We start from the raw sequence: 72,089 nt of genomic DNA, 5'->3' as shown, positions 1-72,089 counted from the left end.
AGCTCAGTGGCATTTTCCCTGAGAGATCCAAAGGCTGCCTTGGCTTTGCATGCCCTGCTGATCTCACAGGACTTTCTAGAAGGCAATGTTTCTGTCTGTCTGCAGGCACACTTCACCACAGTTTTCTGTCCAACATCACTGAAGTGCATGGTAAAAGGTTGACACATTCAAATTAAAAGATAACAAGATCCCAGATTATTTCTTCCCCGGTGTAACCTAATGATTGTTGAAGTTTATGCTTGAATTTTTGTATTGATTTATGTGTTATGAATAGAAGATAACTTTTGAAACAGATAACACACTGGGCTCAGAGCTAACATGCAGCATAGACCCTCATATCCAGGGATTATTTGCAAAGCAAAACCAGACACCTCTGATGTAAGGACTGATGTTGGAATCATGTTTGGAACATGAAAGCAGATGTTCCAAAAATTTCAGCCTTTCCTCAATGGGACTTTTGATCATATTAGGTGAAACGTAAGCAGAAGCTGTTCCAAGATAATCTGCTTATCAAAAAAATGGAAGAGTTTCTTTGTCTATGTGACCACTTCATTACAGATAATAAGGAGCATGGCATGCCCTCATCACTTTCAGGAAATTTGAGAGAACTGTTTCTGAAACTGTAATGCTAGTGCAAAAGAAAAGACATAAAGAATAAATGTGCTCATAAGAGACTTGTAACGCAGCTCATTTTTGTTGTAAACAGGCAATTTTGGGGTCCAAAGTGGCAATTCAGTTAAATAATTTTGGCTTGACAGAAATGGTTTCAGCAGATGCCACAAGGTGTATGAACTAGTCCCTCCAATTTAATAACTGAAGCCATTCTATAAACAAACATATCACTTAGAGTATTCTTTCTCTTCAGACAAACCACTTTTGAGAAAAAGGATGCTGGCCTTAACAGAAAATTCAAAACTTGACCCAATAAAATAACTATTTTGAAGTGGTTAGATGCTCTGCACCTGTAAGATGGATCTGTGTCAAAAGTTAAAAACTTTAACCCAAGCAAAAAAACATTAAAAATAGACAAAAATGTATATGACCACACATTTAGATGGCAGAAAGCATTGCTGGTCATTTTATGTCAGTAAAGAAACACAGCAGATCTAACAAGAGGCAGCTCATTAATCTGAGCTGGTGGGGCTCCAGTCCCCAATCAAACACAAGGCAAATGCATTAAGACAAGTCACTCCATTTCCCACGTCTGAGTATGAAAGAATTCTAATGGGCTTCAAAAACATGCACTATTTTCTGAGATGTCAGACTACATTTAAAACCTAGCCTGAAGTGAATAAATAATTTTTTTTTTTTTTTTTTAAAAAAAACCACATTATCTTTTGAATACAAAGAACAGCATAATACAAGCCAGTGCAGTTGGGCACTCTGCTCACATACACTGCTAATATTTGAAAGGCAGGTTTGCACTAATGACATTTTTCTGGTGGAAGTTTTAATTTGACAGAGCACTGTGCCTCAGGGACATTTTTTTTTTTTCTTAAATGGAAGCCTGAAATACGAATTTCCACTCTCTATTGCAGATTATAAAATCTATATTGTTAGAACATATGTGAATGAAGACTACACATAGCTCTAAGACTGAGAGAAAATTCTTCTAATGTTTTTCCCTTGGTTTGTTCTTATATGACAATATGCTGGAACAGAATAAATACTGACAAGTGAATCCACCCAGTAGTAATGCCCATTTACTATGCTACATGGTATACAGGATTATCTTTCAAGACTTCAGTGTTCTTAGCAGCAAAATCAAGCTGGTTTATGCTTCAACATACACCACCACAGCACTGCTTAGATTTAGTAGCAGTATGCAGGTTTTATTCTAACTATGGTAACAAATCTAACTTTATATATAATTAACTCTTTTCACAGCTTAAATGAGAATAAACTGATTGAATGCTATTTTCGTTCATTTCAAATACATTTCTGCACCACTGCAATCATTCAGATATTGAACTGTTACAATACTGCCTGCCAGTTGCATACTGAATGTGCAGAAAGCTGAAAAAATAAGTATGCTAAGGGACAGAGTAAAAATCATACACTGCTTGGGCTTGGTGGATATTTATGCTATGCTTGAAAGCCTTATATTTTATTTAGAATGAATTTACTTTTTTTTCTATTACTGAATATATTTAGAAATTAGTTCTTTGAGTGCTAATCTCTCCTTTAACTGACCACAAAGTTACAAGGTTCATATATCTGACAAATAAAGCCAGGGAGGGACATGCTTCTCTTCTCCCTTTCAGCAAAGGTGAAAGGTGTCACAATATATTAATATCAAGACTAACATTTAATGCTTACTTTTAGAAACAATTATTACTACACCACATGGCTTCTCTAAGTCAACTGTTTTTTATGCCTGTGTAGTTTTGCCCTTTACATATATACTCTTTCAAAATACATATATTCTGAACATAAACTTCATTTCAGATATGAAAGTTTAAATTTGTGTTCTAGACTCGAGACATTTTCTCACATTTTTATCTCTATGCTTTTTGTTATCACAAAGATCGGAGTTTAACCTAAATTTCCCTATTGTTTTTTTTCCTGTTGAAACTTTTGCTCAAATGTTATAGGGAGGAAAGAATTCCATTAGCCCTGTTCCACTCAGCTTCGTTGGTTTTTGTGCCTCTGAGCTGGGTGTCAAATTAATACAATCTGTATTTTCAAACACTATCTATCCTTCTGCTATTGGTAAACATCAAGTGGCTGCACTTCATGATGTTTCCATGCATGGTTCTGCATGGCTACTGGTGCATCTTTAATGAAGATGTATGTTTACAGTTATAAGAAGCTTAAGAAGCATTTGCATTTGTACATAAGGTTGCGCACAGAGACTAACTTGTATATCCACAGTCAGGGCACTGAAATATTTTTTCTCCTTTTTATGGTGAGAGAATTTCTTACTCTTTATGTGGTATTCATCTGAGCACTTTCTCCTTGCATGCTGTTTTCTAAACTTCAGTGCACTGTCACGTCTTAGCACTTTGCTCTATTCATAATCTTGTATTACATAAAGTACCCAAAGCTTGCAATTTCAGATTCTGTGTGCTGATGTACTTCTGGGGAAAAGTTTGTCATAGAACAACAGTATTAGGAAAGAATAAGCCAGAAAAAGGGACCAAAAAAAATGTCTTCATTTGATTTAAATTAATCTGTTTCAGTTTTTGGAAAAACATCATTCAATTACACAGCAATGTTTTTTCAGTGTTGATGTACTATTTAATCATCTTTTTCCTTCATTAGAAGTTTAGCTAATAAATGTGTTTTTTGAATTTGAAAAAAAATGCCAAAAGCAAATGTGCAAATTCATTTGAATCTTGCCTCAAATAATTGTAAAAGCCTTAGTCAGGAAGTTTATGTATTTGCAGTTAACTCGATTCCTGAGTTTCAAGCTCTTTCCAAGTCTGTGAAAAGCCATGAACTGCAGCAATTTGTGCAGTTCTTCAGTAGAAGCATGTCAGGAAAAGAAATTCCACATACTCTGCAGAGTAAAAGAGATGTCTCCCAGGGGTTTTGTTTTATTAAAAAATAAAATGAACACCAGCCTCTTTCTAGATATGAAAGCACACACTTTCCCCAGCTCAGTAAGGTTCTCGAGAAAAACAAATTTAAGGATGTAGGTCTATATTAAGATTACCTGGGTGTAGGCACTGATGGAATTGGATCCAGTGCTTCCACCTTTTCCTCAGAAACTTTCTATTCTGCTTTCTTATATCCTGCACACACACATCTAGAAAATGTCTGAAGAACTACAGCAAATAACTGTGGGTTAGAGAGACTCCCTCAACACGTCTCTCATTCAAGCAAGCTGGAAGGCAGAAACCTGTTTCATAAAGACATTCCCCCTTTGCACCAAAGCTTAACTGCTTTCCTCTTTAGAGCACTCCCTCAGAAGCAACACTGAAGGAGAAATACTTCCTCCACTATTAAAGATCAGAGATCAAACCCAACTTTCCCTGGAACTACTTAGGAACTACCCTCAACTTTCTGGTAATAGGCAACAGGTGACTAATGGATGTAAAGAGGAGGAGGTATTTTCCTGGTTACCAGCTGAAAAGGGGGGCCTTTTTGGTCCCTGATGCTCATGAGACCCTTCTGCAAACCTATTTCATACCATGGATTTTAGCCTTTTAGGGTGATTTCCAGACAGACCTGGAAGGCAGGGCAAGGTGGGATGTAAAAGAGACAGTGAAACATAAGCCGTGGGAAGCATTTATATAGAAAGACCTGAAAAAGAGAAGAAGCCCTACCTTGCAAAACAAAAGCCAAGTTTGATGCTCCTGCTGTATAGGAGGTTAACTGAGAGGCTCTGTGAGGTTTGTTTTCAAGCAAACCACAGACCACAACCTAGCCGTTCATTAGCAGGTGAGACAGAGCTCATACTTACGCAGCCACAGTATTTCTTAAAATGAATTCTACAATTCTGTGCCTGTCTCTTCTGCAACAGCTGTCCTATAATAACTTAATCTAAGTTACTAATAATGAAGAGACTTCATAATTCTTGACTCTATCATTTTCCTGCTACCTTTCTGCCAATCAGAAAACTACTGGTTATTTCTCCAGGAAAAGCTACTTCTTTCAGGGGATACTGCCTGTAGAACAAGCACTAGAGAACAGTACCAGTAATGTGAAAGCAAATACTATGACTTTATTCATGCTGTTAAAAGCCTATTCCCTAATATTAAATCTATTACTTTCAATGTATTTATTGAAGGAACACAGTATCACAACATCCATAACATTATGGTACAATTCAGGAGAACAAGATAGGTTTTGAAAATATGATAATTTGTTTTGTGTTAAGTATAGCGGTCTAAGAAATTTGAACAAAGTAGGAGATGAAAAGACCAACAGGGTACAAAAGCCTGAGAGTGGAAGTTCTAAAGAAATCTCACAAATAATAAATAAAATACTCATACTTGTAAATATATTATTGCAAACAGCTCTCTGAACAAATGTGGAAAATTCCTACTGAATCACTTTCTGTTTACACAGAATTAAAAAAAAAAAATGGGTCAAAGAAACTCTGAGGAAGGAATCCTTCCTATTAGCAAGGAATATTTGCGTTATCTCTACTAATTTACTTCATTATTCTTTGAAATTCTGGGAATTTCAGTAAGCTACATGTTTTTGGAAGAGGTCAGGTACATATAAAGACATCTATAAATTTTGTCATCACTAGCTCACATAATAACTCATTCCCTTACAAATTTTTCTTGTACATGGCCAGTAGCGCAGTGATGTAAGAGGTTCCTTCAAAAACAGCATCTGAACTGTCTTCTGTTACTCTTTGTCTGTCTATCTATCCATCCAGGCATCATATGACACTTTCAAAATACAGGCAACAGCCACTGAATAGTAGCTTCCTATTTGTTTTGTCTGACTGGAAATTTTTCCTATCAAAGTAGGAGTGTTTCTCAAAGGCTGACAGGTTAGATCACGTATTGATGGTGACTTTGGAAAAACGAGAAGGGTAAAACATTAGCTGGAAGAAATCATCCTCAATCATTCAAAGATGATGGAAAAATTATGATGATGATGATGACAGGGAACAGAGCCTAAATGAATGAATCATTTACAAACTCTTTGTAAATTATGCTCTCCATGTCCAAAGTAAAGTTACTGGTATCATATATTGCTTGTACACCTGTCTTCCTGCTGTCAAAGGCTAATTCTTTTTGCGTATCTCTTCCTCCAAGCAAATATTTATTAAGAAGATTTCAGAAAGAATTCACACAATAACAGCCAGATATGAAATTCACTGAATATAGCGGAAAACAGAAAATGTTCCAATCGGAAAAACTGGGGTGAACTCCTCTGTGAAAACTGGGAGAAAGGACCTGGGTTTCATGCAAGGATGCATGTTTGTCATTCAAGTAATTTTCCATCCAGTTCTGTTCACCTGTCTAGTTCCCAAGCACTGCATTATTAGATCCCTAAATGTTATTTTCTGATGTGTGGTTTAACTACCAAAGAGTGTGAATTGAGCACTTCATAGTGTTTAGATAGGATCCATGGCACGATGCATGCAGAGTACAGCACTAGCTTATTCTCTGCCAGTTGTTTAGCAACTGGCAAGTTAAAAAAAGAAAACTAAAAATATTCACCCACATTAAAACAACTATGTTTGCATTCAGTCATAAACCACAGATTTCATTGGAAATATTGTTTTGTTTTTCACTCACAAGGAAAGTCCCTAAATACTTTCAACATAATATGAGTTTCAGTAGCAAAACCCAAAAATTCTGTGTGAAAATCTATTCTGTGTAAGGTCATTTCAGCTCGTAACTGAGAAGCTGAGTAACTGATATGGACCTACCTGCTATTGCAATAGACAGATTTTCTTCATGTAAACCAAAGAATTTCAAACTTGCAGAACCCAAATATTTTTAGTTCCGTGCTACTGACCTGCATATATGTAGCATTCCTATCTGAGGAGTGGTTTCAATTTACTCATCTCAGTAATGGCACCTGCATGGCACCTGGGAATGTTTGTGAGACAGAGGCTGGCTGGAAGACAAAAGATTTTAAAGGCATTTACCTTCTTCACTCTCTCCCACAAATTCAGCTTCATGGAAATTTATGAGGAGCCTATCTAATTCTTCACAGACTCTTAATTTCCGATTCTTGTGTTCTTTTTATTAATATTAAGGTTTGTTTAGCCAGCTCTACTTTCAGATTACACAAAACATGACAACCAAATTAATTTTAGTCTTGGCAGCATTTGGAAATGCAACTTTTTCCCTAAATCACTCAAACAAGCAAACAAATAAATACAAAATTAAGCCAGACATATATGCTAACTAATTCAGGAGGAAGTGACAACATCATACAGCTAGCAACAGGAAAAGAAGTACAGTAATAATCATCTCTTCTTTTAAAATGCTGTGAACCAAGCACTTACTAAAGAACTGTCTGTGCTCCATTGCCATAAAAATTAATTAAAACACAGGAAAGGTATCTAAATAAAATTAAAACTGGGAACCCCAGAGAATTACAAAGCACAAAAAGTTATTGCCTTCAGAATGAGCTGTAAAAATGCAAAATACTCCTCAATGAGCCAAAGAGAAGTTTTTCAAATGAAGTTGTCCTTTTATGTCTAATTAAACACATACTATGTATTATTGCACAATTTCAGGTAAGAGCTTTCATGGTTAATTCTTGTGGAAGATAAATTTGTGCAGTATCACATAAAAAACAGAACATAACTGACATTTTTCTCAATTAGAAAAGACCAGGCATCACTTCCACTGAAACTGTAATTTCCTTAAAATTGTAGCAGCTTATGCTTATTGTGAGTAAAAAGTGACCACTAGGAATTCAGGAAAATATTGTTTTCAACATTTCTTATGGATATATTTTCAAAAAATGTAATTATCCAAAAAGTATTTGTTTAGACAGACCTTTTACTTGGTAGCAGCAGCAGCAAGTATAAATGGGCAGTTCAAATAAAATATTGAAAGAATCAGATATAATTTACTTATTTTCATCAAGTAGTCTAAGTCAGAACTCACAGACTATTCCAGAAGAAAATTATGATGGTGGAATGGGAAATTATAATTTTTCAAAGAGCAACAGATCCATTCAAAAAGTCTGGTTTAAGGTGAAAAGACAGACCTGCTCCTTCAAAGCTCCTTCACTTTTGCAGCATACTTGAAAGTCTTGAATGCCACTCATTGACTATTGTTTCCTGCACATGTATTTTATGTTGATTTTTTGGGTATCAAATAAATACTGGAAAAAGGAAAATTACATATAAATGACAGGTTTCAAAAGAAAATTAAACATTTTATCATGAGATTAAACAAAAATCGGAGAAAATTCAAAACTGTATTCAGCTCCTTGTGCTGTTTTTACATGAGATGAAAACTTCAGAACTTCAAAGGAGCATAATGCAAATCTATTGCATTAGAGATACCCTAAATACATCGTTGAGATTTTAGAAGCAGACCTCTTTCTTGAAAAGGTTTTTCTGCTTTGTTGAGTGTTGAGACACTTTGCCTTGAGAAATCCAATGTTACATTTTATGCAACATATAGCTAAGAAAGTTTCTGTCTTTCAGGAAAATAATAGTATTGCAGTTAACTGAAAACAAAAAAATGCCTCATGACTGATGCAAGGCAAGCAAAAGAAACAAAACCTACTGAATAAAGCAAAGAAATTAAAAGAAAACAAAACTGGCTAAACTGAAGCAGACCTACAATCCAGTTAACTTTTAAGCATAAACCAAAAGGTAGAATTAATACTTCTTATTGCTAAATTCAAGGCAGCTATTTATCACAATTTTCTTGACACTGCCAGAGAAAACTAGAGGGCCTGAAAAGAGTTCCCATATAAAACCTTCAGAATAAGTGTTCCTTAAATAAACCTTCCTTTCCTCCCTTCCGTCTTAATCTTCTTTAAGCATTTTCTAAGCTTTTCTATACATAAATTCTAATAACTGTGGGGTGTTGGGTTTTTTTTACATTAGTCTCCTTTGTCAAATGAAAGCTCTCAAAATCTCAATCTTTTTCACCAACACTCCCACGATCATAGAATTGTTACAATATAATCTGAATTACTGGCAAAAATAATCCAAAATATTCTAACTTTCCCAACATGTTATAGTCAACGTACAAATTTCCTAAAACAGAGGCTTACTATATTTACAGTAAAGAGACATTTTGTTCAAACTCCCTGTGTTAAGGAAGAATACATCAATCAGATAAATCTTGTCTACTTGGACCTCCAAGTGATTTTTCTAAAATATTCCATAATCCTTCAAAGAGTCCTGGGGAAAGTACTGAGATACTGGGTGAAATTTATTCTAAATCAAGGACTTTTCAGTTTCCCATGCTCTGCCAGTGAGCAGGTGCACAAGGAGCAGAGCCAGGACAGCTGACCTGAACTAGCCAAAGGGATATTCCAGACCACAGAACGTCATGCTCAGTGTATAAACTGGGGGAGTTGGCTGGGAGCCACCAGTTGCTGCTCAGGGACTGGCTGGGCAGCAGTCAGCAGGTGGTGAGCAATTGTATTGTGCATCACTTGGGGTTTTTTTTTGTTTGTCTGTAACATAATTTGTAATGTGTAATTTGTAACAGAAATTAACACAGCAGGACCAGTCAGGTCAGATGAAGGGAATGAAACTCATGCTTAGGTTAACAGGAGTGAGCAAACACACCAGATACATTAAGTCATTCCTTCCACTAGAATTAAATAGACAAGGTGTGGGAGTTTGGTGAGACTTGAAGAGCGACAGGGACTGTGACTCTTACGATTTTTGTTAGGATTTGAGGGAATCAGCAAAGGGGGAAGTTTTATATACTTTACTGAAATCACATTAGGTAGGATTCAGTGCTTTAAGTCAAGAATGTCGAGAAACAACCAGACAATGAAAGCACAGAGAACTGCTCTGGGCTGCCCCCACTAACAGACTCAAAATCTACTCTGTCATTCAGAACCAGAAACACCTCATGGCAGAGCACTGCCAGTGCCTGTTTTCTGAATACTACCTTCTGCTAATGTTGGAACTCCTCAAAGAAATCTTTGTTTTAACACCAACATTATTTTAGTCTACTACAGGCTACAATCACTGAGTCTGAAAAATTATGACAGATGACCCAGCCTTCAAACTCTATATATTTAAAACAAGAATACTGGCAGGATAGTAAACCTTCCCAGGTATGAAACACAGGCATTTCAATCACCTCAAGACAGTCTCAAAGTACTTATGTGCAGTTTTTCCAGATCAGTGCAGACTGAACCCAGAAAACAATACATTTTAAATATTAGCAATGTGATAAAACAACTTTTCTGATTCATAAACAGTAAGTAATCTTTTAGCTGTTAGTTATGATCATGAAACAGAACAATGCAATTCTAAAAATACATACAAAGTTGGGGGAAAATACTCTGCCTTCTTCAGAGTATGTTAAATGTTTTGTCAGTAAAATACTCTTTCCAGTATTGAAATACGTTTGGTATTGCAGTACAGCCAGAAAAGAAATATCAAGCTGGTGCATTTTCACTTGCCCTAGACAATATAAAACATGAAAAATATTTACAAAAATGACAGAATTAATTGTTAGATAACAAAAGGTGTAGTTGTGAGACTCAATTTTCACTATAGCCTAAAGCAGTATAAATTCATCTTGGACAGCAATATTAAACTGAAAGCCAGTTCCATATTTCCTTTGGTCATGTAGTCCTAATAGGGTTCCACAGGTGTTAGGGTTTAGGGCATGTTGATGGCTTCATACTGAAAATGAAGAGCATAGACACAATTTTCAGTAGATGAAAGAGGTAGGGAAATTATCCATGCCATATTTGACTTACAAACGTCCAAACTCCCTAAGTAATTACCCAAAATACAGAAATGTTCCTTTTCCTAGACCCTACAGAATTATACACATAGTACACATCTGGAGAAACATACCAAAAATTCATACAAATTATTAATTAAAAATGTTATACCTTTAAGTATAGAAGGACAAAGTTAAAACTTATGAGTATGACACTAAATTCCAGTAAATTCTATATTTAGAAAAGTCTGTCTAGAACTCATGAAAGCAAAATCTCATGGCCACAGTCATCTCCTTGAGCTCTTTTACAAAGGTGGGAGAAAAAGCAATGATTAATGAAACAAAAGCAAGATACTGGAACTGCCGTCTCATAGTTGCATCATACATCTCTACAAAGTGCTCCTGCAACAGTTATCTTATTTAATTCTAAGCTAATAATCACAAGAAATGGGTGACAAAAATCTTTGCATATGTTTTCCTCCCTCATATTCTTATGTCCAAAAGTCTCAAGATTTCTGGTTATGGGAAATCTGTTTTCCTAAAGCATCACAGAAGGGGTTTTTAAGCAACCAACATTTTTAAGACATGGACAAAAATAACTTTTATTATTTTCCATCTATATAATGTTTTCTTCTTCAATCATGAAGTATCCACACTTATTACCAGAAACTACCTGACAAAAATCAGACATATCAGGAGCAATTTTCCCCACATGCTTGAAAGCATACTTCAGGATGCATAGCAATTTTTATGAAGCTGCATCACTTTTCTTTGATTAGTGAATCAGCTGGATACCTATCTTTGTCTATATGCCAAATTTGCAGATAACTAGATAAAACAACTCTTAAACTATAGAAATAACCCTCCATTAGGGCCCATTAAGCTGTACAGAACATCTAGTTATATAATATTTTCCTCCAGCACTCCTCTTCACACCCCTTAGAGCTATTTAACTACATAGCAGGAACCAGCCACAGCTGCACATTATCCACATCAGCCAACCCACCGCCCCTGAAGCCAGCCCACAGCTGTATATTATTGATGTTAATTAACCTGCCTTCATTCCTCTATAAAACAACAGTAATGAATACTGTTCCTAAGCAAGAATGCCATCTTCATTCATAGCTACTGCATCAAATTTGTTCATTTGAACTCTTTAATTTATTGATAACATCTTTAAATGTACTTTGTTTTTTATTTGCATGTTCTATTTTAAGTAGTTTCCTGAAAATGAGAGGTTTGCTCTTACTTTTCTAAGTGCTTGTTCTTTTGTTTACTGAAATTAGTACAATGCATTCATAACTGATTTGTTTTCATCAGATGAGGACAAATGAAATAAGGACAAAGACAATATGAAAGCTTTGGCTTTGTTTGCAGGTTAAAAGTCTTATTATTAAAAGGGCTACTTTGTATGGCATTAAATGGAAGAGTTATCATTGTACCAAATAATTTTAAATTAGCTAATTCATTCTTTTAACAGGAAAGTTCCCTTAAAAATTTGTAATAATAAATTACAATTTTTACAGCTGAAACCTGTTCATGAAAATACACTGGGTAACTCACATACTTGTCCTGGTTTGAGCTGGGACAGAGATAACTTTCTTCTTAGTAGCTGGGGCAGTGCTGTATTTTGGATTTGGTGTGAGAATAATAGTGATAACACAGTGAAGTTTTTTATTGTTGCTGGGTGATGTTTATACTAAGTCAAGGACTTCTCAGTTTCTCAGCCCCTGCCAGTGAGAGGACTGGGGGGGGGGGGGGGGGGGCACAAGAAGTTGGTAGGGGACACAGCCAGGACAGCTGACCCCAACCGGCCAAAGGGATATACCATACCATAAAGTGCCATACTGAGTAGATATAAAATGGGAGAAAGAGGAGGGGGAATATTCAGCATTATGGCATTTGTCTTCCCAAGTAACTGTTAATGTTTGACGGAGCCCTGCTTTCCCAGAGATGGCCTAACATCTGCCTGCGGATGGGAAGTGGTGAATTAATTCCTTGTTTTGCCTTGAATGTGTGCGTGACTTTTACTTGACCTATTAAACTGTCTTTATCTCAACCCGTGAATTTTCTCACTTTTACTATTTCAGTCCTCTTCCCCACCCCACGGTGGGGGGGCTGAGTGAGCAGCTGCATGGTGCTTAGTTGCTGGCCAGGGTTAAACCACAACAACGTGACATAATTTGGTTCCATAACATATAGTACATTTTGTAGTGTTGTTTCTTAGTGAGCAGCCTTTTCTAAAAATCAAGTCATTGGTCACCCCTCCCAGCATTCCTTGGGAAGTTGTAGGAACATCTAATACAATTAAACATATGGCAGATTTTGATCCTGGGAGGCAATTCATCCTCTTCTTTTCTTACTGCACTGACATCCACAAAATTATCGGTGTGGGGGGTGTCAAATTAAAACAAACATTTCAATATTCTTATGTAATGTTGATGACTTCTAGGTTATGGATCAAAACCCAACACAGTCACAATTGATTAAAAGAAATAGAGTATTCAATACATGCACAGGTTTTAGTCTTCCAATTCTATCAAGTTAATCCTTACATTTCCTCAATTGATTCTATACTGCTAATTGTTATTGTTTACTAAAGTCTGTAAAAATATCTGAACCTTAAAACCAAGAACAGTTTGTGTGTTTTTACTTGGTTTTGCTACATAGTGTCACCTTTCTTAATGGAAATAATTTTATATGAAATTAGCAGTGTGTGCCATCCTTGTTATATTTAGTTTAGAAAAGTGATGGGAGAAAACCAGAAACAGTAGACTTTTCTAAAAAATTGGTGGCAGAGATACCTTTTTTTAGATGAGGTCCATAAATATCTGGCTTCTCTAGAAAGATTTACTGTAAAAATTGTTTTCAAAGGCTAAATTTATACCTACGCTAGCAAATAATGTGGCCCAGTAGTAGGAGCAGATACATAAAACAGTTTGTACTGAAGATGGAATGACAATTATATAATGTTCAAGAAGGAAGGCATAACTTTGAGTAAGCTCTAGTCTTGTCCACCTAACCATTCTGGATTTGAATTTGTTTGAACATTCCTGGCTAGCATTTTTTTGTTTTACTTTATTGAAAAGAAATCTATCTCTTGCTTCACAAGTCTTTTCTATGATGTGAACCAAAGCAAAGTGATTAAGGGCTATTGGGATATTAGCCTAAAAAATGCTGTTCCAAACTAAAAAGCTAATGTAAATACACAAAAAAAATTAGCTCTGTCCTATACATCTCTCATAAGTGTAGCATCACCTATATTTTCTCAGGCAGGGACCAGACTAGATGATTGTGTGTTGCCTTAAAAGGCAAAGAGGAGAAAGTAATGAACTCGTGTTTCTCTGTTCTTCAGATAAAATCATCGAGACATGGTGGGATGGCTCCTATGACTGGAGTGTTGGGATGGAAGGATACAGGCTTTTTAGGAAGGACAGGCAGGGGAGATGAGGATGGGGTGACTCCCTGTATTTCAATGACCAGTTGGAGTGCACAGAGCTCCACCTGAGGACTGATGAGGAGCCGACCAAGAACTTATGGGTCAGGATTAAAGGGAGGGCAGGGACAGGTGACATTATAATGGCCATCTGCTACAGGCTGCCCAGCCAGGAAGACCAAGCAGATTAGGTCCTTTATAGACAAATAGAAGCAGCCTCATGTTCACAGGCCCTGGACCTTGTTCTCATTGACAAGAAGGGGCTGGTGGGGAATGTGAAGCTCAAGGGCAGCCTTGGATGCAGTGACCATGACATGGTGAAGTTCAGGATCCTTAGGGAAGTGAGAAGGGCACAAAAATATCACTACACTGGTTTTCAGGAGAGCAGACATTGGCCTTTTCAGGGATTTTCTTGAAAGAGTACCATGGGATAAAACTCTGAAAGGAAAAGGGGACCAAGAGTGGTGATTAATATTCAAGGATCACCTCCCCCAAGCTCAGAAGCAATGCATCCCAACAAAGAAAAAGTCAGGTTTCCCAGAGAAGCTGTGGATGCCCCATCCCTGGAAGTGTTCAAGGCCAGGCTGGATGGGGCTTTGAGCAACCTGGTCTAGTGGAAAGTGTCCCTGCCCATGGCAGCGGGGTTGGAACTACATGAGCTTTAAGGTTCCTTCCAACCCAAACCATTCTGTGATTCTATGAAATCTGTAGCAAGGAAATATATCAGAAATAAATTGCTAAGTAGAGCGGGCAATATTATTGCTCCCCAACACAGTTTTTAAGATGGTAGTAAAATTCCAGTAAGTGTGTAAAATTTAATAGTGATGTATGCATGTGTGATTGTGGGTTTACCTATAGATATATATGTGATGTAAATATAAACTTGAATAACACAAAATGCCTACAGACTGAATGTTCAGAAACATGTCATACAGAATAGAATAAAATCTACAGTAAGGTCCACACACCTCATGTTCTCCTTTACTAGATTTTTTTACATGCTCACATCTTATTCTGAAGTATTGGCTTACAGAATTTTTAGGAAGACAGTCCAGTAAGATATTTGCATGAGTTCAGATTTTGATAGATTTGGATTCAGTAGCCAATTTTGTTTCTTTGGATTAATGAAGTAGCACAGAACTCTAAATCAGGTTTCATTAAGTAAATTTTCTTATTTCCGTTACCTTGCTCAAGCTTTTTCTAAATATTGTCTTTACATGGTGGAGAGAAGAGGTACGACAAATAAATTCATAATCTAGGTAGATCTGATAGCAAGAATCTTTACTGAAGAATTTTACTTAATGATACTCGTCTGCTTTTCTTCATCACACTTCTGTGTAAAACAGTTTAAATCAACATCGTCCTGCATCTGTTTAGAGAAATTATTACCTCCACCATATTCTACAAATGAAAGAGGACTTGGTACAAACAGAGCTAAAGGCTACAGGCTGATAAAAATGACACACTAAATGATGTGCCAAGCTGATTAATAAATTCTTATTCAAATAGAATCAGTTATACAAAAAAGTGGCAGATTAATATTTTCTGCTGGGATTTATACAACCATCTGGCCTTGTAATTTCCAGATGGAAGTTTCACATTAAGTTCTTATACTGAGATTCTAAGGTATTTGAAAGGTCTCTGGTTTCCTTTTTTCAAGTATCTATAGAATAGATCAAGTGCTTTCAGCACTTAGGTTGTTGCTGACGAAGACAAAATTGAATTTTTACATAGTATGAGATCTCTTGCATTGCCAAATATCCCTTTAATAAATTCATTCTATTAAAAGTTGCTACATGATTAATGTAAATGGTATCTTCAAAGACATTTGCATAAATTCAGAATTCTACAGCTCATAGCAAATTTTAATGAGACAATTAAGCCATAAAATAGTTTTCATTCTTGTATTTGAATTTAGTCACTATATTTAACTGTATGCCATAAGGCAGTCTCTCAAAGTTATATTTTTACTGTTTCAGAACAACCTGTTAGAGACTAACAGGGCAAGAACAAATATAACAGGACTAAAGGACATTAAAAATTCACATTAGGGATGACAGAAACACAAATGGAGATAAATAACATCAAACTAAACAAGCAGAATAGTGTGTAGCTATGCTAATAAAAGAAAGGCTAAGACCTCTGGGACACATACACAGTCCAAACTAAAATACTTCACAGAAGTGATTATAGTTGAATAACTCTGTGCATATGTGCAAACAGTGGGTGACATCATGGAAATTTCTAAGAGATCCACAGACAAATGTTACCTGTATAAAATCCTTACAGCATGACATCAGACTTATTCTAAATTGGTTTCTATGATTTCCACCCAAGGAACTTTGTACACACATATTAGTTTCAGAGGAGGTCTTAGATCCTGGAGTTTCATAGTTATTAACTCTCAGATTTAGGGATCTGATTGTTGAGGTATGGGTAAAAAAAGAAACAATATCTTATCTCACATAGACACACACAACAGACATACACTTTTCTTTTTCCTTCCTACTTCTATATAATCCTTTTGATTCTAGTTTAATAAAACCACAAACATCTCCTTCTACCAGCTCACTAGCACAAAAGCTGTTTCTGACTCAAAAATCAGTCCAGTTTTCCCTTTTATACTTTTACCACCCTCCAAACTCTCCCTGGAAGGCTTAGCTCACATGCCCTTCTTCAAATAGTTACAGCTTCTCACAGGTTGATATGAATTTCCTGCTGGGACATCCTGAAGACACCTTTCAAATTTATACTCATATCAAGGTGCCAGATTTTCACATTTTTAATCATCTCACAAAAAAAAAAAAAAAAAAAATCTAGTAGATCTTTGTAACTTTCTTGCTATGGTCAGAAAACAAACCCTGCTTCTAATATAAATCTGGATGCTTACAGACTTGATAGGCTGCACAACTGCCTGCAACAAATCCAGTGAAATCAGGTGCACAGCAGCTTGGATACAGATAGGATAAAGGAGGATAACAAAAATGGGGCTGAACTCACTCAGGCTCCCAAATCATATACAAGTGAGGTGGATTTTTTTTTTTTTTCACTATAATCTGGGCCAGCCCACAGCCCACGTGCCCCTCAGAGAAGCTGTCTTGATTCAGGATTTACGTGTTTTATTCCAAAAGGCTGCAGCTCCTAGGAACAGCTCTACCAGTACAGGATCACAGAAATCAGGCACAAGATTACCTGAGTTTTCCACCCCCTCAGCCTGACCCCGGTTGTTGGCTGGCTGGCTGGCTGTTCAAACCAGTGACTCCTTTGCAAAGGAAAGGGGAATGTATGGAGGCATGGAAATCCTTGACAGTATCACAACCCTTCTCGCTGCAGAAGAGGACTGCAGGTGGTGATGACCACCTCAATACTTTAACATGGTGTTCACTTCTCTAATTCCAACCTGACTAAGGAGGCGTGTAAGACTCACAGCTTCCCTCAGCTACTATGGTTTGAAGAACATGTGCTTCTCAACAAAATCTTCTCTTACCTCTTTGAGTTGCAAAAGTTAAAGTACAACATGCTTGATACTTCCCCTTGACTTTCAACTCATGCTTGAGCTTCGGAGCTGTTTTCCTCCTTGCCTCTTCTATAGAGCACCATTTGGACCACAACTCCCTGTGAACCCTTGTGATCTGTATGAAGTATTTACTATGCCAGTCAGCATGTCTACAGACTAGCTTAACATTCAGGGTAATGAGTTATAACACAAAAACAGCTTGACTGATTTCATTCTTACTTAGCATAAAAACACAACTGGGAGTTATCACACACACACACACACACATAATTACTAGATAACTACACAGTATTAAAACATTGAGAATCCAATCTAGGTCACGTAGTTTCAAAATTTGTGGCCCTGAGCTAGGTAGGATAAAACTCATTTGTAGTCCTAAAGCATCTACAGGTATTGTACTCTCTCTAAACTGTCACCAGAGGACAAGTTGCTCATTCAATGTTATACACACTATAATCATCACAGTTCCGACCAACAATAATTATTAACTCTGGTAAATTATATGCAGTCTTCTTCAGCTGTAGTTAATCCTTAAAGTAAATCAACTAGGTGGCTGGTTTGAAGCTGCTAAAAGTAAATAAACACTGAAAGTAAGTTCAAATCAGGATGTTTACTTTAGTGGATAAGCTTTAGCCACTTTCGCTATTGGAAAAAGTATTTGTTTATTTTTCCAGAGGCTTTATTTTTTTTTACAGTATTGCTGAAAGTAACATAAATGTTAAACGCCAACCTTTTTAACAGGGCACTTGACCAAGAAATGACAGCATTTTAAAACTGAAATTATTTATTCAAAACATAGTACACCCTCTTTTTATTATATATCATGTCACAATACATAATATTGGTATAGGAAGATATGTTAAATAAGAGTTCTAGCATTTAAAAAAAAACCACTTGGAAATGAACATGGCATCTTCTACTTCTGTTCCAGAATATTGCATATCTTTGCAGCAGTTTTGCCAAATTTTTAGATTCATCTTTGGAAATCTGCTGTATCAGACATATTCCTGAGGACAGTTTGCTTTTTAAGAGAACATCAGGCTGGACTTGATGGATGTTCTCAGCATTGTCACAGGGCACCTGAGACAAAGACAGCAAATTGTGAGGTTGTGAACAGTCCAGGATTTGCATGCCAAATCTAGTTAGCAGGTAATATTTAAATAAATAAATAAAACAAATTATAGATGCTGCCAGAGTATTAAACATCATCATTTTGAACACTGGTAACGAGGCAAAGATAAAAACAGATAGAAAATGCAATATGATAAAAGGTATTATTTGTTCTCATGTTAAATATTTTTAGTTACTTTCACTTACTTGTTAAATTTAATTTTCAGATCTTATGACCTTACACAGTTGTTTTGGATATGATTTGGCCTTACCTTATATTGAAACACATTTTCAAACTCCAGTTATCTTATCTTATTTATCATTAAATTTATTCATTACTTGCATAGTTTTGACTTTTAATAATTTAAATTGCTAACACGCAAAAATCTATGATGAAAACAAGCAACTGAAACTTTGTTAAAAGCATATCTATGTTCATTATCTACATTACGGTATACCATACCTTCTCTCTATCAGCATTTTGCTTTATATTTTCAGAGCTACGACTTGAGGAAGAGACCAAAAGTTTTCAACTATTATTTTCTGCTTATGAAATGCCTCTAAAATTAGTTTCTTCACAAATTCTTGGTCATAGCAGTGTGATAGCAGCACACAGCACCTTTCAAGAACTTGTAGATTAAAAAATTTTCATGATGGTGACAGTATATTCTATTGATAGTAATAGTATATTCTTTTAAAAATCACTATGTTCAGATTTAATAAGGTTAGTTCAAAATAAATAAATAATAGCAAAGAAAGGGTACATACCTTTTCTCCCCTCTTTCAGGATTAACTAAATTCTACTTAATTTGGGGTTAAAGTTATCTTTTTTTTTTTTTTTTTTTTTTTTTTTTTCATTTATGTCACGTTTTCTGACATAATAAGAAGGCCTGGGAAGGTGAAAGGATACACTCATCATTTAGACTGGAGTTTACTACTAAATCTTAGTATCTTTAATAAGCTATTATTACTATATCCTGTTTGCCCCTGTTTCAGAAATTTTGATGATTGAGGCTGATTAGATCAGCAGTAAAATGGCCGGTCCTTGGGCCATGAAACAAGACACTAAAATAATCACGTATGTTTCACTATATTAATCCCTACATGCAGCCAGGACACTTGTCCACACCTCTAGGACTGTTGCAGTCCAGCTTAAGCAGCAGTTCAAGAAGAAGGAATGATTCCTTCATATAGTCATAGTCAATCTGCCAGGATACTTGGAAAGAAAGAACCTGGTAGTTTTCTTAATGACATTTTGAGCATGCAGCTTTTACTTTGAGGGATTTCTGGGTTTGAATAAGCAAAACCAGAAATTTAACATTAGGAAGCAGTATTGAAACATGCTTCTGATGGGCACTGTTGATGTGAGGTGACAAATGCAGAAGTCTGGGATTTTACGTTTTAAAGAAAAAAAATCAGAAACCTGAATATTTTTTATGTCCATAGCATGCATTGACTAAGGAATTCTGAAAAATTCTCCCATGCAGAAAAAAAGACACATAATTTCAAATATGATTCAAGGCCTGGACATTAAAATAAAGACAACTATCTGGTCTGTTTACTGATTTGTGGCAAGAGGCCATTTAATCATCCAGTGCAGAGCTACTAAATGCTTTCCCTTTGAAGACATGAGGTGGGAAAGACTGATAAATGCCATCAGTTGAAGTCAAATTTTATTCTTGTGTTAAGACTGCCTTTCAGCGCTACACTGTCCTGTCCTGCTTTCCCTCTATGCTTTGTTGGTGCACCAGTAAAGCATAAACCCCAACAATATTTTTAATCCACATTTAGCTAAATCTTGCCATACAGGTAGTGACAACTATTATGATTATTGTGGGAGTTTAAATTGCTTAAAATTATACTTTTCCCCAATTTACCTCTCAATCTAGTTGTGAAATTCCTTAATCACAGTCAAGAAAGTCATTAGACACTACACTAAATCTGGATTATACACTATAAGTACTATAAAATTAGTATTCCTTAGACAAAACTACAGTATCATAAAGTTGATCACCAGTCTGCATCACTGGATGCTAAAACTCAATAACAAAAAGACGCATTAGAAGTGGTCCTACTCTTGTATCAACAGTTATATCTTCCACCATAAGTACAAGCTACAAGTTGATGCTCAGAGATGTGTTACATAGTCTACAAAAATACACATAAAGTATGTTAGAAACTCAGAAATTGACTGATGCTTTTCGAAGATATTTTCTAATTTTCTTCAATTAAAAACATTTTAATGCATTCAATTTCATGGATAATAATACTTTGTAAATATAAAGCTACAGCCCTGGTTCATGACCAAATACAATTTTCATGTCTTATGACCTTCAGAAATCTTCCTGATATTCTCATAACAGTATTACAAATGAATGCCAACATCCTCACTAGGCAGTTCCTGAAATATAGATCTACACAGGAAGAATACAAGGAATAGAATACATATATTTCATGTAAAAAGCTAGGTTCCTCTTTAAACGGTTAATATTATAATTAGGTTAATATATGCTTTAGAAATACATACTCTTAGTGAGGATTTTTTTTGTTTCATAGTGTTAAATATATTACTTAACTGAGAGTAATCAGTTGTCACCAAACACAAGCATTCTTTGCTTCTTAAAAAAGAGGGAGGAGAGGGAGAGAAAACAGCTAAAAAAAAGATTACAATTCCAAACCCAAATTTTCATATACTCTTTTAAAGAATACTAAACTGATATAGCTGTTATTAACACTTTTGCCCTTCAAATTCTTCAGCTGAAATGGAAAAACATAGTATGAAGAAACATTTTTTTAACAAACAAAAATATTAAGGTTCAATTATATTAGCTAATATTCAGCAGCTCTGATTCACTTCACACAGCCCTGAAAGCATTTTAGCTTGACCTCGTCCTCCCAGAGGCGCTGTTCTGCACACTCCCTTAAGTCCTTCAGCTCAATAAAAACCTCTCAAAACTTTGGGTTTATTGTCATTATGGCACCAGCCTTTCATAGGCATGAAATAGTCCATGCTAAAGCCCCACAGTCTTGTTGACTTTTACGAGCAATGTTATCTGCCATTTCAAGGTCTTCCACAGCTACAAACAGAAACCAAAATCAACATCAGACAGCCTGGCTCCTGAACAAAGGAACTTGTATTGTTTAGGAGACTGGAAAAAAATTAGGATATCGCACTTTGAAGTTAGATCTTTTAGCTCATAAATGATGTACATCAAAGAAGCTAGTCTTGCATTTTTTGATGGCATAATTTTTTTGCAAGATTAAGATTGACTTAGAAAAAGTTATATGAACCAAAGAGAGTATGAAGCAATAGCAAAATGAAGGTTAGGCTTTGAAAGTCTCCAATACACAAGCAAACTCCATTTTATCTATTCATTTTAGTGCTTTTCTGTTTCTGCTCAAAAACTTGAGAAATTTCCAACAGGTTTTTTGGGTTGTTTTTTCCCCTTTCGACACATTTTATTTGTAAAAGCAGGTGGAAAGACATTTTGGAGATTTGTACTGCATCCAAAGTATCCTAGATAAGAAATTCTAAATGTTGTTGCAATTTTTGTGTGGGAGAGGGCTGTGTGTTAAGGTCTCTTAGGCTGATCTGCTATTTTAATGATGACAAGGTAGTATTTAGGGTTTCAGCTTTGATGGAAACCTTTTCCTCCCATTTAGTGAAGTGATTTAACTTCTAAAGCCAATTTTGATTTAGGCCTTCCAAGATATCTAGAGGATGAATGATAGGTTTACTTGTTTGTTTTAACAGGAGCAGTAAGTTCAACTTGGCCTGTGCATTTATGAAAGTGTCGGTTTTCCACAAATATTATTAGCAGTCCCTACAATGCATACTATGGTGAATGAGCAGAATTAACAGAATGATCCATCTTACAGGAAAGCTCGTGGAAAGGCTGGAGGCAACTTTAATTTCTGGATTTGACTTAAGCTTTAGAATATTGGCTAACACACAGCAATATTTTTTCTTCAAATATCCAGGCAAAGCATTTCTCACAAATGTATCCCTAGGAACAACTTACGTGGCAGCCTTGTTAATCAACCATTTCAGAATTACATGGAACTTCATACAAATTTATCCTGCTTCTGTTTGACAAGTTTTCTGAACTAAAGAAATAGTCTTCATTTTTGTAGGAAGTCGGGTTCTAAACTTGATTATATCTTTTTTTCCTGCTACTGCAAGCTATTTTCAGTTGGTTTTATTCTGAGATAGAGGTCTTCAATTTTTAGTACAGTAAATCTCAACTATAATTTGGATTGCATTTCCATAATTATTTTTATTATACAGTCAAAACACTCTTTCATCACTAAAAAGACACTTCAAAATAACATGAAGGAGGAATGGAGAAAAACTGGATAGTGAAAAGGTAATTGGATAATAAAATACAGGACTAATACATAAAATAATGCATATTAATGTGTAGCTGACCTAAAAGTATGCTATTGTCTCTTACTGGAATAAATTAATAACATTATTAATGTATGTATGTATTTATTTATTTGAATGTTGTAAGACTGAAGATTTTGAAGGAGATAAAAGAGAACAGCAAATTCTATAGAAAACCTAGATGGTCACAGAAAGGAATAAAAGGGATTATTTAGAGCAAGAAAAAATATGTAAGTGAAAGAAAGAAGGAAAGAAGGAAAGAACGAAAGAATGAAATGAAAGAAAGAAAGAAGGAAAGAAAGAAGGAAAGAAAGAAAGAAGGAAAGAAAGAAAGAAAGGAAGAAAGAAGGAAAGAAAGAAAAAAAAAGAAAGAAAGAAAGAAGGAAAGAAAGAAAGAAAGAAAGGAAGGAAGGAAGAAAGAAAGAAAGGAAACAAAGTGTGTAAATGTCAGACAGAAAAGAATAGAAAGAGGAAAAAGAGGGAAGAAAAGATTTATCTAAAATTAAAAAAAACCCACACCCACATTTTTGTTGTTCTGGCTTGATCAAAAATATTCCTAAGAAAATTCATGGAAAGAAAAAAGGATTCTTTGTGACTCATATCTTAGAGGAAGTTTTCATCACTACAGTTGTAAAACCAAAGTCTCATTCAATTAATGGAGAACAGGTTTGATCAGCATTTGACAAACGTAAAAGCAACTGTTGCAAATGTATGAATAATTCTCATTGTTTAGATTGGTATTATAACCTTTGTAATTAACTGAATGTGATAAGCTGCATCCCAGCACAAACACTTCTTCTGATTTCCTTATTGAAAAAGTCTCCAATCCCACCAAGTTCATTCTTCAGCAGTTCCCTTGCCACACAGTTACATTTGCAAAACCACAGCATATGCAAAATTGTTAGTCGCAACTGCTCATTTTCTCTGTAATCTGCTGTAAGAAACCAAAGTAATGTAACAGAGTTTTCATTTTTCCTTCTTCATTTAAGTCGGTGGACCTATTGCAAACAGCAGTAAGCGTTTTCAGGATTAAAGATGAAAAGTTTCTTTGAGGAGACCATATTGAGCAGTTTTGTCTCAGTTCTTCTGAGTCTCTCTCAGAGCTTCTACACACATAAGAAGCACCAATATATAATTTGCACCCTTGCATAAACTGAGTTCATTATGAAAGGGAGCATCCCACTGCTGCAAACTAGTTCAAGTGAAGAGCATGCATGGGGAATTTGTTCCATGAGGATCATCATGAGGAGTAATAATGGCAAAACAAGGTGGAAAACCTCCTTTTGATGAGTGCTGTTTTAGGAAGTTTACCTGTAAGGCCATCTCTAGTTTCAGTCATTCCTATATATGTTGTTGATAAGAATGGTAGCCTACAATTACCCAGAAGCAATACTCGGAACTCAGTCAAATATTCCACAGTGCAGCACCAGTACCATGGGTTCAATTCTGCAGTGTAAATACCCTGAAAGGGAGTCTAGAGTAACTGCCTACAATGACCTGACAAAAAAGATAAAACCCTAAATTAATGACTAGACAAAGCCATTTTCTTATTTTAAAAGCCTTATTGTTGATTCAGAAATGACCAATGCCTACAAAATACTATGAAGAAATTACAGGCAATCTACCCACAAAAAAAAGTTTACACACAGTTATTACCATTATGCTAGTATCTGCCTGCATGGAAATATCTATAATCCTTGAACTAATGTCATATTATGTCAACTCACAAAAAAATTACTATAGCTCTTTTTATTCTTTTAAAATAAATTGAAAAATAATATTGTAACAAATACAAGGAAAAGACTGATTCAAGGAACACATTTGTTATTTAATTTTGACAAAACTTAACCTGGACCTTTTAAACATGGAAGGAAAATGGTCTTTTAAATTTAAGTGCAGAAGAATAAAGCCAGAATTAATTACACAGAGTAAGATCTTCCAGTAACAGCAAACCTTTAACATTTCTTATTGTCAATTTTCTTAAAACATTATATAATATATTCCCTGCATTATGTCTAATGCCATATGTTTTGAATAGGTCATTATTATGATAGAGAGTGTTGTGGACATCCATCTAATATATAATAATATTCATAATATATAATATCGTGCATCTATGCACAGCATGGAAGTGTCATGGTTTAAACCTGCCAGGCAGCTGAGCAACATGGGTTGAGATAAAGGCAGTTTAACAGGTGAAGAAAAAGCCGCACACGCAAGCAAAGCAAACCAAGGGATTTTTTCACCACTTCCCATGGGCAGGCAGGTGATCAGCCACCTCCAGGAAAGCAGGGCTCCATTGCACGTAACAGTTACTTGGGAAGACAAACACCAGCACTGTCCCCTCCCCCCTTCCTTCTTCTTCCATCAGCTTTATATACTGAGCATTACGTTCTATGGTATGCAATATCCCTTCGGCTAGTTCAGGTCAGCTGCTCCTGAGTCCTCGTGCACCTCCTCACTGTCAGAGCACGTGAAACTGAAAAGTCCTTGATTTAGAGTAAGTGCTAGTTAGCAGCAACTAAAACATCGGTGTGTTATCAACACTATTCTTACATCAAGTCCAAAAACCAGTGCTGTACAGGCTACTGAGAAGGAAATTAACTCTATCCCATCTGAAACCAGGACAGGAAGTTACCTGCATCAATTGCAAAAATGTGTAAAAAGGCATAATACATTATCCAGGAATGTTAGAAAAGAAAATAAATATTGTAAATAACTCTTTTCACATTTATTCTTAAAAAATATTGACACATGGGAATGCTTATCATCTACAGTAAAAAGTATAAGCTAAAGTAGGCAGAACACAAAGTAGTTTTAAAGCAAAGGCCAACACAGAATATGGAAATACTAAATGCAGCAATACATAAACATCAGTATTTACAGAGAGAGATTTAAATGTTTCTTAAAAGAATTTCATTACCAATATGCTGTGTTCCTAGGACAAGACCATGGTGACATCATAAGAAATAAATGCTTTTTAAAGCCAGTGCCAGCTCCACGTTTTATTCTGTCACCACATGGATTTTTTCCCCACATTTTACTACTCACAAAAAGACTTGATTTGTTACACTATATTAATAGCAGTTTTCAGTGTGCCTGAGATTCCAACATTACACACTTCAGGGGAAAGTTTTACATATTCTAAAGGTTTAAAAGGTGAGCTTAACCTAGCAGTGTTGTAGTTAGCTCTGTACCTTTACACCCACTAGCTTTTCACAGATTGCCTGTGTGATGGAAGAATGGCAGTGTGCAGGGGGACACAGACCTCTCTGTATGGACCAGAGCTGAGTTTCAGGCGGTCACCTCTGGGACTGGAATTAGAGCAACCCCATAGCCACAGATCTCTGGACACTAGTTTGTACAACAGGTTCAACATAAATTTTGCAGCCAAGAAAGCTGAGAAGCGGCCAAGGACATACTAACGCCACCATAGGTCCTGCTCACAGATTTAACCTCTCAAAAAGCTAAAACAAGCCCTCAACCATCAAACTCAGCACTGCTAGAGCCATAGGGCTGGGTACCTGAGCTGAAGCTAGCTTGAGCTGAAGTAATATTTTTGAGTAAAATGTAAAAATGCTTTTAGATCTTAAAATTAGAAACCTTTCTGCAATATTCTAAAAACAAGTCTTTTTGATTTTTTAAAAATTATTTACAGAAGACTTAAATCAGTGGAGTAGAATTAATGCAGCAAAAAACCCCAGTGCTTATGAACTCCTTTCATTGATTCATATGATTACCATTTTATCCTCATTATCACAAGAAGTCAGTTTACAAAATGTCATTTATTATTTTTTTCAAAAAACATTGCACCTTGTTTTTTGGACAAACCTGATTTCTTTTGCCAAACACTTGGAAATAATATTATATGCATTATATGCTTGATTGAATTTATGATGGCTGAAGACTGTCAATTGATTACAGAATTTTCAGTGCCTCCAAGCTAACATGCAGCAATAATATGGGACTACTTTAACCTTTCATACTAAGATTACAAAAGAGTATAATACTCATAGTTTTCCAGTTATTGGCAGGGAAACTAAAGACAAAACTTCACACACAAAAAAAAACCCACAAAAATAAACAAAGCAAAAAATTGATAACACTGTCAAGCCTTGTTAACACTTTACTGTGTTAGGAAAATTTTTATCAGAAACCAAACTATTATCTGTGTTCTGCAAGAAGGTCCTGTTGATAAATGAACACATTTTCATATTTTTTAAGATATTCCTTCTGGTTTCTTGCTTATATTATAAAATCACTGGATAGGGATTTTCTGTAGACTAGATTATCATGAGACCACATAAAGAAGCAATCTGGGAAATTCCTAAATACTAAAAATACATCTCTACTTAGTATCAGATACTGCAGTTAAAAAGGAAATACAAAACCCAAAACAAAAGAAACAAAAAAAAAAAAAAAAAAAACAAACAAAAAACCCACCCCTAACAACAAAAAAACCCAAACACACTTCCCCCCTCAAAAAAAAACAGACACCAACTTGTTTAATGCTGGTTGCAGCTGAATGATTGCAGCTCACTGCTGACTGCTAAAAGAGAAATAGTTTTTTAACAATCATATTACAGTATCACTTCTGCAGTTCAAGAAAGAGACAGAAGTAAGCAATATAAAACTGAACAATTTCTGTGAGCAAAAATAAACCAAATTCTTACTGTGGAAAAAATATTCTTATGGAGTTAATTGCACTGTCAAACCTGCTGGATGACATAAAGAATGGATGATTCGACATAGTTATCTCTTGCTTGTCTATCTTGTGCTGCTGGAAAAACAATTTCATATTTTGAACATATTCTCACTTTAAGAATTTTTTCTTTTTTTTTTCTTAAACAACACTTCTGCACTCGCAAAGAGCAGCAAGACTTACAGGAATACAGAAACTTCAAAATCTATTGATAGAGAATGAACTTTTGGTATGAAAATCCCAGAAGAATTCTCATGGGGATGGTAAAGTCTTTTTATGTTATGTAACTTTTTAAGGTTTAAATGGCTTTTGTTTGCTTATTAACCAGCCTTAAGGTTAAAACATCTTTCCGTCTTGCCTTTAATGTTAAATTTTAGTTTTCAAAGATTTTTCTAGAAAAAATTCTCTGAAAATTGCAGACCATAGTTATTCAACAAATGTATGCATTGAGATCTCTTGGTTTTTTAATAGAAATGCACAAGTATTTCAACTATGCTAGAAACTTATGTCATAACTTGATTTTATGCTTATAGGAATTTCACTAGATGACTGAGTTAACAATTTGACATTTACTTTAAAAGATGTTTACTTGCAAAGCAGTACATGCCTGGCTATCTGGTATAATGATATAAGGATCTGAAGACAGCTGGAAACTTTTATTTGACTTTAGCTATCAAAAGTGTTGGTCCCACAGACAAAAACAGCCATTTTAATTTGAACTCTGGTGAATGAAGAGAGACAAACATGTTTTATGATAAGGGGAGTATCACCTTATCTTGTTCAATCAAGCATTACTGATTGAACCTAGACAGTTATTTTAAAATAAAAATAATTTATGAAGCTAAAGTGAGATGGAAGATTCCTTAAGCATTGGTGGTATTTTTTAGTACTAACTTCACTAAGCTGTAATCTTCCCAGGGATTTAATCTACTGACAACTAACAACTAATTTCATAGCAACTGAATCAGTTGATTCAGTTCTTGATTCTTCTGATCATTTTACATATTCCATATTGACGCCAGTTTTATAATCAGTAAATCATAATGACAATTTAAATTTAAGTATCGAGCTCTATAAGCAAACAAATCCCTAGCAATTCTAACTTCTGGTTTATATGAACATTAGAAAACCTTTCTCGTTTGTGGAAGATAGATCAAGCTAGGAGACAAAGACTATGCCTGTACTTTTTTAAGTATCAGTGTTACTGTGTTTAGAAGTCTGCTTCATTCATATACGCAAGCCCTATTCACATGGTTCCAGAAATGATAAAAAAATGTTTCCAAAACTTAGCCCTTCTATTATCAGACTTTCAAATCTAGAAATAATTCCACTCATTATAAAACAGCTTAAAAGCAATCCTTAGTAAACTATTTATCAATGTATTAGTAGAGCAGCTTATCAACTGGTAACAAGGGAGAGTCATTTCAGTAAGGGAGAAAACCATGATTGCTTAACAAGCTTAATTATCAAATAAAGCATGGAAATGTGCATTGGGTTATTTCTCCTGACTTAAGTTATACTCTCCATGGTACTTAATATTATAATCTATATTAACAGGAAAGGGGCGCATAAGGTATAAGCTTCCACATACTTGAAACACATCTTCCCATTTGTGATAGGAAGGTTGCCCTCAGAGTTTATGAAGGAACTCACTGCTTTTCATAACTGGAATGTCAGTCCACAAATAAAACCAGGAAAAAACCAAAGTACACTTTACCATATTTTTTCTATTCTTTCATAAAAGATATTTCAGAATAAATTTCATGTTAAACATATGCTGAACCAAACATCACTTGCAAGGGTTTCTCAATTTTTGTTAAGGAAAGTGGTGAAAGAGAAGGGCTAGGCTGACTTTATCAAGAGACGAAGCAAAGTGTATCATTCATCTCCATTCCCACTGATGCGTTAATCCCTATGCCCCCACGCTTTACGTGCACATTGTAATTGAAATCCTGATTGCCCACCTGTAAGTGATGATAGTCCATGTCTGTCCTGAGGAATATTTGTGTTCTTTCCAACTTCTAAACAAGTGAAAAGTCTTGTCACATGTGTTTATTGTGAATTATAAATACAAGTGAGGATGCAGGATTAAAGAAACAAAATAAAGCGTTCTTGATGTGAATGTCATCTCTTAGCATGCCCAGGCACCCTTGTCTAAATGCTGATTATCTTTGCTATGGACCAAACGGAATAATCCAGTGTAGCTCATGAGATGATGTAAGTTGTAACAGCAATGCTGATTTCAAGAAGTATGCCAGAAAAATTTACAACAGCCTAGTGAAGTTATTGGAGTAACCAAATGATCAAGCCACACTGAAGTAAGAGAGGAAAATGAGAGAAATAACACCTTTTATGAAGGTGTCTTTCCAGTCAAATTACCATTGCAGTATCTATGCTATTTATTGTTATCTGAGCCCTGCCTCCTCAAAATCACATAATGGTCCATGGTAAATCTGGGAGAATAATTTAGAACTGACTGGTACTCAGTTATTTGAGACTCCTGAAGCTGACAAAACAAAAATTAAACTCTCGTAAAATAACATGACATAAATTACACAAGACAGAGAATCTCTGCAACTATTGAAGTGAATAAAACTTTGGATTACCTTCTGTAAATTTGATTTGGATGCTCTTACTGCATTTGTTATATCTAACAAGATGAATGGTTGAATGCTTCATTATCCTAAAGCAATTTTATTTCAGTTTTCAAGTCAAAATTGTCCTTTAAACATATAACCTCTAACTTCTTGCTCTACTACTGTTAGAAACCTGATCATTTACTCTTTCCCAAAATGACCGTAGTTTGACATATTTATATGCCATGATAATTATTCCATTTCAGAAATGTGTGAGGGTCCCTTATCATCTCAGAAGAAATAAGGATAAAATTTCTAATGGTGCATTAAATGGATTAAAAGCTTTATTCCTTTAGTAAAATGTACCCACTTTGTTTAAATATGAAAATGACCATATTCCTGAATAAGTAAGCCCTAAGTTTCTCTAAACATATATCCTGTACAACAACAGTACTGTAAACATTTCAAGATAGCTGGAAACCTCCTTTAATGATTTAGGTGTAACAGTGACATCGTTACTATGGGGAGTTGTAAAAAATGTTCATCTGTTATCATGGTAAACATAGTTTTGTGGAAACACAACAAGAGAAAATTGGAGAAATGTGTATGCATATATAAAGACTATCTCAAATGTTTCTGACACATTCACAAGTTTTTAAAGTATAACTTACACCAAAGGTCACGAAAAGCTTACCCACCAGTAAAAGAGATGAAAATCCACATGTTGTAATGGTAACCAGAAGAATCCAAAGCCAAATCATCTCAGGACCTAGTTGGCCCTGATTTGGGCTGTGCACTGGATAAGATGACCTCCAGAGGTTCCTTCCAGTCAAAATTATCATAGGTTTCTACAAAAAAAGGGGATGGTTTTCCAAGCAAATTCTATTATATAATAGACTTACCAGACTAAGGAAGATGATAGTCAAGCCCCTTAGTTCTTGAATGTCAGACTGCCTCCTTACACTAAAATGTGTGGTCCTCAGTCAAATGTTTTACACTGTGCCTCATGGTACTTGGGCATGGGATATAAAAGAGAAAGCCAGCAATCAAGACAGAGCAAGTTTATCTCTGCAATAAATGGAAACAGATTTTAGGAAAGGATACAGGTTTGGAAGAACTCTTAATCTATGTATTTTTATGTGCTTGAGAATTTTGGTTACCTTCCTGGTACTTTGTTCTGCGTAAAGTCCCTCTTTCTTCTCTTCTGCAATACAGTTCTCTACAATATAAATCCAAGTTACTAAAAAAATTGCAATAAAAATAAATACAAGAATAACAATTAAAAAACCCACCTAAAGGATAAGAAAATCCTCTATTAACTTTGGGTTGCACATTCAGCTGTGAGATCATTGCCACCTTCCCCATGATGCTGACAGGTCAACTCATACTGGTTGTGATCTGCTGGGCTCTATAAGCCATTTGTAAGGTTTCCATAGGCAACACCACAAAGGGTCCATTGTGTGGAGTTCAGCTTCTCACAGCATATTGAAGGGCGGGGAATAAACATGGCAAATTATACTCATAGATCATTTTGTGTTTAATAATTTGGGAGGTTATACATAAAAGGGCTCTTTCTCAAAATTATTTATTTAATACGTTGTAAGTTTTGCTTTCACCACTTCTGCAATATTTTATTTTGACAAATAGGTCAGCTTAACCACATTATTAAATAAAAACTTAGCATGGACCTTATGGAGTTTTTGATTACTCTCATTAATGCCAGGTTCAAAATGGCTTGCGTTTGTAATTAGCTCTTATGGGCTAAAGAGATCCAGTAAAATAAAGAAAAAATTGAAAGGCTTATCAATCCAGTGAATTGTTAAATCAGCTTTTCATGCCTAGTAAAAATTAAACAGCTTAATTTTAGAGTGCACATAATGTAGCAAGTGATGGTTTTTTAAGCACTGTGCACTGTGTGCTTCAATATTTGTGATATAATGAGCTGTCACTAGATAATGCTGATGGTGTTTTCTGTAGCTGGTGACATCTTGGGGAGATCATCACCTATGGTGAAGGAGAACACTGAGAGAATCTAGATGTAGAATAACATAATTAAAATATTTGCTTTTATTTAGGGTTTTCCATCCACTTAGTGTGTTACAGACAAAGGAAGAATCATTGACACAGAGGAAGAAAGAATTGCACAGGATGTCAATCATTTGCAGTCAGCCAGGTAGAATCTGTATAGAGCACCCAAGTTTCTTGAGTCCCACTGGTCTCATTAAAATGAACTACTGTTCAGACATCCTGCAAACATGGCAATTCTAATTGTTAATGAAAGCCATTAGAATCTGTATTATAAAAATCTTATCAGATCTTATTATAAATCCAGACTTTGTTTCAGAATTGCACAGAGATTTCAAGTAATCCTACCAACAAGAATGGAATAAAGTTAGCTAGCTTCTAATAATATAATACAATTAAATACAAATTCATTTACTAAACAAATAATTCTGGTTATATAATTATTCTGTGATTAGTTCCACTACATAGACTTGGAAAGTCACAAGATTTGAAAAACTAATGTTTAACATATTAAGTTGCTTGTTAATTAGATGTTCTATTGGAAAGTAACCCCCCCACCCCAGGAGCTATTTGCTAATTTAAAATAAAATTGTCAAACAACATAACATAATATGGTCAAATATCATAACATGTAATTGCTGTTTAACCAGGCCAGATTCTGAGGTACTGCAATTCCCAGAGCTTTCAAGGGCAAATTGTGTCCCACTGTGCAACGTACTGTATAGCTACAAACAAGTTATATAACCTTGTGTTCAACAATAGAAAACAGTGCTGAAGTGTTATGAGGCTGATATAAACTTATTTTTATAAACACTTCTTTAGAAATATCCACTCTAAAAAAAAATCATATACTTGTAGTGATGTAATCAAGATTAAGTTTTATTCTTAAGCATTTATGCTGGTTATTACTTGTATAACAAAAAAAGGCATTAGGGTAAACCTTAATAATAATGCTAAACATTAATAAATGACCTAGCATCTCCACTCAGAATAATGCACAGTTCAAGGTAAATTAAGACCGAAAGTTAAAAAAGGAGAAAATTATGGACACAGAACAAGGGTGTGTGTGCAACACAACTGAAAGGGTCATGATATTTTATATTTTTTAAATATATGCATAATATTGCTCTGCTATACAAGAAGAAGTTGCCTTTTTTCTGCTTCTTTGGTACTTTGTGATAGAATCTAGGAGACAATTTGAATGGGTAAGCAAAGTCCTTCTACAAAGTAACTCAGTGAAGGAACTCCAGGCTCTACATTAATGAAGAAAATGGGTAATTGTCAGTGCATACAGCATGTTGTTATGCATTTATGAAACTCAGATGGGAAATCAAGCACACACAGTTTCTTTAAGCATCTCAACTACATTAATCATAAGCATTAATGCATTAACAGTCAGTAATGCATTAAAAGTGTCATGTAATGAAAAAGGCAAGGTTTTTCCTTTTTTAAAATTTATACATATAGTGCTTTTTCTTATTTTTCTTATTGCATCTATTTTATGCATCCTAGGAACATGACCTTATGTAAATTTGATTGTATCTTTTTTTGGTGCAAGCAATCACAAACTGGTCCTTAGGCTTCACTTATAAGAGGTGGCGAAGTGGAACAGGGTAAAAAAAAATGAAATGGGACTGAAATGAAGTTTTGTCTTAGTTCCTCTGCTTTACTTTCAAGTCATCTTTGTATCACAATTTATGATAATTACAGCAGCTCTAATTAAAAAGTGTGTCTGTATATATTAATGATATATTAAGCACTTTAAACTGATTAAAACCAAAAAAAGTTTTTGTAACATTGTTAAGGCCTTGGCAACAACCTGGAGGACTGTGAGCAGAATGATGCTTTATTGCATTACATTTTACTAAGACAAGAGATCTCTGGCTCCATGTTGGGATATAGGAACTCTATATTTACATCAGTCATGAACACAAAATACAATCTACTCCCTGCATTAGCTTGTCCAAAATTCAACCAAAGAAACATTCTGAAGCCAAGATGTTGATACATGCTGGCAAGAGGAAAGAATGTGGAGGATATCCATAGTTCTCCAGGTGCCAAAAACCAGAAGGTGAAACCTCATCAAATATAATAAAGACTCAATTCACCTAAGGGACATTAGCTAATCCTGATTTTCTATAAAGGAAGTCCAAGAAAAATAAATGGGGAGGTAGAAGGATAAAGGCAACACAGTAGGCTACAGCTGGCATTAATAGTTTGCGGATTGGAAGCTTTTAAAAACTTTTTCTCTTTTACAGTAGACCAAGTTTGTTATGTTATAAAAAAAAAAAAAAAAGCTCATTCTGCAATAAATTTTTTTACAACTGCAAAATGAATAAGCAATTGAACAAGGAATGAATATCCATAGTGGAAAATAGGAAATAGGAAGGACAATATACCTCTCCTTTACTACATGTTTTGTCATAGCTACAAGCTCCCTTCCCTACTTTCTACAAGTTTGCTTCCTACAAGCAAACAAAGGAGTATAAATTACCTCACTTAATATAACTTTTACCCTCATCTAAATGCTAATATTGAGAAGTAAGTATATACAGAAATAAGTGCACGTTTACATCCATAATCATGAAGTAAATGCAAAAGAACTCCAAACCTACTTCTGCAGTCTTAGTGGTGTTGGGTAAAATGGATTCATAGTGCTGAAAAATTGAAGTCTTGTCTATAGTTCTCAGAAAATAGCAAGAATGACTGAAGCAGAATAGGTGCTGTTACTCTTGCCTGCCATAAGTATTACATATATCAGAACACCTACATTTAAATTTAATACCGGTTTGATTTTGTTTCTTTTTCTATTTTATGTCCGTGCAATGGATGTTTATTTGGGGCTAGATGGACTGATAATGAAATGTGTAATTATGTCTTGTCTTCCCTACATCAGGTATTTAAAAAGTGTAGCAAATGGGAAATTAATCATAGCAAAGAGGACTTTTAAAACTCAAGGCAATTCAGACTTCGTTCAGTTCAAAACACTGTAATGTATTCTCTGAGAAGGTATAAACCCGAGTACTTCCTTCAGCTGACAGCTCTTAATACATCCATATTAGCAAAATTATTTTCAGAAGATATGGGTGCTGTACAACTCTCCCATCTTTGAATAAAAGTTATTCAAACAAACATTTTTTTTAAGAATTTCACCAAATCATTTTTCTGAGAACATGCAGTGCATCCAAACTGTTGCTGTCTTCAACACATCTTGAAAGATTCTTCTTAACAAATCAAAGTTACATTTACCAACTGCACATACAAGTAACCATCATACTTCAGTGCCTGTCTGCTAAATAAGCCTTCACAAATAAAGCACTTTACTGAATCTCATTCTAGAATACCTTTAATGTGATTTTTATTTTTTTTTCATTGCTTCGGTTTCTATTGTTTTTCCTTTATGATGATCTTTGATGCTTGGAGTAATGGTTGCTCCTAAAATGCAGATTTTCATGCCTCAGCACCAGTGAAATACTTCTAAATGTTGAATCATTTTAACCTGAATTTCCTGGTAATTGGTTGCAGGAACAGTAGAGAAATCTTGTACAGCATTTTAAACCCAGGGTATTGATGTACCTATTCACCTTATTTTCATGTTGGTTCTTTCTCTGCCAGTGTGCAATGGACACCATCTAGTAATCACAGTTAATTGTCTTAGGAGTTTGTAGTAAAATCTTTACAAAGTTAATGGCTACAAGATTGGATTTATATATTTTAATGGCACCTGTTTCATATGTCTGTGAACAAAAAGGGAGTGCTGGCTACAGAAATGTTCATATAGCCTGTAAATATTTAACTCTCTGGAAACTAATAACCCTTTATAATTCTTCCCTTAAAAGAGCTATCCTATAAAATGTGTTAGTGTTAATTATGGTATCGTAAACAAAAGACACTAATTTCGTGCCAAAGCAGTTCAGTAATGACAGTGTATCATCAAGTGTAATGAGTCTTTTCTTTAAGGTCCTAAGCAGCAATCCTTGCAGTGGATGTTAGGGCAGTGGATGTTCTAGAAAACTAATTTGAACTACATAAAACATGTGCAAAACTTAATACTGACTATTGGAAGGGAAAAGGAGAGACTAAAATGCAAATTGAACTGTCATTGACATCTCTCTAGCTAGTATCCTTGCGAAATTCTGCTTTAACTGGGAAAATACTGGAAATTGAAATGACCTTTAAATTAGAGACAGTTGGCATTTTTAACTTGGTGATAATCTGCCTTTTTCATACCTTTATCAGTTTAAAATCCCACAAGTGCATCTCTGACTCTGAAAATATTTATAACATCACTTGAATAAAAGCAGTTCCACTGGCAATTCTGGTTAAGAATTAACATAATTTTTATATTTATCGCATAAATAAAGATTTATACTCTGATTAAAATCAGCCAAAGCAATATCCTTACCTTTCTTTATAAAGATGTATAATGGGAATAAATTCTGATTTACAATACTAATTATTCTGTGTCACAAAAACGTGTACCTGCCTCACACACCGATATGTCCATTTCAGTGTGAAATCTTTTCCTTTTTTATTCACTTTTCAGCTAATCCGTAGTAGGGATTTTTCAGTTTTTATTTCAGTTACTGAAACAAAATAGAGAAGCAGCATAGACACAGAGAAGAAGCATCTGCTAAAATGACAAAAACTGTATAATATCCTAAGAAATGCAAAAAGTTTTAGAGTGAAATAGAAGCTGCTTTTTGCACACTGATTGTTGATACAGCTAAAGAAAATTTAAAAAGCGCAGTACATAAAAAGTAACAAGGAAACCATAAGGCAAGTTGAAGGACAAGCAGATGGTGACCTTTATCATATTGTTTTAAAGCTGAGAAACTACACTTCAGATTCTAACAATGCCACTAATATGCATGCTACAGTTACCTTAAATCCAGGCAAAGGAGCTCAGAATTTAGATACAGGTTATTAGGATGGAAATACAAAGTTGGACAGTTTGGGATGATTTTTTTGTGTCAAAAAATAACAACTTAAAAAGACATAGTATTGTACAGAGGTCAGAGGTGGTTAAACAGAGGTAAAAACTATGTAGCCAGAAGAAATTATAGCTGGTGAAGGTGATGAATGACCATACAAAGAATACGAAAAAGAAAATAATAGAATCAATTACTGTACCACAACACCTTCAAATCTAGGCTTTAGTTTATGAAGTGTTAAGTAGTCCAATAATATATATAGCAAAAATATAAACAGAACATTAGATATGAATTTGGTTCTTTTATATTATTTTTCTTTTTCAAATATTTAAATACATTATATTGTTATTATTTTGACCTTTGCAATATTCCAAGTTTAAACCAAAAATGAAGCAGAAATCAACAAGATTTTGTTTAATTAATTCTTTTTTTTTTCTGCAGACTTTTTAACTGCGTTCCCCCCCCCCATAATCAGCAAAAGCAATATCAAATAACATTATTTAATTATATTTCCATTCCCTCGCTGTCATGGTTTAACCCCACTCAGCCCCAGGCAGCTGCCCACTCTCCCCCATGATGGGACTGGGGAGAGAACTGGAAGAGTAAAAATGAGAAAACTCAGGCTGAGATCAAGACAATTTAATAGGTCAAGCAAAAGTTGTGCACTTAAGCAAAGCAAGCCAAGGAATTCATTCACCACTTCCCATCAGCAGGCAGGTGCTCAGCCACCTCCAGGAAAGCCGGGCTCCATCGCATGTAACAGGAAGACAAACACCAGCACTTGGAATGTGTGTGTGTGTCCCCTTCCTTCTACTTCTCCCAGCTTTATATGCTGAGTGTGACACCATATGATCTGGGACATCCCTTGGGTCAGCTGGGGTCAGCTGTCCTGTCCTGGCTGTGTCCCCTCCCAGCTCCTTGTGCCCCCCTGGGCTGCTCACTGGTGGGGTGGGGTGAGAGGCAGAAGAGGTCCTGCACAGAGCCAGTGTTGCTCAGCTCAAAAACAAAAACAAAACCAAAAACAAACAAACAAAAAAACCCAACCAAAAAAAAAAATGCATTGGTGTTATATAAGCACTGGTTTTGTCACAAATCCAGAACATGGCCCCATACTAGTCACTATGAAGAAAATTAACTCTATCCCAGCACAAACCAGTACACCCACCTGTACTGATTCAGCAGAAAATACACACAGAGTAGCGATGGGATTTATTTTGGAACCTGATTGTTCTGATATTTGGGGAGTTATTCAAAGTCACTGTATAATCACTGCGGTTTGTGCCAGTGCTGATGTTTAAGATACTTTTCTCCTTTTCATCCCTGGTTATCTTTGTCTTGTGTTTGTCATTTCCTTTCTGTTATTCTCTGTGGTTTTATTTTGCAATGAAATTCAAAATGAAATGTTTGATTCATTTGTTCAAACAAATCAGTCTCAAAATATGACTGACCAACTCTGTACATAGTACAATTGAAGCATGTCTCACCAGGTACAAGAAGTCTCATATTTCCCAGACTGAAATTGAAATGCCATCTGTGACCCTTCTTAGCACTGCATTTTCTTTTCTTCTAGCAGTAGCATTGTCAATTCATACTCTTTCACAATGCAAAAACTGCACAAATTTGTACTTTTTCTCATTGGTCATTCTCAAAACAAGAGTTTTCATTGCAATTCTCATTACTAGTCTTTAAAACTTCATTTGCACACTCACTGCAGTAGAGTGTAAAAATGGGCTGTGTGGGTTTCTCTAAAGGTGCTACCAAAGATATACAAAAAAACCACCCCTACATTTTGCAGTGCTCCATGAAATGTAATTAGCTGTATGGAGAAAGAAGCTGCATGGCCCCAACAGAACCCTTTGGTGCTCATCCTGAACACTTTGACTGAATGTATTTAAGTGTGGATTCATGACACTGCATTTCACCCCACCTACATACCAGAAGGCTGTCCTGCGATTCAGCTCACATTTATCGCACTAGCTAACTGTCAACAGAATATTTTTGCTTTTTATGCCAAGATCACTAACAAAAATACCAACCATGTTTATATAAGCATATTCTTATTACTTCAAAATATTCTTACACAAGCTCTTCAAATGTTTGCTTCAAAAGATTCAAACCACAGGAGTATGAAATACTGTTTGCCTTCAACCTGCATCTTTAGCTGGCTTTGAGTCAGAAATTTCACTTCATCTTATATATACTTCATGTTTAACATTAGGGTACCAAGTGTCAGCAGTTAATTACGCAGTTCATGCATTAAAGCAGTAAAGTAATGGACAGAAAGGTCACAGTGAAAAAGCAGTATTTACATATTTGTATTATACATACAAGTACATGTGAACCTGGAACACCATGTCTCTGATGGGAGTGGTGGGCAAACTGGGGAAGCCACTGCTCCTGGAAAGGTGGTGGAGGAGGTATTCATAACCCCCAGTGCTGGAAGGGTGAGGGTGATGCATGTATATAGCTTGGGTAGACATGTGTGAACATGACAAAAAATTATTGAAAGACATTTGTATTAGTAGGAAAGACAAGACTTACATTGTGAGAATCAGAAAATTAGTCACTGGAAATGATGAGTGAATTTGCTCTCCATGGAAATACTAATGAGCAAAGGAAATACGACTAAAGCATTTTATTATCTGACAAGTGAAAATCTTAATCAAGGTAGAGATTTGCATTTGCACTGTCCAGCACAATCCAAAATTTTGCAGAGCTTTCATTTATCAAGCAGAAAATGCTATTTTGGCCCCAAATACCATTTGGAGAGAGGTATTACCCAACAGTAAGTGCTTGCCAAAGATGCTTTGTACGTTGCAGATGGAAACAAAAGTATAAGAGTAAGGGAACTCTCTATGCTTTGGCAGACACATGTATAAATGAATGGTTGAAATAGAGTGCAAGAGAGTAGGTGAGGTAAGTGGCAGTCTGAGATAAAGCATTGAAACGTGCATCACCTGTCATCCTATTTTACCTAGTTGTTCTCACAACAGATTGCCTAAGTAATACAAACTGATTGCCTGTAATATTTTCTTTCCCTTTGTCAAATCATAGTTGTGTAATCTTAGTTTCCATTGGCTCTGCTTAGCCACAAAAGCTAAGAAATGACATTTACTTAAAAGCAATGCCTCATTGATATGACAAGCTTTTATGTATTTTGAATATCATTATGATTGAATCAAGGAAAGGGAAAACATTTAAACATATTTTTATAATGTAATAATTTCTAATGATTAAAGTATGCTTTTTATTTGTTCACTTTTTCAAATATTACCTGAGTTTGAATCTTACTTGTATTGTGATAGCAAATAAATTACAAAACATAGAAAAGTGCAGTAACAAATGCAGTGTGATAGCTTTGGCTTAACTTTTAGCTGGACTCCTAACACCATCTTCACATTTGCTTACCTTCTACAATGGCACTGGCTGGTGCTTGGAAAAAGTCCTGATTATGCCTATGCCTAACTTGACAGGTAGAAGAATGTCGAGCACTGACAACAAACCTAGATGCACCTAGTGACTTTCCATTTCCTCTTGTCCAGCAGTGAGATTGAATAATATAAATTGGTTTGATGAAGGAAAAAGAAGGAAAACAAAGTAGAAGAGGGTTTTTCTTATTGTCTTTGTAGACTATCTGATCATCCCACTAAGTTCTCGGTCTACCCTTGGCTGAGATTGTTTAATTTCTCTGCCCTACTTCTTGAAAAACAAGTATTACCACACTCCCTTTCTCACAATTTTGTGCATTAATTTTGTGCTCTTTCAGGTGGACTCATCTCTTATCTGCTTAGTCTATTAAAGCCAAATAAAATTGGATAATTACCTTACAATAAGAATAAATAAGAAAGCATACCCTAAATTGGCCGTAAAGACTAAACTTCAAATTGATATTCTGGGATTTCAAAATAAAATGTGATTAATTCATATATGTACAATCAGATCAATAAAAAATCATTCACAGTCAGGACTGGCCCACATCAGGGGCTGTATACTGATATAGGCCCTGGTCACACCCTCTTGGGTTCCAAGTCATCAGGGACCCATCCACAAGCAAATTCAGCCTTCTGCCGTCTTTCATATCCATTGAATGGCTGAAGACAAAATAGAGTTCATTAAAAACTTTTACTTCATGAAAGCTTACACTGCTTATCTTTTCTTTTTTTTTCTTTCTTTTTTTTCTTTAAAAATGTGGTTTTGTTCTTGGAGATCAGAGATGGGGATAGTATCAACTTTTATCAAATGAATGTACTACACATTCAGAGAGTGACTTTGTACCGTTCAATGGAAATGACTTTGCATTTGGATTAGAAACTCAGTTTTCAATGCAGGGAGCATAAATACCTTGAAGTGCAATGCTCAGCAAGTGACTGGACATAATCCTCGTAAACAGTGCATGCAATATCATCTCTACCCAAGCTGCTCCCTAGGCTTCCCTTGGCAGTCACTGTCAAGGAGAGGACTCAGGGCTGGCTGGATGTTTGAACTTTCTGACTGTAGGTAACACAATATTCCTAGCCTTTCTCAGTGAAGTCAGTGAAGGACCAGACCTATTTTTCTGGTTTACTTAGATGTTTAGAAAACACATTTGATGGTTAAGATGGGGGTCAGCTGTCCTCAGTCCTAACAGTAAGAAGATAAATAAGAACTCCAGCTTTTGCAGTGTGTCTGTGTCAGTCTCGGTTCCCAGATTAATCACTTGTTCCCCTCCCTTATAGAAGTTTCAAAGGTACTGTACTGGGGTAATGTTGCCCCTAGTGGTATCAACTAGAGGTGGGGGTTACCAGAATTCCCTAACAAAAAGACAAAACCAGACAGGTGGCATTGTGGTCCACCTGTATGATACCATGTACTCACAGTTGTGGCTAAAAATCCGTATGTTGAGCATACAACTGTCTCGCTGTTAATGTTGTCACCCCTTGTACTCCTTTGTGCTCATTACACTTGGTTTGAGATTATAAACAAGAGGAAGATTTGTTTACTTGCTAAGAGTTTTGTTTATATTTGTTTTGCTCAAGGTGAAATAGCTCTGTTTGCTGAGTAAATGTGACAGCTACTGAAAAAAAAAAAACCTTGAAAGCATCTCTACTAAGCAATATTTTCTGTGAAACTAAATTAGAATATGCTTGTACATATAGTACAATAAGGTTTCAATGGGGTTTTAACAATTCACTTTTTGTACTGGCTGTGTTAGTTTGCAGAAGAGTGGTACAGGGCATCTATCCATTAGAGAACAGTTTTCCGTTTGTTTTTTCAGAATTGACATCCCTGTTAGGAAATGTGGCCTAACTGTGATACAGCAGTGTAAATTCTCTGGATGAACCATGTGGACCAGGCTGCATTGGTTTTTTCAGTGAATACATATCAGGAAAAAACCCAAAACAAACACTTCCTAGCTGAGTTATGCTTCAAAAACTTGTTTATGAAGTAACAGCCATGCATCTGGCAACATCATTACTGAATTATATGCACATTTACAAGCATACTTGATAAGAATTTAAATCCCAAGAGCAAGTACCAGACTTATCTTACACATTTTGCATTATAGGCATATTCTTCTTTTCCTTGGATGTAAAAGATGAATATTTAACCATAAGAAGCCATTTCCATTAGTTATTATATATATCATATATATATCTATATATATCTCAAAACAACCTTGTTTATAAAATCCACACATTTTAAAAGACATTCTTAAATGGAAATGTCAGCTAATCAAAGAGCTTTGGATATTTGGGGTAGATTAGTAATAAATGTTCTTGTGAAAAATACTGAATGTACAGCCTGAAGGAAGAACATACTCTTTATTCTCTTTTTTCAGAGCAAGGAGGTTGGTCCTTCCCAAAAATATTGAAAAAAATATGCTATTTTTATGATGTAGATTTACCAATCAATCCCTTCTGTTAATTTTAGGAATATGTTGCACTACATGCCCCCAAGCGACAGGATTGTGTTCTGCAGTGCAAGTACATGTTCACAGTACCTTTATATTAATTCAGTAAATATTAGCTGATCAGTTAAAACCATGGAAACATATGAACTCACAATTATATCAACACTATAACGTTTGCATCACTCTACCTTGACTGATTGAATAAACACCTTAAAAGCAGAGAGAATAAAACAACTTCAGCATCACATATAAAGACACAAGGCATGTAGGGGAAAATCCCAAGTAACAGAGTGTGGGCTTCTTTGTAACAGAAGCAACAGGCAAAAATACCTTTGTTATATCCTCTGTGTTCAGCTATCAGGAAGGATTTGAAGCTGAAAGACAAAATACTTTGCTCTGAGGATCTGTAGGGTAACAGAAAAGCTGTGGAGGAGTGGCTGCCCCAAGACACTGTTGCTGCTGGATACGGAATAAACAAAGAAACTCTGTGTGTCATCTAATGCATCTTGAATATTGAGCTTCAAGGACAAGATGACAACAATCTGTAAATCTTCTTAACCCTTGCACTTGATTCATATATTTTGGCCTCTGGTGATGGCTGTTCACTTTTATTTAGTAAAGGTCTACAGTGTTTTCATATATTGATGATTATAAGTGAAAGAAGAAATTTAGGGTATTAGAGCTAATGCTCCAATTAATGTCTTAATCCTGGATTAGACTTTTTTTTTTTAATCTGTTCATCGTTGTGTGTTTGGTTTTTTTTTAACCCATAATTAAAAAAGTACAATAACAAAAAGTTTTCACTATATGTTACATAACTTCTATTCTGGAGCTTTTAAAGCACTTGCTAAGTTTGCATAATTGCTAGCTGGTATCAATAAATTTTATATTGAAACAATTTTCATGGAGATACTCTGGTTTAATGATTGCACTTTGGAAATATGGGCTTTTTACAAGAATATTATAATAACAAATGTTATTTTTGACAAAGTATTTAAAACCTTACTTCCCCTTCATTGATATCTCATGAAAAAGCACCTTTTTCACACTTTTAACTGAAGAACATTTCAATAAGATGGAAAGATTTTACTACATCAAGCAATTTGCATTATTTTTAAAACACCTGAAGATGCTGAAGAACATAATTTTTAACAGCATTTTTAATCCATAGATGTCTTCATAGCTATTTCCTTTAAAATTAGCTAAATAAGAAAATATCAACCATATATACACATGAATTGTCCCTCTCAAGCATATGGACATGTGAAATAGAGTAGCCATAGAACTAAGGAAGTCAAAGTCCTGTTTGAAAATAAACAACGTTCATAGGAACCACTTGGATATAATTTCCTTAATATACATATTATCTTGGGCAAAGGATTTCCTTCTCCTGTGCAGGTGAAATATACAGTATTTTCTAGGTTTACATACACATCTTGCAGTTCTGATGTAGTACAAGTTTCTCTGGAGAAAGGGGGAAAAGGTAAGAATAGAGTAGCTATTAAAACATATCTCAAAATGCGGTAGGTAGACCTTAAAACATAACCAAAGAGTTTATTCAGGATAATGGATAACTTAATTCTAAATCTCAAATCTAAACTTTAAACTGATTCATTATGTACCCGAGCTCTGAAAAGTGGATAATTTGAATTATGGGTCTTAGTGTCATTTTAAGTGGATTGATAATAAAATCTTTATTAGACTGTCAAGATATTAATTACATTAACAGAACATCATTGGCTTTGCATATAAAGTGTATCTCATTTGTCCAGATAAACCACACAGGTATAAGAACTGTTAAATGTGAGTAACCTAACCTGTAATGTGGATGGAAGAAAATGGTAAAAGCATGTCTGTACCTTCCCAACTCTATAATCATGTTTCTGAGCATTATTCAGTGTTCAAATCTAAAAGATACATTTCCTATTTTTGTGAGTTATGGCTTTCCTTGCTTACTTATTTTATAACACAACAGACATCAATGCAACAGTATATAATACATGCTCAAAAGAAAAAAATATTCAAGCAGTTACACTGATGTGAATTTACATTCATTAACCACAATAATGACTACATTTAGTGGTCATTTTTCAGTGTTATAGTAAGGTATACCTTCCTTTGTTTTTAAAATATAAGCTTTGGACATCAAAATAGAAAAGGAAAGTGAGTCAACCTTTTTAGACATAAAGGGTCTCTGTTCATTTGTTCCTATCACTAAAAATTCTTCATGTCAAAGAATTGATTTTTTTTCTTCAAAAAATGTTTCCAATAGTTCTATGTACAAAAAATCTTATACTTTGAAACTAGGTTTAGTAACAATTTTGGTGGTGGTTTGAAAAATATTTCAATAGAAATGGAAATTATTTTACAGCTTCCCCACATCTGTACCAGTACATTATTTTCAAAAACCTGTTTTGTTCTTAGTTTCAGTAATTATCATCTGTATAATTTTTACCAGCCCACCACTACAATTATAACCTAACTTTGATAGGTTGCAGAAAGCATTAATTGGCTCAAAGGAAATTTTACTGTATTCTGATATTTGTTCATGGACTAGAAAGTCAGAAAACTGCTCAGAGATGTAGTCAGAGTGATGCTTGAATATCAAGTCCATGTATTAAAAAGCTTTTTTGAAATGGACAGTGTCATATTTGTTTTTCTAGCTGCAGTACTTTTCCTATCTGGCCTATGACAGTTTAAAATGGCAGAAAAATTGCTGTCCCTTTTTGGGTTATGTTTCAACTGAAATGAAAGTGGGGATAGAGAAGCATACTTAAGGGAGAAGCTTTCAAAGCAGAACTTTTAATTAACATTTTAATATTCTAATAAACTATCAAAAGAATAAGTACTTTAAAATCCATTGATAAAAATTAAAGGTCTTGTCACCTTAATCTGTCATAAAGGTTCACAAAAATAAGGTGACATTAAATTAAATATCCCTGCTAATCACCTCTCACCTTAAGTTAAAGTAATTTGAATATAATTGAATTTGTAATTAAAAGCTCTAGAAACTTTAAATTTTTTTCAATTAAAATTTAGAAGGTTCAGGTAATTTGAGTAGATACTCCAGTTTTCAAAGTAAATTGTATTTTCCAGACTTTGCTATGGACAATAAATATTAAGCTATTTTAATTTCTTATTAAAATTGTAAAAATTACACTTTTCAGCCAGACTCCCAATACCATAACATCAGCAAATGTTTTCAAAAACCCTTAGCTGGCTGCGGCTAACCAGATGCTTAATTCAGATGCTTAATCTGAATCCAGGAAATCTGGATAATTTGGAAGCTACAGGTTGAAGTTCTGCTTACTCTGCACTGAATAAGGCTGATCAGATCTTGCCTCAAAGTCACCTCATATGATCACAGCAACAGTTCATCAGTCCAGTGTCCTCTTCAAGAGAACACCTGGTGCTAGACTTTGGAAAGGGGAAATGCTGTAATAAGCAGTAGTGAAAGAAATTCTTCAGAAGTGAAGCAACTTCCTAATCTCATGCAGCTGGTAGCTGACATTTGCTGAGCATTAACTCTTCCTTTTTTTTCCCTTTTTTTTTTTACCCTCTACCTCATAAAAGTGCAATAAGGCTTCAATCATTTAAACCAGTGTGCTGCTAACTACAGCTATGTATCTTCCTGTTGGCTTAAAGAGTGAAAAAAGTGACCATTTTTGGATTAAAAATGCCATGGAAACATACAGTGTGTTATACTGATGCTGGGTTGCAAAAATTATGTATTTAGCTAAAAAGAATATATTCTCTTAATCCATACTAAATCCAATTATTTTTTAATACCTTTGGGCATTTTCCTGTTTTTGTGTGACTGTTTTTGTGCAGGACAGTGGTTGCACATTTACACTCTGTATAAATTCTACCTTCCACAAGAATCAGTTTTGAGATACTACCATAATGAAGGAAAAACTGACTGAGGGGAAGATACAATTAGGATACTCAGAGGCTGTGGAGTACTCAAGCTAGTTTGCTGTCCAACACCAAAGCCACTTCTGAGGTACATAAATATCAGAGAGAAAATTAAATAATTATTCATATAATCTAGCCTTGGGTCCATGTATATGGATTACGTACTTATACATATGCCTGTGTATATGAAGTGAAGCTCAAGCACAAAATAAAATCGTATTTGAGCCTTCACATTTATATTCTTATACTGAAAAAAAGTTTTAAATGCATCTTCCTGCAATTCCATTATTAACACAGTTCTAATAGCAAAATCTCAAGTAAGCAGCTCCTGAAAACTACCTTTAGGAAAAAAAAAAAAGAAAAAGTAAACCAAACTGAAAAGTACTTTTAGAATCAGAAGTTCCATAATCAGAATAGTTCCAATAGTATTCATGAAATTATTCACTGTGTATGCAAGTAGTGACATGATTGTCTTTGCAGGATCAAGGGCTTACTGAATGTGCAATGTTAACGCAAAAACATTAAGATCAATTTAGAGTAATAACCATTTAGAACAGGTATATATATCGTCCATAATACAAGTAATTGAAAGCCACTAATGACTACCAGCTAACACAGGGAATAAAACTGAACTGGTTTAAGATATCCAGCAGAAATTACTAAAACTGAAATGGTAAAAACTGAAAAGAAAAAAAAAAGGTCAAAAAAACTTTAAAAATCCTTAGAGACATCTAAAATCAAAACCTCCACTTTTTAAATGCTAACCTGTAAAGTCTGGGTAAATAAGTTAAACCAAAACAGGGATCCAAAACTGTAAAATTAAAATCAGAATTCTGATATTTTTTTTTTCAGTCAGAAAGTCCAAAGACATGTGCAGCCAGCTCTGCTAGAAGGATTTAACTGTGGAAAGTTCTTAATGAGGTAATGGTTCTGCCCTAAAGTTTCTTTGGATTTGCACAGTTTGTAGCAGCTAGGTAAGTCTGTTCCTAGTTTATTCTCTTATCAGGTTGTCCAACCATATTAAGTCACAGTCACAAAATATCCACACACACATGAAAGAATAAAGTCTGCAATTAATATTAAAAAATGGTGCATTTGAGTCAATTAGCAGGTACTCTTACATTTTAGACACTGACATATTCCACCCAGAACAGTTTGTTGGTTATACGTATGTCCACACGTGTTTGCAGTACAGACACTTTAATTCTAAGACTTGGCACTTCCCACTGATTGAGATCACAGATAATTCCTTAGGAAAGTCTTGTTTGAAATAGGTCAGATCTAAAAAAACAGTATTCTTTAAAAACAGCATCTTTAATGGCAAACTGCATGTAAGTTCTCATAAATTTGAACCCAAAGCTACCTGTAAATTCTAGCAAATTTAAGCCTAGAGTGTTAGCTACAGGGTGCAAATATTTAATAAGGATATTCATAGAATCACACGGATTGGGTTGGGACCTTTAAAGATCATCTAGTCCAACCCCCCTGCCACAGACAGGAACATCTTTGACTAGATCATTTTCCTCAAAGCCCCTCATCCAGCCTGGCCTTGAACAATTCCAACAGTGGGGCACTCCCACCTAGAGAAGCAACCTGTGGTTGCTTCTCTATAGGCAACCTTTTCCAGTGTCTCACCACTTTCAGCATAAAAAATTTCTCCTGTATGTGCAGATCTAAATCTACCTTCTTTCAGTTTAACATTGTTGCCCCTTGCACTGTCTCTACAGGCCTTGGTTAAAAAAAAAAAAAAAAAAAAAAGTTTCTCTTATAAGCCCCTTTTACATATTAAGAGTTCTCCCCAAAGCCTTCTCTGAATTAACAACTCCAACTCTCTCAGCCTTTCTTCACAGGAGAGGTGTTCCACCCCTCTGATTATTTTCATGGCCCTCCTCTGGACCTGCTCCAACAGGTCCATGTCTTTCCTGTGCTGAGGACTTCAGAGCTGGATGCAGTACTCCAGGTGGGGTCTTTCAAAAGCAGAGGGGGAGAATCACCTCCCTTGACCTTCTGGCCATGCTTCTTTTGATGCAGCCCAGGTTGCAGTTGGCTTTTTGGACTGCAAGCACACACCGCCAGCTCATATCTAATTTTTCATCCATCAATATCCCCAAACCCGTCTCTGCAGCACTGCTCTTAATTCCCTCATCTTCGAGCCTGTACTGTTGCTGGGGGTTGCCCTGATCCGTGTGCAGAGCCTTGCACGTGGCCTTGTTGAATCTGGGTATGCTATGGGAAAAGCACCACTGTCCTTACTGCTGGTGCTTCCTCACAGGTCTGTGTAGGCAACATCACAAAGGAATAAGCGTAAGTTCACTTTGAGCTTGTTAAAGGTAAGAGGACGAATGTTTCATTCCAGGCCAAAGGAAGAAATTAGTTGAAATAATAGCCATAACTTTACTGCCCATTTGAGCAACTCAACTTGTGGTCAAGTGTGCTGTAGTTTGGAGAGAGCAGAGATGCAGCAAATGTTTTTTCTCTCCACCACAGCAGAGTTGCTAGATACAGCCTGGCTCCTTACAGTTTAGAGGCCTGAAGAGGTCTTTACGTTGGATGCCTTTGTAATTCACTTCTGAATGCAGCATTTTTACTTAATGCTTCCCTGAGATTCCAGAATGCAAAGATACTAAGGTAAACATCAGATCCCACCAAAGAAATGCTTAAAATGCTGAACTTGCCTAGTGTTCAGATGAATGGGAGTTCTCAGCAGAGACCGCTTTCTCTCTACAGCACAGATTCACTTAGGGAGAGGCTTAACCAAACTCTTCATATACTGATTTATTTTCCTGAGAGCTACCATTTGGTTTTAAGAATTGTTTTTTCTCTACAACAGTTTCATTCATATGATAAATATTTTCTTATAAATGACACTTAAGAAAATTTTTTTTTCCTAAAGATTATGTTTAATTATGTCTTGAGTTATTTCAGTGATAAAGCTGGCCTTGAGACAGAAGGCTAAATTCTTCAGGTCTATCAACATCAAAAGCTAATTGAACGGACAGCCATGAACTTTACAGTTATTGTTGTGATGTTGTTCATCAAAGCCTGATATTATGCTTTCTGGATTGTCTATCTGAAAGAAATGTATCAAGATGATAAGGTCAATCCAATTTCTACCCCTCTCAGATAGTGAGGAGTCCCAGAAGTACAGCATTTTAGAAATTCACAGATTTTAATACAGTTATTCTGAGAAGTTTGAAGTATTATTACCTCCTCTAACAGACAGGAAGCTAGGGCACATGTGGGTAAAGATGCATGAGCACTTCACTTCTGCTTCAGAAGTTTCCTTGGATTACTTGTACCATGATAACCGCCTGGTTTTCTACACTTAGCTTATGTCAAAGTAATGTTACCTAATTTGTCATGCAATAAATAAGGGTTATGGTGCATTGCAGAATTTTGCATTTCCAGTGATCACATATCAGCTGATGGACAGTATGTTGCTATGATGTTATGGTTTATGAGCAAATTGTGATAAATAAATCAATTCTCCATCTGAGCCCTGATTTGCCTTGACTTGGCAAATGACTCTGTAGCAGAACAGCAATGTACTGCCAGACTCCTCAACACCAACAGTGTCGAGCATATTGAGCATCTGTCTTTAGGGAATGTTGACACATCTAAATAGCTTTTGCAAGTTCTTCAGTAGGTCCATTCCCACTGGAAAAAGAGCACCATCTTTAAAAATTCCTTTTACCTTCATTATTCTAAAGAAAAGGGTTAAATGTAGGAAAATTTAAAGTTGTTATTCTTTGAATAATTTAGATTTGCAGTGGACTTAAAAACTTTTTTTTCCCCAAACCCTAGTCTCATCTCAATATATTTACATAGTTTCCATTAATATTAAAAGAATTACATGTACATATTGACAGGACAACAGAACCCCAAGGATCTATTAGCAATCCCAAGCTGTAACAAGCCTTAATGTCTCTTTTGCCAGGACAGCAGCACTACTCACCCAACATGCTTTGTTGGACCATACAGTGCTCCGTTTTCTCTAGAGTTCACCTCTGATCCTAGCATTTTGTAAGGATCAAACTAGGGATGTAGCCATTGTTTTTTTATTGCAGTAAGCTTTAAGAGTCTCAAGATGTCAACAGTAATGCCACTAAGTTTAGACTATAGATACGTTCTCTAGTTTTGCTCACTTGGAAATTGCTTAAGAATTTACAGATTTTTATCCATGTGATTAGGTTTCCTTCAGTTTACCAAAAGTAGTGGGAAACACTTGGGTGCTTTGTTAAACTGGGAAAATCCTTCTTGTGGTGAGGATTTCCTGATAATAGTGAGCTCAGTCCTACCTCTTCAGAAATAAATGCTAAAGTGCTGATTAAGTTCTGGGACTGCCTGAGCGGGAATTCCCAGGGGGGCTTTGGAACATTGTGGTTTTGTAACTATGGAGCAAAAGCAACAACTATGAGAAATTTAAGCTATGAATTCTTTCCAGATCTGAACAAAGAAAAGGAAAAAAAATGAAAAGTGCCTTCTTGACTTTCATAATTTACTATCAACAGGAAAATTTCTATAAGATGAAGTTTACCTTTCTTTTTTTTCCTTCAAAAAATATTGAGATCATTAAACAGTGATATAATTGCACAAAAAAGGGAAAAAAATGAAGTTAATGCACTTCAAGCACACAAACTTAAAATAACACAAAGTGAAATGTGACATTTGGTTCTTACATCTGCAAGAAGACCTGCTATTCACTGTATGGTTTCTGTGCCTTGGAGTAAAGCTGGGCACAAGTTTAACATCAGAAAGGAGCGGCAGGAGAGCTCCCTGCAAAAGGGCTCTGGGGGTGCTGGTCGGCAGCAGCTCAGCGCGAGCCAGCGGCGTGCCCTGGCAGCCAAGAGGGCAAACCACGTCCTGGGGTGCAGCAAACGGTGTAACCAGCCAGTCAAACGAGGGGCTTACCCCGCGGTGTTCAGCGCTGGGGCAGCCGCACCCTGAGCATGGTGTGCAGTTCTGGGCTCCACAGCTCGGGAAGGGTGTGAAGGTACCGCAATGCCTCTGGCGGAGGGCAACAAAGCTGGTGAAAGGGCTGGGTGAAATGTCCTCTGACGAGTGCCTAAGGACTTTGGGCTTGTCTGTTTTGGGAAGGAGGAAGCTGAGGGGTGGCCACATTGCTCTCCACAGTTTCCTGAGGAGGGGAAGCGGGGAGGGATCTCTTCTGCCTGGTATCCAGTGACAGGACGTGTGGGAATGGTTCAAAGCTGCACCAGGGGAGGTTCAGACTGGGCGTTAGGGAGCATTTCTTTGCTGAGAGCTTGGTCAAGCACTGGAACAGGCTTCCTGGAGAGGTGGTTGATTCCCCAAGCCTGTCAGTGTCTTAAGAGGTGTTTGGACAATGCCCTTAATGACATCATTTAGTGTTTGGTCAGCCCTGAAGCGGTCAGGCAGTTGGACGAGATGATCGTTGTAGGTCCCTTCCAACTGAACTATTCTATTACTCCTATTCTATTCTATTCTATTCTGTTCTATTCTATTCTATTCTATTCTATTCTGTTTATTATCACCAAATTCACCTCAGTTTTGGCCTTCATCTTCCTCATTTGAAATCCTTTAACTTTGCTAAGTATTCCTACTTTTTCCTCTGATTTACTTCAAACACATTTTAGCCTTAGTCTTCCCCTGCACCTGCTTATTTTCATTTCTCTTTTTTTTCTAGTACCTTTCACACTTGACTTCTGTTTGAAAAAATACTGTTCAGTGTGTCATTTTCTCTGTTCAAATGTGAGACATGCCCAAAAAAAGCTCAAGCAAAAAGCTGTTTCCCTTTATTTAAGTAACCCAATTAAAAGTAATCTTCATGGTTCCCAAAGCACTGCATAGAATAAAAATGGCATTTTATTGAACTTGTTTTTTGAAACTTACAGCCTCTTTAGTGATTCTATTTGAGAAAAACTTCCAGCTGAAATCTTTGACAGGTTGTTGTTGTGCAGAACTCCAGAGGATAGAGGATATCTTTCAGTCACTGTGAAACAAAATGAGCCTTCATCAACTGATAGGTTGCTCTAAGTAGAATTTTCAAAACCAAATCAACTGGAAAAAAAAGGAAACCCTTTAATTATTAATATAGAAATATACTTACAGATGTAAAAATATTTAGTTTTTCCTAATATTTTTTATCTCTCATCCTGCAAAATATTAGTATATATTGATGACAGCTTTTAGGCAACAAAACTGGGATTCTACATCATTCATGATTAATGTATCACTTCCTCTTCAGTAGTGCATTTTTATGAGTCCCTCTTTTGTTTTCTCACAGCCAGTTTTCTTCCTGGAATTTATTCTAATGTACTGCAGAATTGTAAGATGTGGCCCTCTCATCTATACAGGGCTAATCATATAATCAGAAAAGATTGGGAGGTCTAGGTTATTATTTGTTTGTCTGTTTGTTTGTTTATTTGTTTTGGTCAATCTAGGCTTCATTTTCTATTTTTATGACTTCTGATGACAGAGATCTGTACCAATGCAAACTGCTCGTGCAGACATACCAAGTACCTATCTGTATTAGTAGAACTGCTTGGGAATAATACAACCTTGATTTGTGAATGCATACCAAAACAGATCTTGTGCATGTTAGGTATGCGGTACCAAACAGCACTAAAACATCTTGCATGCGGCTTAAGTAGGTATTGAACTGCTTGGTTCAATGGAAAGATACAAAAAAAGTCTCATGTAAGCCACTTAGCACTTGAGATATCAAAGCTGCAAAAATTTCCTCTAGTGCCCAAACTTTGCCACTCCACATTCCCCAAAGCACTGTTTTCTCAACATGGATAATCATACAAACCTAAAACACGGCATACAGCCAGCCTAAAACTGTTTAGGATCTGTAAACAGGATATAATACTGCCTTTATGTTCTGCACAGCTTGAAATATAAGGTATGGCAAAAGCACACTTAACAGAGAGCCAGCGTGGAGTTCAGCTCGAAGCAGTGGTGCAATGGCTTTGCTCAGGATACCCTGCTACCTAAGAGCTCGGCGGGTCCTCTGAGGTCGGGGTTCTACCTCCTCTTGCCTTCCAGGGCACTAAACCTGCCTGGGCCCCAGATTACTGTTTCCAACACATGCTCTCAGAAAGCAGTTCCTGACTAGAGAGGAAAAGGAAAGGGGAAGGGGAAGGGGAAGGGGAAGGGGAAGGGGAAGGGGAAGGGGAAGGGGAAGGGGAAGGGGAAGGGGAAGGGGAAGGGGAAGGGGAAGGGGAAGGGGAAGGGGAAGGGGAAGGGGAAGGGAGGGGGGGAAGTGGAAGGGGGATGGGACAAAGAGGAAAGGGGAAAGGGGAAAGGATGCCATCATTAGCTAGTACATTGTACCCAAGTATATGACTTAAGTTTCTAAGGAAAAAGGGTGATCCAAAATCACAGTTACACTGAATTACTGTAACTAAAGGTTACAATTTCCACACAGAACCTAGGCCCAGGTATGACAGACAGACCTCTGTAACCCTTTCCAACAGCTTGGAGAGGCACGGTAGCATATCGTGTTAGCTACTAGAAATCACAGCTTTTGGCACTCACTTGATTCATATAATTGCACAATGAATTATGTGCTTTGCCCGCTACTGGGAATTACACTCTGAAGTTGATTTCATTAACTTTCATACTGGTTTTGGCTGGCATAGAATTAATTTGCTTCATCGTAGCTTGTATGGTGCTATGTTTTGGATTTGTGATGAGAACAGGGTTGATAACACACTGATGTTATTGATGAAGTCAGGTAACTCAGTGTGCATACTAACTTAATACTCCTTACTTTTTAATTTCTTTTTATAACAGTTACTCTTGAATGGGAAGAATAAGATCTGTGTTAATAATTTTCCCAGTGTTAAAGATCATTATCACAGAATCTTCCTATTTTTTTGTTCTGTTTCCTATCTCCTTATTTTCAGCACCAGCATAGCTACTTCCAGCCATATAAATTTAGCTGTTTTGTTAACGCCATTTTTCAGTGATTATGAAGATTAGACAGGAAAAACATAAAGAGATACAACATGTGCCTATCAGGCATTTAAAATCTCTCCAGTTTAGGGAGGTCTAAATGTTTCTGATTTAAATGTTTCCATGTGATTTAAGTGCATATATCAGCAAAAAGACCATAAACAAAGTCATCTCATCCTTGTCAGATACTATGAGGGGGACAAGAAATAAAAGTCTTTGAAAATACTCAATATCCAAAACTCCACAATGTACCATATGTGTAAACAGGCTATCTTTCTTTTCCCCTTTCCCCTGCTGTTCACAGTGCCTTTCTAAACGCCCACTGCTACAAAAGAAGTGAAGCTGATGCCTATCAGCCATTTCTTTCTTCAACTCAGCAGAAAAAGTGGCTGATGAGCTTATTATTCTACTAATGAAGCTCATTTAAATCTGTGCTTACTTGCATAACAACTTAGACTAAAGGAGACAGAAAGACAAGATAAGTAAAAACTGGTCAAGCCTGGTCTGTGGCTAATGCAACAATATTTGTTTTTTCAAGGGTAAAGAAGTATTGAAATCCTCAGATCACTTTAAAAGCTGGAGATAATTTCCTTATAGTTCCATGGGAGTTACAGCTGTGCAAATCTATAGTTACCTATGCATCTACATGAGTCACCATACTAGACTTCCCTGAAAGCAAGATACTGGGAAGGATTTGAAAGTCTGTGATTTAGAATATGTTTCTATAGCATGGTATACAGATGATAGAATGACCCATATGTTCAGCTAATAGTAGAATAAAGAACAGGTTTAAGCAACATAGCTTGAGCTACCCAAGCTGTACATGAGAATGGTAGAAAAAAAGGTGTACTTTTTTCAGTACATTTCCTTTAAAATATTCCTGTATTTCCACTCTTGCCTATCACATACACTTTGATAAAACATCTCCTAATGTGAAAATAGCTACTGTATTATGTAAACAAGGGATATTAACAAACAGTTCAGAGATAAAGAAGAGATAAATTCATTCATAAATAAGCACAGCTCCACAGAATTACTGACCTTACAAAAATGAGGGAGCAGAGAGAAAGCAATAGGACTTGTCTGGCAGACTCCTGCTTAGTTTTAACTTCTGGTCTACTTTTAAAGTAGCACAAACACAAGGGTGGACATTCTTCAAAGCATTCATATTGCAGTATTTGAAAGGATTGTATTAAAAAAATGAATATTTAAATTCAGGGACACTTCTGACTAAATCAACAAAAGTGACTGAAAAAGTTTGGAAGCCTTTATCAAAGGGAGCATACTTAAAATTTTATAAAAGAATAGAAAGAAGAGAAAATTTCTTTAGAAGCTTACAATAGTAATTTACAACAAGAATTCATGAGAAAAAATATCTATGTACATTTCTGAGTGATCCAGAAGAATATACACTAGCCAAATTTACAGACTTAAATCAGTTGTAACTTGACGGCGTAAGACACGGAAGAGGCAGAATCATGCCACTCTCCATGCTGCTGATGTTCAGTCCACTCACCCCTAGGGCTTCTTTACACTGTGAAGCTACACACATTGCCTCATCTTGCCACCTTCCTTTGTAAGTTAAAATTACAGAGATTAAAAAAGAAACTATACGTAGTTGCCTGAATTCGGGACAAGGATGTCACAGTCTGTGCGGCAACATGGGAAAGGAGAATCTGAAGACTTTCAGACCTCCTTAGTCTCATTACTGCTATGAGAGCAACTGGTAGATGACAGAACTGAATGCTTACAAGTCTCTTCCTCCAAAACAGGGTGCAATAAAAATGCCACATACATAAATAATAATAATTAAAAAAAAAACAACCAACCATGAAATTTTTGGAACCTGGATCTTTGTTTTCCTTTTACTCCACTTTCTTTTAAATATACATATGCCCATATATGATGTAAAATACTTTCCTGAATTGTCACAATATAAGTGGCCATAATCCAGACCTGTAACTTAAATCATGACTTTCTAAAATTAATTGTAGTATAACTTTTCCCAGAATTCTTTTAGAACTTATAACATTGATAACATAAAATAATTCTGTTTCAGAATAGCATAGAAGTATTTCTGATGGTAGAAGTTTTCTTGAGAAGCTTACAGCAATTCAAGGTCATCACAAGGCAGACAAACCTCTGGATGGTTGAGCCATTGGTGGGAAATACTGGGACAGAATAACATGGATAGAAAGCAGCCCAGTCTTTCTTTTATCCTCTCAATTTTCCAGTTGGAACAGTGATTAGCAAAAAGCATTCCAGACATGTAAGATATACCTGTTCAAAAACAGTAGCGCAACAAGATCAAATATCACATAATTTCTAAATCTTTAGGCAAGGTAGCAGAATGTTTCAAGAACAATCAACAGGAATGGGGTCTCTCCTTGCCTTGTGCTCTGCCATTCCCTGACAGACAATATCTCAGACTTGGATCAGACTTACCAGTGCAGGATTTCAACAGAGTAGAGTGGCCATTAAGCAGTTCAAACTGCTCCTTTTCTACCCCCACAGAGCTTCATGTGCACTGAGACAATGTACACACTGTTTTGGCTTTTTTTCTTCCAGCACTTCAGAGAAGGAGCATCACTGTGGGGACAGACAGAAATGGGAAGAATATAATCCATCAACTTAATCCATCTGCTGGATCTGTTCCAGCCCAGTCAGAGAAGATGAAAAGATACCTGCCAGCTTGCCAAGTATTTTACAACTGTCCAAGAACACTCTCCATGAGGGATCCAAGTGTTTTTACCTGCAAACTGTTGTCATCATATACCCACACAGGTCCCAGCAGGTACTGCATGTGCTCCTCCACGGGAGTAAATACGTCAGGCCAAGCAAACCTGAGTACTGTGCAACTATCATCCTGTACTCCAGCCAGGTTCCAGTAATAAATCTACCAAAATTTACAGGTAAATAAAACAAGAGTCTTAATCTTAGCACTGCTTAGCAGCAAATCAGTGAGTTGTTCTTGTGCATAAGTGTAGTCACAGTGGTCAGGCTGGGTCATCCTAAACTGCACTGATTCAGCAGACATTGCTACAAATTTTGGGCACTAAGAATTACGTTTGCTTCACATGGGAAATAATTATCTATTTCTGCCAAAAAGTTTATTCGACCTTTTTTGTCTAACCTAGAGAATTAGCCCTCTCTAAACCAACATTGGCCCTGTGTTACATTTTCTTTGGCCATTAAAAAAATAAAAATTAGTGTGCTTAATCTCCTCATCAACTCCTGTAACGGAGGTAGTGAGTACATAACCATATATATATTCCCAATCCAATATCCTGCATGGAAAATATTAAATATGCTATGTTTAGGTAGATTTTATGTAATTAATATTTTTCTGGACCTTTGGGGTGAGGTTACATTGTTTAGGAGAACAGATGTTTTAAATTAGCCTGCAAAGCCTTGGTTCTTAACCAAGAAAGTATTCTGCTAGTAATAGCTTTTGACTTTTTCTACTTTGGCTGGAGCCTGTTATGAATTCAGTCTGTAACTCCTACCCATGAAACCTTTGATTGCCACCTAGGGATTTCTACCTCTGAGAGAACTAGAAACAGCTTTGATCACAGCTGTCAATGCACTAACATTGTTTTTTTCTCTGAGACCATAAGTCTGATCTTACATTATAATTCATTTCTGGATTTAAGCCACATGCTGATTCAATAAAGACTTTCAGCAGCAAATGGGTTGGCTCACAGGAACCAAAGGGGAACCACTGCCTTCTCTCAGTAAGCATTCTTCTGTTTAAAATCACAAGCATCCCAAGACACTGTTTTCAAATTAGGCAGAACAGGTAGAACTGTGAGTATACCAACACTTAAATATAAAGACAGAACAATCACTATTAGAAAAGTGACTTCATAGAACTGAGCATAGTAAAACTCACAAAGATGTGAAAGTGATTTTATGTGTGAGGCAGTTATTTGTCCTTCCTTCAGAAATCCTAAATTGTACATCAACTTTGCTTGAGATTTCTATAACAATCCAGTGTAATTTTTTCCCCATCAGAAGAGCACTCACCCACAGCTAATATTGTGCATTTTGTTTATTACAGCATTGACTAGAAAAATAAACCAGACCTCAGTGCAGTAGACAATGGGTAAAAGACAATATTGCCTCCCCAAAACTGATAAAAGGAATAGAAAAAGCAGGCAATTGAGAAAAATATATGACTAGTACAGAGGATATACACATAGTAGTTGGTTTTCTTTGCTTCTCTTTTGGTCATTTGTGTGTTTTCAGTGGGACTACATTAGGAAAGTATGTAATACTTTGAAATATAAGTGAAAAGGGGATGATAGCTCAGACAATATGAGGAAAGAAGCTTGGAAGCATTGGAGAAAAGCAGCAGAGGGAAAATAAAATTGGCAGAAAGCTTTCTGAAGGTATTCATTTCAGCAAGGTTTTGCTCTTTGTCCAATGACAGCTTTGTAAAAGTAATGAAAAAAAATAAATTTTTTGTTTTCTATTTCTCCTCCAGAAATTTAGACATATGGATTAAGTGAAGAGTAGTATCTGCAAAGCTGGAAACAATACTGGCAGGTAGTACCCACCAGTGGCTCATGCATTTGTATAAGGTCCATCTTTGTCTGCTAGGATGGACCTAGGAATACATGATTCACAGTGTGGGGAAGACACCTTGTTGTACTTTAAATTCATGATTTCCTATCAATAAAGACAAAACTCACATGTCTGTATTAGTATTTGAAAATTAGATACAACTTGCAAATACCAGATTCTGTGCCTCAGATGGAGTAAAGCTGGGCACAAGTTTAACATCAGAAAGGAGCGGCAGGAGAGCTCCCTGCAAAAGGGCTCTGGGGGTGCTGGTCGGCAGCAGCTCAGCGCGAGCCAGCGGCGTGCCCTGGCAGCCAAGAGGGCAAACCACGTCCTGGGGTGCAGCAAACGGTGTAACCAGCCAGTCAAACGAGGGGCTTACCCCGCGGTGTTCAGCGCTGGGGCAGCCGCACCCTGAGCATGGTGTGCAGTTCTGGGCTCCACAGCTCGGGAAGGGTGTGAAGGTACCGCAATGCCTCTGGCGGAGGGCAACAAAGCTGGTGAAAGGGCTGGGTGAAATGTCCTCTGACGAGTGCCTAAGGACTTTGGGCTTGTCTGTTTTGGGAAGGAGGAAGCTGAGGGGCGGCCACATTGCTCTCCACAGTTTCCTGAGGAGGGGAAGCGGGGAGGGATCTCTTCTGCCTGGTATCCAGTGACAGGACGTGTGGGAATGGTTCAAAGCTGCACCAGGGGAGGTTCAGACTGGGCGTTAGGGAGCATTTCTTTGCTGAGAGCTTGGTCAAGCACTGGAACAGGCTTCCTGGAGAGGTGGTTGATTCCCAAGCCTGTCAGTGTCTTAAGAGGTGTTTGGACAATGCCCTTAATAACATCATTTAGTGTTTGGTCAGCCCTGAAGCGGTCAGGCAGTTGGAGGAGATGATCGTTGTAGGTACCTCCCAATTGAAATATCTATACTAAACCCAGACCGTGTAGCCCAAAAGCTTGCCAGTTAGACTTTAGATGAGTATTTCTTTCATCTCTGAGTAAATAAAAATATCCAAAATCTTTATAGTTAGACTTTAAATTTGTATTTCTCTCATCTCTGTTGAAAATAAGAAAAACGTGAGCTGGTTTGCTGAATGCTGTACTTTTTTTTTCTCTCTTTTTCTCTGCCTTGAAACTGAGCACAGCTGGATAAAATTCAGATGAAACTTAAGATTACTTTTGATTAATGTTGGCTCTGAATTGTTTCTGGTGACTCTGCTTGCTTTCTTAATTTATCTCTGCATAATGAGAAACAGATATTTTTGATCAAAGAACTGCTGATAACTACTAAACTGTTTCCCTGTGGATTTCTTTTATGAATACTTCTACATTCTGTTCAGTGGGGGTGGAAAATATCATAATTGTTACATGGTACCTACGTGACTGTTATGTCAGATATCAAAAGGAGAATAATGAAAATTTTTTTTAGGATTTCCTAGTTTTAGGAAATAATGTTTTTTTTCTTAAAATACTGTCCTTGGAAAAAAAATATATTTTCTTTAAAAGCAAGTGCATTTTATATTTGCTATATATGATGCACTTCTGCAATATCTGACTGTAACTGCCTTTGCTCTATAACTGCCTTTCACTGGCAGCTTTTCAGAACACAGCTTCTAGTGCTAGCAGAGCACTTGTAGAGCTGAGCATGGAATCCAGTTAAAACCTGTATGTGCTCTTTCCAATTAAATTAATAGTAACCATACATAAAATTACACTAGGAAAAAATAAAGCTTTTAACACAACAGCTATGGTGATAATAATGATCATTCTTTGGTTTTTAAAATTTAGCTTGGCACTCAGAGGAATTTGGTGTCACTGGATGGTTGAAGATGGAAGGGATCTCTGAAGGTCATCTGGTCCAATGCCCTTGCCCAGGATCATGTCCAAATGGCTTTTGAATCTCTCCAAGGATGGTAAATCCATGAAATATAATATCCTCACCTGGTGTCATCTCTGTTGTGCTCTAGAGGTGTCAGCCTTTCCCCTTCCTTAGCGTCATCACTAGCACTGGCAAGTTGCAAAAAATGTGATTTAGAAACAAAACATAAAATAAAAAAGACAAGATGCAATCCAGAATTTTGGTGGCTAGTAGAACAATGTCATGATGGACAATGAACTGACTTTTTATTTTAAAACAAAGAGCCAGGTTTTTACATAATACTTTTCTCACTGAAAGTTGTTTTTTAAAAGGGAAATTTGAAATGTGGGGGTGCACTGGTTCTGGCTGGGAAAACTTTTTCATAGTAACTACTATGGGGCTATGTTAAGGATTTGTGCTGAAAACAGTGCTGATAACACAGGGATGCTTTAGTTACTGCTGAGCAGCTGGCACAGCACCAGAGCCTCTTCTGCCTCTCACCCCACCCCACCAGCAAGCAGCCTGGGGGGGCACAAGGAGCTGGGAGGGGACACAGCTGGGACAGCTGACCCCAGCTGGCCAGAGGGATGTCCCAGACTATGTGTCATGCTCAGCATATAAAGCTGGGGGAAGAAGAAGGAAGAGTGGGATGTTTGGAGTGATGGCGTTTGTCTTCCCAAGTAACTGCCATGTGTGACAGAGCCCTATTTTATTGGAGATGGCTGAACACCTGCCTGCCGATGGGAAGCGGTGAATGAATTCCTTGTTTTGCATTGCTTGTGTGCATGGCTTTTGCTTAATCAATTAAACTGTCTTTATCTCAACCCATGAGTTTTCTCACTTTTACCCTTCCAGTTCTCTGTCCGCCATCCCACCAGGGAGGAGTGAGTGAGTGTGTGGGGCTGAGATGCCAGCTGGGATTAAACCATGCCAGGGGGAATGAAAATTGCCCCACAGAGCAAAAAACAGGGATTATATGTGAAGGCACTTTTTACTCCAGATGATAGTAAGAAAATAACATTTACCCTGAAACATTTACTTTTAAGCACTATTTGGCTGTTAAGCTCTTGCTACAGCAGGATAGAAATATATTCACAGTCTGCTCTTAATGTTCTGTACTGGTAGAATTGCAAATTAAGTCACTTTCTAGCAAAACATCCAAAATGCACTTGCTAAAAGCTTTCTGAGCTTGTTTATCCTGAGATTATTAATGACATCACTGATTTTTAGACTGGTGAATTAAGCAATCCTGACACTATTTTCTCTCATCATCTCTTGCAGTACACCTGTACAAGATATTTTTTATGTACTCATTCATCCAAAAAGATAAACATTGGTCAGGGATAGGTGTAGGAAACCAACTGGAAAAACAATCAAACCACAAGGAAAGCTCAGAAGGCTGCAAACAACAGCAGGAGACAAAACCCATTAAGGGAATAGGGGGCAGAGATCCCCTAAGCATGTCCAAGGAAGGTCTCAAACACTCGAATGTCTCAAACACTTACAAAAGTTTACTTTGTATGACCATGACATTTCAAGTGGTTTCAGAGAATAAAAAATAAATTCAGAAAACTTAACAACATATATAAGTTTTCTAAAAAGCAACACTAATCTTTGCTAAGCACCATATTTTGATAGTACAGTAAAATACGTGGTGGATTTTTTTTTTACTTCATCAAGCAAGAGAATAACAGAGTAAACATGAAAAAAATGTTTGTGGCAATGATGACAGGCAGCTAGAGCTGGAATCAGTGGGAGGAGAAAACCTAGCACAAGTTTTTGACAAATGCAGCTCATTTCCAGACTAAGCCATTACTAGGAACTTCTGTTTAACATTCATCACATTCTAGAATAAAGAGGATGTTTGCTTTCTGGAGTAACACCATATAGGTTCCTTTAAACCTCTCACGCTTGCTAAAATCGAACATTTGCATTACAATCCCTTTTTCCTCCAAATGTCATCTGAAGCCTTATTGCCTAATAATTCTTTTAAATATTGGCTTATTTTTCATCCTCTTATTAGAAGCGAAACATCTGTGCCCACGGCCTAAGAGCTGCTGCCAGAGGTAAAGAAAGGGAAAAATGGCACAACCTTCCTAGTGACGTTAAACCCATTTCAGTTGGTTTTATTGCCTCTTCATTGTCTCCCAACAACTTTGATGTCTTTGTCCAGATTCACTTCCCATCCTCTGATAGATGCTCCTGCACAGTATTCCTCTCACTGCTTTGAGACCTGGACTAGCTTAGCAGCAGTACGTTTGGGATGACACTGAAGCAGTGTGAACGTCACAGTAGTTTGTCATTTTGCTTTCAGAAAAATAAGTAAATACATCAGCTTCAATTTTTACTCTTCCCACTTGATTCTGAATTGCATATAAAATGTACATTTTGTCTAAGGAACACCTAGGTAAGTGAAATGGACCAGAACTGCGTAGGCAAAAAGAACAGTCCAGCTGAGATCCCCTGTGGGAGAGCAGAAAGCATTTTTCAGGAGTTGGTTTCAGGGGTTAAAATTTATAATTTTGGGAGGCTGTACAAAAAAGTCACCTGTTATCAGACTATTTATTAAATTAGCAGGATTTAGATAGTTGTGAACAAGGGAAATGCAGTACATAAGATTGTAATGCAATACATAAGTCAGTAAACTACCCTCCCATGCCTGCTGCTGATTACCAACACCAAAACTTCAACTGAGATTTATCAATGGTAAGTTAAATCTTTTATCTAAGATTTGACACTAACAGAGTTTTTTGACATTTTAAAAATTAAGAATAGTTAAGAAGATTCCTCATAAATAATTCAAAACAGTTACTGTTCTGACTTTATCAGAACATACAAACTACCTACTTACTCTAAGGGCAAGACAAGAATTTCATTACCTTGATATCTAAAGACCGAGCTCACTGTAAATGAGGTTGCTTTGATCTGGAAATTTCAGCTACAGATTGAGAAACCCAGCTCTATACATCTAAGCTTGAATACTTCAGCAGAGTTCCAAAATTTAAAACTGATACTGCTTTTACATGTTAACCATTACATAAAACAGGTTAATGAGACTCATATCAGTGTGCCGCAATGAAGTAACATCTTCTGAGGGTGACAAATAAAAGGATTAAACAGTATGACCCAAAAATCTCATGAAGTCCTGATTAAAACATATGATTAAGTAGAAAGAAAGAAAAAGGAAAAGGAAAAGGAAAGAAGAATGAAAGAAAGGAAAGAAAGAGAGAAAGAGAGAAAGAGAGAAAGAGAGAAAGAGAGAAAGAAAGAAAGAAAGAAAGAAAGAAAGAAAGAAAGGAAAAAGTTACGATACTGAAAACTGAAGCCTAATTAAGTAACAAAGCACCAAAAGCTTGAAACAAATACCTAAATAAATTATGTTTCCTTCCTGAAATAAGCTTTATCTAGTTTTTAAGGGGGCAAAACTTCTTTGAGGAGCCTTCCAAAATGCACCTGGATGTCCTACCACCACTACAGCAAGGCTTGGTCACAACTTTCTTTTCAAAAACCAGTTATACATTTAAATCAAAACTGTCAAAGCAGTTCTTTCATCTTCTGCTCCAGATGGATTACAATAGAAACACATCAGGGGCTGATCCTGTCCTGCTCTTTCTCACTGAAACATGATAATGGCAGAAAAAGAGTGTTTTGATTAATAGCCACTAATCTCAATTTTGGCACTTCATGCATAAACACACAGGGAAATACTCCAAGGATTCAGTCAAGGCAGTGATGAGACGGTATACTGAAACAATATAGAAAGCATGCAAGAGAGACAAAGACTGAAGGAATAATAACCTGAGGATATGAAAACTTATTACATATACAATCTCTAGGATTCAAAGTGCATTTTTTATGGTTTTGAGTGTTTTAAAAGTATAACAGGCAGTACAAGTGTCAGTGATGCATGCCATCCATTCATAATGTTGCACGGCAATTTATAGAAACACTGAAATAAATCTGGGTCTTCAAGAAAGGCCCTGAAGGATACATTTCCAAATGTACTCTGCCTCTCAGGAGTGGTGCAAAGCAAATGCAAATTTACACAGGAAGACTCAGAAGCAGCAGTTTCTACCGACAGCTGGAAATGAGTGATTTATGAGTAACTGTACTGTATACAGAAGGACGAGGTAATGTCATTAGGGGAGGACCAAGTTCATGAGACAGCCTGAAAGCTAAGTTTTGCTACTTTCAGAGGTGACCAACTGCCTTGCTGGAAAGAGGTATACAACTTTCATAGAAGTGATTAAGTTCATCAAGCCAGACACCTCTAAATAGTTCTGCTTATTTTTCATATGGGCGCAGCTGAAGTGCAAAGCAACCTTGCTCTTTGCCTGCGCAGGCTTGGCGGTAGCAGCAAAATTTATACTCCTAAGCACTAAAGTCACTTAGGCTTCTGAGAAATGCATAAACTATTAAAAACATTATTCATGACTTTCTATGTGGCTGAGGCAGGAGGAAAAACAAAAGAAAAACAAAGGACCAGTAGTAAGAGGTTTAAAATTCAAAATCTCAAAAGAAGGATTTTCTAAGATAAAGGGTGCATCCAGTAGAAGACAGGAAAAAGCCTAAAATCACAATGAGTTGGTTTATTCAAGTCCTATTATCAGATTAAAGAAAAAGCTAAAATTCCAGAGTTCTTGTTAGAGAAAGAAAAAAAAAAAGAAAAAGCATTGCATCAAAGGCATAGTCTGGATGCAGCTGAGTGTGACAGCTGAAATAAAAGAATGGGAAATGTGTAGACTTTGACTGTGACTCCAATATCTTAATGAGAATGAGTATATGCCCTTTTTTCTAGTTGTTACCAATGGAACCAAAAAATCTCATGAATAACTGACCAATAATTTCACTACATAAAAGAATCTACTCTACCTACCTCTACCTTTTCAATAACAACATAACTGGTACCAATGTTAATTCTGATATTTACATTCTACTTGGCTTTACAAGAGACAGAAATGATCCTGAATAAAAAGATTGATAAGAAGCATATTTTCATAGCACAAAAACATTATTTTGCAGTTAAAATATATTGTACTCTGACAATGGCATTTCTCATGCATTTGTGAACATCAGAGGTGGAATGAGACATTTTAAAAAAAATAAAACCAACAATGAAACAAACCCAAGAAAAAGAATTCCTTATTCTGATAAATACCAAAGACTAAATGACTATAGCAAGATAATGATTTTATGGCACATTAAAGTTATATTTCCATGTTATATGCTGTTTTATTTCTTAGAGAAATTACTACTCCATTATTTCTTTCTTCCTTTTTCTCATTTAATATCCCTTTCTGCTCCAATTTTTCTCTCAGGGATGACCTGCTAGGTATTTAATCCAGTTCTAAGACACTGTTCTCATGTGTACTTAGCTTTGACATATGAAGATTCTCTTAAAATTGAAAATAAATGTTTCCTTGAATGAAAGCTTCTCTGGCTTTCTAACTCTATTGGTTATCTAATAAAAACCCCTCTATCTACAAATAAAAAATCAGTTTGTTACATCCAAAATAACAAAACATTTTTTTCTCTGAAGCATGATGATATTTGGCAGGAACAGTGCCAAACTGAGGAAAGAGTGACCTGTTATGAGGTTATGGTTTACTTCCCATAATTTGCCCTTTAATAAGCTATTAATAGAATTTTAATTTAACTCTTCTCCAACAGAGAATAAGTGTTTTTCACAGAATCACATAATGATTGAAGTTGGAATGGACATCTGAAGGTCATCTGGTCCAACCCCATGCTGCTGAATCAGGGCCACCTGAAGTCAGTTGCCCAGGATAATATATTTAGATGGCTTCTGAATATCTCAAAGGATGGAGACTCCACAGCTTCTCTAGGCAACTTGTGCCAGTGCTTAGTCACTCTCAACAGAAATGTGTTTGCTGATGTTCAGAGGGAACCTCCTGGTTTTCAGTTTGTTCCTGTTGCCTCTTGTCCTGTCACTGGGCACCACTGAAAAGAGCCTGGCTCTGTCTTCTTTGCAGCGAAATGTCTTCAGGTATTTACAATCATTGATAAGATCCTCCTAGATCCTTCTCTTCTCCAGGTTGGAGAGTCCCAGCTCTCTTAGCCTTTCCTCAGGTGAGAGGGGCTCCAGTCCCTTAATCATCTTAGTGGCCCTGCCATGACCAAGAAGTGCATCAAAACATGTTTGAGGACATTTCAATCTCAGCAACATGAGATATTTTGAAATTTATTTATTGTTTAAAATTTATTATTATTGTATATGGCATAAAGTAAAAATAGTTGATATAGTTACAGCTGATATAAATATCGTTTCTGAGAGCAAACGTATTTCAAAGGATAGGAAAAGAAATGTAACTTTTTAAAAAATTTATTTTCCTTTGAAGATGCCTATAATATTTTGGAATTTTTTTCCCCATTAAAATAAAAACAAGCTTTTAAATCCTCCACAAAATAAATTCTTCCTTTTTCCCCTAGATTTAGTATCTATATTATGAAGCCACTTGAAATATACAAAGAATTATGTCTACATAAGGCCTTCTGTCTATGCAAAGTCTAGCTCATTTTTTGTCAATCTTCCTGTTGTCCAGTCAATCAACAACTTGTGCATAATTTCTCCGTTAGAAAACAAGGATAATATTTCTGACTTTACACAATTCTTGAAATTTTTATGACAAATATGCCCAAAATCTCATATAGAGCAGAATACATTATAATTGGCAAATGAATGTGAACACACATTAGAAGGAGCCTTGAACCAGTTTAGTATTATTTCAGTATTTTCACTGTCATCATTAGAAATGTCTACATCTGTATTTCAGATGCACGCTCAGATATACGTAGCTGAGCAAAAAAGAATGTACTGCAACTATTAGAAGGTAAAGCTAATGAATTCTAAGAATGATACCTTGAAAATATGTTATTTTCCCTGTAGCATAGCTTGTTGGACTTTTATGCTAGAATTACTAAGTAATGATGCAGAAACATTCAAGAAATAACCAACCATCCTTTTGATAATTATATGACCTTAAAATTATGACCTTAAAATATTATTCTTAGCAGTTAACTACATTTTGCTAACTTGAACATCTGTTTCTAATGGGAATATTTGGCTTTCTACTAGTTTTACAACAGAAAATCAAAATCTTTACTTCGTAAAGCAAATAATTTTCAAAATGCTTTTCAAAGGTTTTCAAGGTAAATATTAAATTATTAACAGCTACAAATACAGAATAATATATGAAATGTTATTGCAGTGACATTTGTTCTACTGAACATGCAGTTTCTTTGTTTTGGTGTAGCATTTTGTTTCATTTCTTTTTATTACTCAGTTCTGTAATTCACATATGTGTCTGTATTTCAACTAACACACGTTTTTCATGGGGAGGCGGGGATGGGGGGACGGCGACAGGAAGGGGAGTTGCTTGTTTATTTGGCCATTATGCACTATGCAAATCAAGAATCAAGTAGCCCAAGGCTCCTTTCATATGAATGGAAGTCAGGAATGTTTTCCAACTAATTTAACACATATAATATTGGAGCCTTCTTCTAAAGTTATAGGTGTTTCTACATTGGTAAGGAAGTTTGGGCAATGGCCTCCTACTGTAGGAATAATAATTAGGTTAGTGTCATTCTTAAACAAGATAACATTGGCAAATTTTAATTATGGCAACCGGGGCTATATTTACAAAACAAATTTAGCCAGTTATAAAGTGCAAACTCCCATATTTCAAGGCAACTTAAAAAAATTTCTAGAAACTTTCTTGCAGATATTTCAGTAAACAGTTTTTGGGTCTATTAGAGATGTTCTGAAGATGCAAGTGTCTTAATTGTCTGTTGATCTACTATGTGAATTTTATTCTTGTACAGATAACTTTGAAGATAAATTGCAACAAAGGTAAAACCATTCATGTCAGACACAATTATCTTTTATTCAAATGGCTAGCTTTCCTATAATCAAATAAATTCACATTAAAAAAAAATATCTCAGATTAGATTCTTCCCAGTGAAGAAATATAGATGACATGGAATTAATACTTTACCTTATGCACTTAATAATTTGTTAAATTTTTCAAATTATTTTTTTTTTTACATTATTCAAAATAGCTTCTTGGGAAAAAAAACAATGCATGCACATAACCTCATTGCTATTTTCTCCTCAATTTTCAGTGTTCATTTGCAAAAACACCACTCAATGAAAGTAACATTCATTCTAGAAAAAAACATTTAACAGCTACAGGAAAAAAAATCCCTTTACACATTACTCCCTTTCCCCACAAAGTTATTATTTAAATAAATGATCCTGTTTAACATTATAATCCCACTTGTAAGTGACAGAGGAAAGAAAAGATCTGCATTTAAGTAATTGTTCATTGTTCTACTGAATGGTAACAATCAGGCTTTAAATAAATTCATAAAGAAAAAAGATATAAAATAGTATTTTCTTTTCATCTTCTTTGTAAGTAAGAGTTAGAAGGCTTTTTTTAATACATTTCTTGTTTTGTTGACTACATGTGGAAACAAATACATTTGTTTCACTTTGATGGAATATATACACATCCTACAGAAATCAGAATTAAAAAAAAAAAAAAAAAAAAAAAAAAAAGTCAGGCTTAAGATACCTGGATTTACAGGGTGACAAATGCAGCAAATGAGCCACAGATACCAAGACACACCACTAATGCCTCACAGGTCAAACTGACACTTTCTAATAAACTGCAGAGTAACATGTTGGAAAGTGAAAAAAAAAACAACCAACAAACAAAGAAAACCCCAACAACTCAAACATTGTCAAACATCATTGTAAGTTGCAGAAAAACAAGAGGATGCAAAGCTGCAATTCAACTGCAATGGGAATTGTATGGGAATAATTCAAAGCTCAGGTCGCTCTCTTACTCTTGTACCAGTTATTTGTGGGGACAGAGAGGGGGAGAGTGTTGCCACAAACCTTCACCTTTCCTCATTCCTCCAGAGGTGGGGAGAAGCAAAGGACTTGTTAACTAAACTCATATCAACAGACCAAAGATCTCTCTTGAGCAAATCATCTCAATATCCTGAATAATCAGCGGGAGAGAAACAGGCAGCTTTGGTGGCTGACTTACCCTGCTCTAAACCACATATCTAAAATAGGTTGAATGCATGTCTAGTTCCTAAGCTGACCTAAAAATCCCCGGGTTTCTCCATTGCCTGTAAAGAGTTCCTAGCACCACTAGTTCAGATGTTGATAGCCAATTTTTTTCTGTACAATGGAAATTACTGTGCTACCAGGAACACTCAGCACCTGTAGGAGATGCCTTTCTGTAACTCTTCCAGCTTTGATTTGCAACAGACATGTTCCTGAATTCCTTGTAGAAGGTCTGTTGCCAGCAGGAGTTAAATGCAACAAATTTTGCCTTACTAATGTAGCCAGATGGTTTCCTGACAACTTGCCAGTTCCATCCTGACAGCATCCAAAACAATATGTGGTACTTAAAGAAAAAAGTCTCAATTGAAAATAATCTGGGAAAACCACACCTTCCATTTCTTGGGACAGGATTCCAGTTAAAATAATGAAAGATCTCTCTTAATCTCCTCTCTTTAACAGCCTCTTTTAAATTATTTGAAAAATAAAATACTAATGTAAAATAACTCTTAAACCAGTGTCATAAAATAACATTGTATACAGCTGTCAACTACTGTGGCTTCTGAGCATTAATAGCAAAAATTCTATCGTTATTTCTGAAATATGACACTGCCTTGAATTTCACCTTTTTACAGCCCAAAAGCTCTTCTTGCAGGGTTAGCTTTGTGTCAGAAATCATGAGAGCTACATCAGTAAACTGCCACTGGGTTCTTCCCTCTTATTTAATGCATTGGGAAACTTAATACATCTCAGGAATTCACTTTTGGGGAGGGAGGGAGGGTAGGTGAGAGAGGAGTGAGTCTATCTGTATTCTGCTACTCTCTGCCTTTATGCTTCAGTGGCTGTATTTTTACCTGTATCAAAGGGGTTTGCTTTGCTTTCTCACCTGGGTTCCCTCATCTTTTGTGCTAAGATGGAAGTGAAGAATTCAGCATGCTAAGAAGTGAACTCCAAAGGGAACAACATCTGTTCTTTTAAGTATTGGTAAACAAATTCCTATTAGAAATATTTGTACATTTTCTGCTACTTTTTTAAGTACTCTGAGCAACAATTAACTCTTTGTTACCACAAGCAGAATATGTAGCCAAATAAGCAGATAAAGCATTAAAAAAGAGATGTAGCTGTCTTCCACAAACATGAAGGTTAATTAGGTGATCAGGGATGGGAGTTTCACTTGAATAAAACACTTTTCCAAATAGAAAGGCTTTTTACACTGATTCTCTGATAGCAGTCAGGGCCTGAATTTGTCCAGTCACCTCTGTATACAACCAGTTCTTTAGTGGCATCACCTCAGCCAGCAATAGTTTATCCCTTAGATTTCATATGATTTATACTGCTTATGAATAGGAATGAAATATTCATGGTTTTGTCCAAGTTGCTTTTTTGTATTACAAGAAGTCTGTTTAAAAAAAAACCACAACTGTAACCCTTTTTCACGTTTTTAGCCAGGTTAAAGATTAATTGAAGTCCAAGATCTATCAGATACTGGCTCATGAATTTCAGCTACACACAGTAATACACGCAGCAATACATGCCAGGAACTTGTCAAGCATACATCTTGTCAAACGATCAAAGTAACAGATCTCGTGGAGAGGGAAAAAGCAAAAGGACTAAGTGTTACAGCTATGCTACAGCTTTTGGTGCTTTTGGTTCAACCTTCAGATAACATTGTTTTATGCAGTTTAGGAAATACAGACAGAGGTTCCTGGATTCAGTTTACTATCAGTGATTTCTGCTTCAGTGCCTCCTACTTCCATGCTAGGCCTAAAGCAAATGATCCTCAGGTTCTTTTTCACCTCCAAAACCTGTGAGTCACCTATATCATTTCACCTTCTCATGGTGTCAGCAACAA

Source organism: Falco punctatus (assembly GCF_963210335.1).
Source record: "Falco punctatus genome assembly, chromosome: 3".
In the NCBI taxonomy this organism is placed as follows: domain Eukaryota; kingdom Metazoa; phylum Chordata; class Aves; order Falconiformes; family Falconidae; genus Falco; species Falco punctatus.
This window is presented reverse-complemented; position numbering follows the sequence as displayed.